We start from the raw sequence: 72,089 nt of genomic DNA, 5'->3' as shown, positions 1-72,089 counted from the left end.
AGAGCCAAGAACCCCACACGAACACACAGACATTCATTCTCCCCAGCTTTCCCTGATTCGTCCCCTTTTTTGAAAATGTTAGTTGAGTTTGTGTAATTCCTTCCCTATTGTTCTTATGCAGTGACAAAGATGAACTCTTTACAGAGAGTAACTTGCTAAATGAAGTTTATGGGAAAGATTAAAGTTTCACTACAACATCCTGCATTTTCTAGTTAGGACATGTTTACATATATTAAATTTTGAAATAATCCTCAGCAACACAAAAAATACTTCAGTGATGCAACCCACGATGAAAGAGTTTGATAAATGCATTATTTTGACCCACCCATAATAAAAACAAAAATACACAGTGACAACTGAATGTATTAGTAAGCCCCAAACATGTCGAGTTGCTTTGTTTAACCTGCTTAGCTCTTAACAAGGGTGTGCTTGAACCCAGTCTGGTCCAAAAAAATAAAGCCATATTCCTTACATTCCTGTTAGATATCCCAAAGGATGGCTCATCTGCTCTACAAGCTATATTTGCTGTTGACAAAAAGGTCAGACACAAGTCTAGTTGAATATGGACATGAATGCACTCACAACAGTGTAATTAGACACTGTAATTCAAAGGCTAAGATATACAAAGGTAAATGTTTTTTTTCCTTGATGTTGTTTGGAAATAGTTGCATAGGGCTTTTGCAAACATCTGTGTTTACTCTGAATCTCATTCAACTTAATTTCACAATCCTGTGACACAGCCAAACCTCATTACCTCCTTGCAAGTTATATTGCTCAGAAAGTTTTCCCAACTATTTGAAGAAAGTGGCTAGAAGTTTAATAAACACCAGCAATCCTCTGACAATGTGTAAATAAGAACAAAATGAAATACCTGTCTATAAATTGTGCTTTAAAATTTCCATGCAGGTGAAGTTTATTTTTCAACTGCATTAAGAGGCACGACCGATTAGAAATGAATAGTAAAGAAATTACTGGGAAAAATTCCCTGTTTCCATATGCACTGTAAGTCTTTACATTTCATGATGCTAGGAAAAAAATAACTGCAGAAACACATTTAGTCACTTGGAAAAAACAGGTTGATAGCAAAACTGATTCATAAATCAGTTATTTTTACTTTTTTTTTTTTGCTATTTTACTTTTTTTTTTTTGCTATTTTTACTGCTTCAATTTTTGGCCTGTCAACACTTCTCTAATTAAAGTTACATTAAAGAGCATGGTTCAAATTTTCAAGAGGATTACCTCCAGTTCTCATGTACCATCTCTGCACCATTTCTGTACCTCTGTGTGCAAACAGGCACACACCACGGAGCAGCAAGGGCTGGCTGCTTCCCAAGGGAAGGTGAGCCAGCAGCAGAAAGTTACCTCACTGAAGAAGTCACTAAGAATTGAAACAGACTCCCCAGGGAAGCAGTAGAGTCACCATCCCTGCAAATGTTCAAAAAACAAGTAGACATGGCACTTCACCACAAGGTTTAGTGGGCATGGAGGTACTGGGTCAAGGTTAGACTTTATGATCTTGGAGGACTTTATGATTCTGTGGGTGCCTCATTATTTCACCCAGTGCTGTGTACTCTCCTCCTCACTCTCTTAGTCAACCTGTCTCTGGTTTCATGAGTAAGCCTTTCCATTCAGCAACATATAATGTAAGAAAATGTTGCAGTAATTTGCACAGAACACCTGAAAATTTAAAGTAAACCAAACACTTAATAATATCAATGAACAAGTAAATTCAGTCAAATAAAACACTAAAGCATGGTGTTAAGGCTTATTTGGTGGACTCCTTTTTTCTCCTCTTTTTAAGAAGGAGAGAAATGCATTTCACAGGAGTGACAAGTTATTCTTGAGAAACATCATGGAGTCATTTACTCTTGAGCATCTCTCCTTTTTCTGCATCTACTGCACATGGTTCCAGCAATAACCCTATTAAAGTTCTTAGTGCTGCAGAATCAGGGGCAGGGACTTGCTGTCTGACAGCAAGAAATAGTTTGGATGGGCATTTGAGGGGATGAGTACAGCACTGGGATCCACAGCCATTCTTTAGAAGAGTCCAGGATTGCTTCTAATTTCAAAGAGTTCCTCTCCCAAAGAATGGATCAAAAGCCTGCAAAGTATTGTCTCATGGCTAAAGGGATGGAAGAGACTTAAAGAGATCATTCAACCCATCTTTCTCAAGATAAATGCATATATATAATACATACGTATATATATATATTTATATCATATATATATATGTATATATATATAATATATATTGACTAAACCTGAGCAGTTTTCCTCAAAATTTGAGGTCCCCTTTTTAAATGGAAATATCTGTTCTTTGGAATACAGTCTCATGAACATTTTGGACCCTCAGAATTCTAATAAAATTCCATCTTCTCTTCACTAAGAAATTGTCCACTGGGCAGAAACTGCTTCACACATCCAATTTATCATCAATCCATTGAGTATCACTCTTTGTTAAAGTGCTGTTCCAGAATATAGACACTGACCAAGTTCCTCTTCTTCATACTTGACTTATTTCTTCCAGGGTAACCATCTGATAATGAACACCCTCAAGTGAAAAAGCAGTAGAGGCAAAGATTAAATTAGAGAAACAAAAGAAATCCTTAAAGCTAAGTCACATGCCAAGACCCAAGGTATTGCACTGATGGCAATGACGATTACAACTTGTCAGTTAGCAGCAGGTTTCCTGTCTTCTCCCTGAAACAACTTAATAGGAAATGACTGCTTGGATACATGTTTCTCAAGTATTATAATTTCTGTTTCATGCATCACACTAACATCAAAAATTCAAAGTACCTACTGTCATCAGGTAGAGACAAAACAGTGCACTTGTTATTACTCACATCCTCCAACATGTTGATTTAACTTACAGCACTTGCTAGTGAGATGGACAGTGATTCAGATCCTTATGATCAGCAGTTTCACTTCCCAGTAGAGCTCCAAAAAATGCAATATTGTGTCCAACTTTGTCCTTTGTTTCCTTTTCACTGTTGTGCTGTTTAACCAATTTATAATAAATGTCTTTTTGCCTGTGTAAATTGTGATATTTTGATATACTTATTTATTGATATTTGTTTCCATCACATATATAAAACCTGCAAAAGGAAGAAATTGCACAGAGACTTTGGCATGTCCTGCTAGTCTAGCAAAAATACACATGCACAAAAAACTTGCATTTACATTAAATTTCTAGCAAAATTCTTTCACTGTAATTCACTAAACACTTTTGTCATCTGTGTGTGAACATAGTCTCACAGCTTATACAAAAGGAAATTATTGCAGATACATAGCTCAGCTGTACTTGCAGATCTGGGACCAGAAGCAGTATCAGGTGTCCTGATGAAAGTAGTAACCAAGAAAGCTAACATTCAACATATAATCACAAAGAAACCAGTAGTTCTTGAGAAATGCCCAGCCTGGAATATGCAAAAGTCATTTGACACCAAATGCTCAGTGAAACAGGCACTGTAAATGCAAAGACTGCCTGTGCACAATGCACCATTGAAAGTAGTAGGAAAATTCATGAACCAGCTTTGAAGAGAGTCCATCCAGCTGCAGATTTCAGTGTGTATTAGAAACGTAGTCTCAATTGGGCAAGTAAACCAGAAGAAGTTAAAAAGACGTTAGAAAATACAATTTTAAAAATATGTGTTGGTGGCTGATGGAAATGACTGGATACACTCATAAAACAAGAGAAGCAGAGGTTAAGGAGAGTAGAATATGACAACTCACCCAGAACAGGTGGGAAAAGTCCTCACAGCCTCTCTTCAGATATTAGTCTTCTTGGCATAAGCCATTGGATAGGGGTGAGACAGCTGGGAAAACAACTACAATGCCTAGAGGAAAGGTAAATTGTGACACTTGAAAAACAAAACAAAGAAACAACAAAAAAGGAAAAGTAACAAAAGTAAGAATAACTGAAAAGGATCTTTTCCAAACTATTTGATAATCTGTCTATAAATGATGCAGTATCATAGCTGTTTTGTATTTGTCCCCCCATAATATCACAGAAATTGCCATTGACATTAAGTCCAAAGAAGGTTTAAAAGTTATTTAACTGCTATTAAGAAAAAGCTGCACTTCAAATAAAGAAGTGGATTTAAATGTTGCCTCAGTGTTTTCATTCAGATACTGAAGAAAACACTTGATAGCTTTGAACAGCCCATCTACAATCATGAGATCCATGTATTCAGTGTAGAATTTCCATTCATCAGAAAGAGGATCTGTCTGAAGCAAATACTGATTGTCCTGGAAAGAGTAATTTAAAGAATCAGTAACAGGGGTTTAGAATTGCTCTTCCCAGTGTGTATTTCTTATTCTAGCTAACTGAGTCCAGGAATAAAGAAACTCTCACTTTGATGAAGAAAAGCATTCCCACTATTTACAACATAATTACCTTTTCATTGTAACTTTTACAAGTACATCTGGAACTAGTTACAGAAAACTATTTCCCTTTGGAGCTAGATTTGCATCAACAAGTGCAAATGTTTGAAAACAGTACTAGCTTTTACTTAGTCCTGGCTTTCCTAAAAGTATTTACATCTATTTAGTGACAACAACTACTCCCAGAACAAAATATGTACTGACTAGATCTACTATCATGTAGAGTATCTGGCAAATCTTTTCCATTGTTTCTTGAATTGTACTTCACAGGGCTGTTTTGGGGGGTTTTTTTTAATCAATGGATAGAAAAAAGGATTTCTATACTTTTTTTTTTCTGGACAAAAAAATGGTTGACTCATTCTATACAACATGCATTTTCACATTATGCTTGAATATTCTGATTCTCTCATTCACATTTTAAGAAAGCTCTCTCTGCCTGTTCATTATGGTTACAAAGATCTGCATTCTGCCAAGTCAGAGTCAGACATCAGTTGTTTGTCAAAACTCTACAAATCATGTATTCCACTTGTTTTGCAGCACAATCTTCCACAGCCTCTGGCACAGATTTTAAACATATTTAAATTTGCAGTATATGAAGAGTAAGAAAAACTCTTTTTCTTTCTAAGATTATCAGAAATACCTGATAGTCACTCTCAGTGACTAAAGAAGTTTTTTCAGATCCAAAATCTCTGTCTCTGAGCAAAATCCCAAGGGCTTCCTGAAGCAAGTTGCATTGGATGACAGAGGAGATTCAGGTGCTGCTCAGAGATGGTTTCCTTCCCACCTTTGTGGAACAGCCTACAAGAACAGGACTTACACTGGCTGCAGGCAAGTCTCGTTACTGCTTAGGAATCTCAGTGGCTTTTCTGACAGTACAAGGGGGTTCCTTTGGCAAAACTTTAACAGTAAACAGGGATGACACTAAAACAGTTATAAGCTGTTTTGTATAGTTATGAAGTTCACAAAGATCTCAGTGTGGTTTGTCCCCATGCAGATCTGGACACTTACATTAAGAGCATTGTGAAATCTAATCTCTGCTGAAGCTGCCAAGATAGCCATATGCTCTTTTTCAATATTTTTCTTAAAGAGAAAATGTTTCTTCACTCTTTGTTGCAGACGTATTTCTTCTCTTCCACATGATCCCTGTAGAAATTAGAGAAATTAGGAGGAAAAAATTCAATGAGGAATATATTTACAAGTATGATTCAATGCTCATTGAATGGATTATAAAAATCAAAAAGCATCCTATAAGAACTTTATGAGTACATTTCCATATTTTTCACACGCATTAAAGCATACCTTTAATTGCTTGTATAAAGATGTGCAGATCTGAGCTTTTAGAGACAGGAAATAGAACCAAAATGTCATGGGCTACATCAGCTTTCTTGTACATCTATGCAATCTCTGCTGTAATTATTTTCTATTGGGATTCCAAAGAACTGGATAAAGCCTGTCAACTTTTTGTCTAAAGTTTAAGTGTTTTGCTTTCACTGAATTTCATCAGAAGGTAATTTGGTTGTGAAGGGAGGGAAAAAAAGAAGAATTCTAAGCATCTGCATGTTCATTTTAAAGTGGAAGTTTAATATAATTTGAATTTCAATGAAATAAGATGAGAAAGTGTTCATATTTCAAGTATTTTTAAATTTCTCATGAACATTTCAGAGCCTCCAGTACTTGTGTTTTGGTTCACAAGAGCATCTGCTTTCAAAAAATCTCCCAGTTTCCTGCTACTATTACTGCACTGTCAAGTTGCTTTTTATAGTATCTCCTTTTCAAAATCCTAATTCAGGGAGAAGTGATCTTCCATACTCAGAAGTGTCTCATTTCCACACAAGCAATAGATATGATTACAAACTTGATCAGTAAAGAGAGAATTAAAAAATTTCCATGACCTATTTCCATTTTGAGCAGAAGGATCAGCAGAATACAACAAATTCTCTGAATGATACTGTAAATCTCAGAATTAACTAAATCATTAAATTCCCATGAAATCTGCTTGTAATCAGGCTAAAAATACTGTGAAAAAACGGCTTGTCTCATGGTCTCATGGTTTCTTCAATAATTCTAATTTTGGTTTTGTTTGAAAGCCAGAAGTGCCTAACCTGAAAATGTATAGAAATGCTCCAAAAGCCATGGCAGCATTTTGAGAAGATCAGCAAAAACCAGGTGCAAGTTTATTTTGATTTCATTTCAGATTTCTCCTAAGTAATTTGACTAATTTCAGTATGTGTGGAAATATATTTCCTTACATTCTGATTACTTTAGAAACAGTTATTACTTAAAAAACAGAGAACATACAAAATTTCTTGTCTTACATCCTAGCAACTGCAGGTTTAAAAATGGACACACAGCTCCAGGCATCTTAATATTTATTTGAAGGAGAAAAGATTTTTAATTTCTATCACCTAGGAAAAAAATTAACAGGAAAAAAATTTTATCACATAAAAGGTACATAAGTAAGTACTCATAGTAAGATTACTAAAAATACTGCACAGCAGAAGAAAAAAAGAGGCCTTTGCAACTAAGCCCTATGAAAATACAGCATGTGTGAAATGGGAGGAGAGAAATCAACAGGTATAATGCAGAAAAGAAGCAAAGAAAATTTCTGTGTTCCTGAGACTGCCTATAAAACTGTAAAGAATATAGAAAACAATTGAAAATTCCTAGCTACTTACTTAAAACTAATTTCAAAACCAGTTGAAATATAACATATCTCTCTAGAGAAAAAATATATTGAACTAATTAAGGTATATTGGATTAATTAATAAATAAAACCATGTGAGCAAATAGATACTTTTTAAAAATATAATAGAATTAAGAAGAGGTTGGAGATGTTTCCTACTTACTGTCATTGATTCTCAAATATGTCTTTGTAGCAGATAATTTCTTCATCAGACATTGACAGTACAGCAGAAAAATAGGGATAAAAGCTAGATCTGGTGGCAGGCCTTTCCAGGAGATTACTAAATACCAGCAAATTTGCAGAAAACTCACTGAACAATCAATAAAGACTGTAATTTTATTCTAAAACATTTTACTCTAAACCCTGATTTTCCCCAGAGTTATTCTGTTAAAATAACAGAATAATCTGCTAATTCGTTTTAGGGGGTTTCAGGGAGCAGGTTTGTTTGTTTGTGGGTTTCTGTTTGGGTTTTTTGTTGTTCTTTGGGGGCTTTTTGGGGGTTTGTTTTGGGGGTTTCTTTGTTTTGTTTTGGGTTTTGTTTGTTTGTTTGTGTGGGCTTTTTTCGTGGTGGCGGTTTGGGGTTGTTGTTTTTTTGCTTGGAAAGTAAATTAGAAATGGCATTTGGAAATATACATAGAATTCTGGTTTGCAGTTACCTTTCTTATCTCTTCAAATGTAAGACTAATATTTTGTGTGAATAGTAGTGGTGTTGAGGAAGAGATTAAGAACTGAATAGTAGGAATGAATTTATAGAGCCATGAAAAATTAAATACAGAAAAATAAAATAATGGAAAAATCTAGATACCTCTAAAATGAATATAAAACGTTATCACAAAAGAAATATAACTTTATAAAAATAGATAAGAAAACAATATCTGTCTTATTTCTAATTATTAGAATAAACTTTATCTTTGCTCAGCTTGTAGGAGTGGTTCTGAGAGGAACCAACAGCTGCTGAAAGACCCATTATCTTGTACTACTGGAAATCAGACCAGACAACATGCCCAAAAATACCTCTTAAGAAGGCATGAAGGACTTGCATTATCCATTTCCAAAACAACAGGACACTGGAATAGCAGTCATGAAATGTGAAATACTCTGAGGCAGCACTGTGAGACAGCACTGCAGCCTTGCAAGTGGCACTGGCCAGGAACTGATGCTTCTTAGACATTACTCTATGTAGCTCTTAAACTACAACAATAGGCCAAGAAGCCAGTGGTACAAAGTTCTAAGGAAACAATTCTGGCAGAATACATGAAAACAGCTGTCCTGAAGCACTCTGTCAGAGTTTCTCCACATACCCAAATAATGAACCAAGATGACAGAAATTATTTTTCTCTCTGATCTAGTTGTACTTTCAGTTAGCATCACTTGGGGAAAAAGCCCCGTGCTATAGGAGGCATTTTTGGAACTATTGAGAACTGCCTGTGGGATCTGAGACACTCTGGTTTGTCCATGTCCAAAATAAGTCTTCTTTGTATCACAGAATCATAGAATGGCCTAGCTTGAAAAGGATCTTACTGATCATCTAGTTCCAACCCTTGACATGGGCAGGGATGCCCTATGTAAATATAGTAATAATTATTACCATGATACTGTGGGAAATGGCAATGAAGCTACCACTTCTGCAGATGTCAAGTCTGCAAAAGGCAAATTGCAGATGCCTAGTGGATAAATTCAAGAAATACAACCAAAAAGTTTATAGCATGATTTTATATAATTTTTCCCAATAACATGTTTACTGCATTTGAATATATTACCAGCAGCAGACTTGGTTTATGGCGGTTTGTGGTTAAATACTCCATGAAAGCTAATTCACTTGTTCTATTTTGAATTCACTGCACTCATGCTGACATCCCAAATTACAGTATTTTATCATATTGCATCTTTACTGTGTATTTTATTTATCTCTGTTGTAGCTTCTAGTATTTGGCATCTATTCTGAACCTTTGCCTGTGTTCTCCTGCTGCTCTCGGGGGTTTTGTAGCTTCTTTTGCTTTGTACTCAGAGCATTATCTTTTACTTTCACACTACAAAGTTCATTAGTTTGGAGAGGTTATGCCTCTCAATGACACCAAATCCCATTTGTTCATCTGATTCAGCTGCTGCACAGCTGCAAAGATTGCCTGTGTATTAAATCACCAATTGTGACCACCTGTAAAACACTGCTTGTAAATATGCTCTTCAAGACATAAAGCCAGCTCAAAGTAGCAGTTAAATTTTTAAATGAAATGTCATAAGAAACGTATATGTTACCTATAAGCAATTCACAGCTCAACTGGTATGCATACTGGTCATTTCCTGTTTGCTAAAATTCATGTTTTGATTTTTACCATTTAATTTATGTTTTGTCATAGGTTCTGCTAACAGAGCATCCATAAAAATTGGAACCTTTAATGGGCCATCTAAATTTAATCCCTGCTGCAACAGCTACATTGGCTTCACTTTTTCTGAATTTCTTTGAAAGAAGATGATTTTCTTAGATCTAAAAAGTTCTAAGAAAGCCTTCGTTTGGCAATACAATCCATTGTGTAGCTCTACAGAGTAAGTACTTTGTCTTTCATTAACTTTGGTTTTCCTCTAGTCTGAAATTATGGCCCAGTCTCACCATAAGCATAAAATATCATTCTCCTATTTAACAGTTGCATGGGTATGAACAGTCAGTGAGCTTTGTTTAGTGACATTTAAGTTCATCATTCTTCCATATCCATTGCAAAACATTGCTCACTCCCTAATGTTTCAAAGATGGCTTTTATCAAAAACATTTTATTTATTTACCTGTCTCTGTGGAATACCATTTCTAAATAGTAGCTTTTGAGGAGAGAGCTTTCCTCCATTTTTATTTGGGTGAGATTTTATAAGGGTCTTAAGCACCTGCATCTTGTAGAACTAAAAGGATTATAGGTAGTAATGGCCCTCTCTTTCTTTTGAAACTTTCTTACAGGTTTGAAATCTGAATGAATTAGAGAATCTACAACATTTATATCAGAGTAAATCCTATTTTTACAGTAATACTTTTTACAGAACTAGTGAGTTATTTTGCTGGATATATATATATGGATATATATAACTGCTGGATAAAAAATCCATGCTGTGACGAGTTAGTTTCTCCCTGCACTAATTATTTTGATCAGCATCAATCTCTTGAACAGAGAAAGTACATGATTCCCATGTTGCTCAGGCAGCCATATCCTATTTGCTTTCCTCCTCAACCACAGTACAATGTCCATTTTCTCTCATATTTCTTTTTCCCCCACAGTTATCCCTTTGGTCTATCTCTTCTTTATTACATGTGTGCTTATATAAACTCCTTCTCCTTACTCTTGATTTTATAATGCATCTATTTTTGTTTGTTGTACTTGTTGGGATGCATTTGTACAGTGCTGAAAGTAAACCTCTTCTATCTCAGCAGGAAGCTGTTCCTCACAGCAATTCTGCCTGATGGCTTTCTTGCCATTTTCCCTCAGTTTCTCAAGAAATTCTATTTCCTGAAACCTTACGAGTTCTCCTTTACAGTCTTACATAACTCAATGTATTCAACCATCTTTTTTCATCCGTCTTCTCTTTTCCATTATGTTTTCCATTTTGTTAGATATTTGGCTCATTTACTCATATATTATCTACTCTGTCACTTTATATTTTTCATCACTACTTTGAATTGTTATTTTCTTAGAAATTTACAGACTTTACATGTGATCATGGCACACATTTCCTAACGATTTTAGTAACTCCCATTGACTTTAATGTGAGTTTTGTAGCTAACTCCCTGGCAATTCAGAAAATACAGGGTCTAGTGGGTATAATCTGAGTTTAGAATCACTTATTTAGAAGAATAAGCTTTTAAAAGCTTTTTCTGGTTTTGTAGGTCTCGCGTTATTACAACTTTTAATAGCTAAGGGACCATAGAAGACATTTTCACATAAATTGGAGTATTTGAGGTCTACATGTCAAGATTCAGAACAAATTAGGAAAGATTAGTCATTTCCCCCTGAGTCACAGTCAAATTTTGTCCTTGCTTTTATCATTGCAGTCTATGGTGGTCTTCTCTTGTCTATTGCAGATGAAAACGTACCTTGAATAATGAATGAGAGTCTATGATCAAAAAATATGCAAATCTTGTTCTTCATTTCAGTATTTGGACATATCAACTTCAATTTCCTAAATCCTCTCTTCTAACTCAAGCTATTAATGATGCTAAGACAATTATCTAACTCCACCAGGCAGACCATTGTTCATTCAGCAGAAACCCCTATTTTTACAAGAATATCAAACTGTTCCTGTAATATTTCATATATTGTTTCCATTTTCTTTTACAGTCTTTCTGTGTCTTAAGTAGTAGCCAGAGTTTCTACAGCTACATGACCAGGAAGCAAAAAAAGCAACACATTCTTATAGACCATCTGATATAACTAAGAAAAACAGGTGAGCTTTTAGATACACAGCCCCTTCATCTATATCTTAATCTTGTGTTCTTTTAACAGGACTAAAATCTGCTGCTACTCTTTGGTCATCTAAAAAATATGCTACACAAATACCCATTTTTCATTCCTGACATCATGCCAATTCTCACACAGCTACTACCTCTAGTACAGTTGATGACAGCAGGTTTTTACTGTTTGTTATACTTGCTTTTAAAGTAAATCCAGCACTTTACAAAACATAAACCTGAACATCAGAAATACCTACTGTAAATCAGAACAGGAAGTCTTTATTCAAGGCTAAACTGTGATTATCCTTTATGTAATTTCAAGGGAAAAAATAATGGAAGCATTTAATAACACATATATATATTGGCAGCCAACTGCTGCTTTGGAACACTTCCAGTGATCAAGGAGCTGGCAGAGTCCTGAGTCACCTCCTCAGATCAGTAAGGAAGCTGGCCATGGAAAAGACATTTTAGATTCCAAAATGGCAAGGGTACCTTAGAGCAAAAAACTTCTTGCATCTTGTGTTTCAGAGAGGTAGTTCTCAGAAGAGAGGCAGCATCACTTACAGGATTATATCCACTGTCCACTGTTGCCTCTTTGTCAAATAAGGTGTGATTGGAATCAGGGTCACTGTATGTCCCTGCATACAAAGTGACTCACAGCCACAATGGCTGGGATGATCTACATCCATCTAGTATTCAAATTATTGCAAGCTGTTTCTTTTCCCACTTTTTATTTTTACTGAGGAGACATTTTTTCATGTGAAAGAAAGTTTTATATAATAGTGGATAGGATTTATCCAGCAATGTTAAGTCTTGGATATTGAGAATATAATATTTGCCAGAATTACTCATTCCCAAAATTTGCTGTTTAATTACATGAAGGCTAAAAACTGCACAGGAACCAAATTTAAATAAATCTCTAAAAATCAAGCTGTGCAAGTATAAAATTTAAAAAAAAAGGGGGGGGGGGGGGGGGGGAGGAAAGAAAGAAAGGGGAAAAAAAGATAGAGCAAGACCCCCAAGCCTATAGCTGTGAAAAATAGGCTAGCTGCAGCATGATTTATTTGCATCCCACCATCCATTCACACTATATCAAATTTTACCTCTGATTCCTGAAAATTGCTCAAGGCAGCTAAGTTTTCATTGGAGGTTTGCCTGGAGCCTTTTTCAGAATCAAGATCTGCCTCATCAGGTGTCCTACCAACCTGAATTACTCTAGTTCAAAGTATAATACTAATACAAATTAATCACAGCACATACTCAAATATTTATCAAAATGTTTTTCAGCGTAGTAATTTCATACTATAGAATTTTGAGATATTAAATAGATTAAATATTTTACCCTAGAAGTAGCTTCCAGTCCTTTTGACTCTTGAGATGCAGGATTTAATATTGTTACTAAGTGGTGACCATTCATCTGCCAAGTGAATCTCACATGATGAGAGTTTTCTGCATTACAAATGTACAGAAAGTTCTATCTCAGAATTCAATTACAAATATCAATACTTGCTATTCAGAGCAACAGCTCCAAAATAAAGCCCTTTAATTTCAGATTATAATTGAAAATGTAACCAAATTACTGTATGTTCTATTGCTTTTGACACCCTAACAAATACAGGAACTAATCCTGTACCTGCTACTCACATTATCACTAATGAAAGTAATCCCATTCAAATTAAGAAAGTGTAAACAAAAATTATTCATGTAAGTAAAAATTACAAGATAGGGTGGATAAATCCCCTGAAATTGAATGATACAATCCATTTATTTAGTTTCTTTCTCTAAGGTATGTGGTTTCACATGTCTGGTCGAAGCTAAAAGTACAACTGAGACTACAAAAGCTTAAATAACAGAACAAGAACTAAGAAGTTGCTGTCCATGAATGATTATAATTTATCTGCTAGCCCATAGCTGTGAACAGTCAGACTGCACAAGGTGCAGTCAGCAGAGCTGATACAGCTGATGATGTTATGAAAAAAGCAGCTCCCAGGATATCCCTGCATTCCTCAGATCATGTTCTCCACGTGTCCATAGACTAGGAGGCTCCTGACCTAAGCAGAGGGCTCAACCTTATGAGCTACTACATAAGTGGGCACAGCCTACTGCCATGACAGAAGCAAACACTGACAAGATTATACTTAGAATTGTTTTCTGTATTTTCCTGCCTCAGTTTTAGATCCTCAGCCCACTGCTACACAGTCACAGCACAGATGACTTACCAAGAAATGTCATTATTACTAAAATAATAACATCAAAGAAGCATTTGAATAAGAAAAAGTTTTAGAAGTCAACACCATTCTCATTAAAATGGCTGAATGAAAATGCTGTAGATAAAAAACAGATTTAGACTACAGTTGTTCAAGCTACCTGATACCTTCAAATATTAAAATCTTCTCATACACAAGTCCACAACCAGTACCAGACTATTCAAACCACACTTCTGCCACATAGCTGAGCAGATGGAGACAGGAATACACTTCTCAGTGAATCTTCCACTGTTTCCAACACCCTGAGCCATCAGTCATGCTTCAATCTGCCTCTGTTGCAGCTGGACTTCTTGCCAGCTGTTATTAACAGTCCAGTACACGAAATTGTCAGTCTTTCAAATGGCAAGGTAAAGGCAATTAGTTTGTAAGGTTAAAAGCAAAGTTTTGTGGAGGCACAGCCTATTTTTATACAATTACTTTCAAAAATAAGCAAGCCATATCTAGATCGCGCGTGTGTTTTTTGTACAAGAGTAATAACCACATTTCACCAAAAATTGAATAAGTCTATTGTGTAAATGAAGGACTCCCTAAGCACACATTAACAAGAGAGACCACAGCAATCTATCATCTCAACGATCCCTGAACAACAGGATCTGTAAGTAATTTTAATAGAACAGACTGTGACATCTTCACAGGAATTACTGCAAGTTCCATAGGCAAAAATCTACAGAATAAAAGGAATAGAAATAGGATGTAGTTTGTTCTGTCAATTCACATATGATCAAGCATTGAAAGTAGCCTTACTAAAACAAGTATTTTTATCATTAGAATAAGAAGACAATAGTACAGTAGTGCCTGAAGTGTCACATGAGAGCTAATCATAATGAGAAAATCAAATAAATATTGTGTTGCTAAAAGAAAATAGACATAAATAAATAATATTCCTTTCATGTTCAATTAAAGCAAAACTTAGCACTGCATTTCTCATCATATATAAAAACATTATACATCCATCTATCTATCTATCTGTCCATCCATCTATCTCTCTCTTAGCTTAACTGGCCTACCAGTCCCACGAATAAACTGTAAGAACAGAAAAACCTGGATCTGTTTCTTACAAAAAGTTAAGGACAAATTATTAATGTATGACAGAGTCTGGTACAAGTAGAAGTAAGTGTGCTGGCATTATTTCAGTTATAAATCTTTTACCTCATCTCCTTCATTTGTCCTTGCATATCATCTTATATAGAGATAGTCACAAGAAATTTGACAAGCAGGGCAATGCTTGAAAATAATTTCCTTTGAGGAACAATTCCGGTTTTCTCCATCTTATGGAACTCTCAAACAAGACACAAGGAAATGCTTCAAAGACAGTGACAGCATATGGCAAAATACAACCCTCTCATCTCAACTTCTCTGCAAAAGAACTAAGAAACTGATGTCCATGAATGATTAGAATTTATCTGCTACCCCATAGCTGTGAATAGCCAGAAAAGAAATATTTTAGAATAGTTCTGAAATGCTTGTCCACATTAGATTAGTCTTTCATGCCAACATTTTTACTACTGACATAACTGCTTCTTGTCAATAGGGAAGTGTTTACAATTTGACAATTTTACATGAATAGAAAGAAACAACAGAAATTAAAAAGATAAGCTGAAAGGAACAAAAGGTAGTCTGTCAATGCCCTAGCAAAAGGCCAGATTTTTACTTACAATATACCACCTAAAATTTAGCACCTTGATGTTAAATAAATACTTCATTTATAGCTCTGTCTCCTCTGTCCAGGGATTGCTCCATGTGTAATTAACAAAAGCAATTCAGATCATTTCATCAGTACCTCACTGCACTTCACAAAAGTCACTAATGACCCTTCCTCTCCCTTCTGTAAAGCTCAGTGGGAGTTTTGCCACAACGTTTATGGGAGTTAGAGGTATCTCAATTCTCAGCACTGCTGTGAGAGGGATGAAAATGGTTCACAACTGCAACACATTACTGGAAACTTAGGCCACAAGATGGTGTTCTGAATGCACATTAGAAGCCAAACCAGCAGATCTCAAAACACCTTAATAATGACTGATTCATCTAAATTACAACACCTCTTTTCCACATTTTTCTGAAACTTTGATGTCTCTCAATGTTATTATTCACTAACTTCAAACAACTTTTGTAAGTAAAACACACTAAAAATGAAAAAAGGCATATAACTTAGAAAAATGTGATCATAACAAAATAATACAATACATTGCATGTAACAGTTGTCTCTACAGAAAGAGCTTTGTGGGAATGTTACAGCATTTGTATTTACTAACCTGTTGTAATCCAGTGGGCTGTGTTTACTTTTCTGTGTTTGCCTTCCAACACCAATGAAACTCTTTCCTCGTGAATAAACTTCTTCACTGAACACTTTTGCTCTCTGACTCCCAAGTGCTGTTTTCTCCAGTTGAGATGAGTAGTTGGTGTGAAAAGCTTTAGGGAACAGCAAGAGTGAGACATCAAAGCTGCTACTATCCTCTTTCACCAATAAAATGTTAAATTTTGGCTACCTCAGCAGAAGTGCTTTCGGTAACAATCAATGGTTTCATTCATTCATGTGTCACTAACAGTGAAAGATGTTTCTGGATTTTTTTACCCAAGAAAGAGGTGTGCTAAAAAACACAGATTGAGACAAGCAAGAAGTAACTGCCCACTTTGAAAACAGTTTAGGCTTGCTAAAACTTTTTTGACTTCTGTAAATCCTGTTTCTAAAAGAGAACTAGTGTTGGCAGCTTCTTGTGTCTTCTACCATATCAAACCTAGAGCACTCAGTCAGGAATTTGAGGGTGTTTGAAATGACACATTTGTCCTCTATCTGCTCCCTTCAGAGTGCCATCTCTGAGAATTTTTCCCTCCACCCCATCCCTGGGATACAGGAGGGAAATTTAAATAAATCGGTTGTTCTTCACTTCCTTTTCTTCCATTAACCCATCAAAACTCATTGTCCTGATTCAGGCAACCCCCTACAGATTTAAAACATCTAAATCTAATTGCAATAAATACAAAAAGCAAAAAAGGTGAATGCCATAGAATGCAAACCTGAGAGGGCAGTGACTTTATCCTGAAGAGAGGATTACTTGGCACCAGGTCACAAACTGAGCGCACAAAAGTGTGGCTACAACAGCTAGGGTCAGACTCAAGAATTTAAGTCTTCACCACAACACCCTCACTGAAAATCCAACTACATTTAATTTCAAGATACAAGTTGTTCTGCTCTCTGTTCTGGGGCAGCCAAATGCAATTCAGCTTTGATCCGAAAACCTTATATTGTCACAGCATATATAAGCTGAGGAGAAAAAGGACTGAAACAGCTGTAGAGCTTTTGGTCTGAAGCATTTTGTGCAGAGCTCACAACCCGTGGCTGTTAAAATCAGTCTGCACAGGGAGAGACATCTTGATTCACGTGCTTATAGTTTAATGTTCTTTCCAGGTAACTTTGAAACCAGTTCCACAGTACTAAAGCCACATTTTTCAAACAGCCACAATAGGATAATGGATAATTTTCATTAATCAAATTTCAACTACTGCAAACAAACTATTTTGAAATGCAGAGTCCTTCTCCCCAATAACTGCTAATCACAGCCAGAACATTCTAGCTTTCCTTGTCTCAAGTGAACATGCACATTGTTTTTCTGACAATTAATGCATCACTGACTACACTATGTTCCTAAGTCTATTACTTTTTAAAAATACAAGACATAAAATTGAATTTAATTGTGTATACAGCTTAAATATATTATTCCAGTACATAGCAACATTTCAGAAATTTTATTAAACAGAAAATACTAGCGCAGAAGAAAAGTTCCACTGGGTAACAGCTGCTGCCTTTTCTAGGGCTCCAAGTAATTGTTGTCTTTTAAATATAAAAACTGTTCTTAAAACTTCTGAATGCATACACTTTGCTGGACATTTTCTCTTCCTTCTAGGTCTATTTTGAAAATCCCTGCATAAGCTCATTTCAATTTCTAAAAATACATATAATTATATTCACAAGTTTAAAATCTTGGTACTTCTCTATTTCTAAACATAAGATTCCAGTTAATGATATAACTGTACAATATCAGCCTCTGATAGTGAATGTGCTCCTGTAAAAAAAAAAAGTAAATTTTTCAGTGCTTGATTCATGATAAGTAATACACATTTTGTTCTAGAAATGCATGAAATACAGAAAAACCTTTAAGTTTTGACAGACAAATTGAGCAGAGATGCATGTGCATTAGTATAACAGGGCACATAGATAGTGGTACCAAGATGATCTGTGGTAGAGTAAGCTGAATGAAGGAAACAAATTTCTAGAGCAGAAAGGGAGGCAGAAGTAGCAGCTTTGGGGGGTTAAAGAGAATCTCTTGTATGAATAAAATCCCATGGATTGGCATCAATCAGCAAGTATTTTCTATAATTCAGAAAAATTTTATCCTTCTTCTTTTTCCAAATAAACGAAAAATGCCAAAAAATACCAAAGAAATAGCCCAAACCCCAACCCAACCAAACAAAAACCAAAGAAAGAAAAAAAAAAAGAAACCTTCTTAAGAAAAAAAAAATGTTAAAAATAAAACAAAAAACCAAAAATGAAAAACCAGAAGAAATACTCGGTATCAGATGTTCTGAGGTTTTTTCTTCTAATTTTCTTTTATTCCTGCCCAGACAAAATCCTTTGCCAATGTTGAGCAAAAGTTAGGAAAGGTTTGAAATTTTTAAGGGTTCTTTTTATGATGAATACACTATGAACAGTAAAAAACATCATCCTACCCATAGAGCTATCTTTTCCTCAACATTGTGCAAGATGTAGTAAATATTTACATCCCCATGCTTCACTCTACTCCCCTGTATAATGATATGCTGCCATACCTACACTGTCTTTATCTAACGTCTGATTCATTAATGATTGTAAGGAACACTGAGAAGCTCACTTAAAAGCATAATATCAGAAACAGCTTTTGCAAGGAGCATCATAAATGAAGTGTCATTATAATAAAATTCAACTTTTCTATAAGAAAGGGTACAATTACATTCATATGTATTTCATACACAGCAGAAAGAATGATATTGAAAGTTTCTAATCAACAAAAATGCACTGATATCCATGTTTAAATATAAAAGGGATCATTCAGTAATGATTCTATTTTTAACATCTCATATTTGTGAACTGGAAGCCAAGTAGAAGAACAGGCTAAAGCTGATCCTTACCAGACACCAGGCCACTAAGGGTTACAGTCTGCATCTCTGCTTTGTTCCTGCTCTCCTGTGCCAAGGTGCAACAGAGAGGCCTAGCTCCAGGTGATGCCATGTGCCATATGTGCTGCATTTCCTGCACTCACTAGGAGCTGGGAACAGTATTTCCAGGTTTACAGCTACTCTGTTTTTCTTGCTCTTTGCCATCTGAAGCCTGCCAGCTCCTGTTATTTGTACATTTTATTTAATATGTGCTTTTTTGGTTTTTTTCCCCAAATACCAAGGACAACTAAAAACATATAACAGACAGGCACAGCAGGGAAAATGGAAGTATGTGCTCAAAGACATGCAGCCAAATTCAGCTCTTTGGAGAATCTGCTCACAGAAGCATGAAATTTTCACAGATGTCTGAGTAGTGCAAGGATGACTGACATGTTCTGCTGTCTTTGCTATCCAGAATATTTCTGTGGATGGCTCTAGATGTGGGAGGGGCTTCCCTTTCACAGCATTTGAAAATACAATTCCACATAGCCTTTTCCAAAAGAGGAAGACATACTACAATTGCTGGCCCACATGCTGAGCTTTAGCTTCTCTGAGTGGTCCTACTGGCTTTGAAGGGGCCATTCACATGGAAAGTTACATTATTTAGTATGGGCTCAGTGTATGGACAGATTTTAGGATGTATGCCAGCTTTGCTGAAGCACCTCAAACTGATTAACAGCTCTGCTGAGGAGGGGCAAGAACGAACACAGGAGGCAGAGACACTGTGGGTCACACTGCAGCTGTGCTCTAGAGTGCTCCAACAGCAGGGATGCTGCTGTGGCAAGAACGAACAGGGAGGCAAGACCATTCAGACAGCAGTTTGGGGGCTATTATTAGAGCTGCCATGCAGCACATCTCTACCAGAACACCCTACCCTAAGGGTAGTTCCTCATACACAGACTCTTCATGGAGCAAGCAATACTCACCCAGGTTTGCAGAGTCAGCAAGATGGCAATCATGGCAGTAATTGTCCTCCTTCCAATTGGCATTTGGAGTGATGGTGGTTTAAACACTGCCAGGAACAATAGAACAATAAGATAAATCCAATGCTACAGACTAATCAATTCTCAAAGTAATGTGGTAATTAAAAATCTACAAAAGCAACAAGCATTAGAAACATTTTTCATTTGTTACAAGTGCTATGATCCAGATTTTGTCCTCAGTCTCTTAAAAAAATAACACCAAAGCATTTTAAAATAAATTCCATGCATAAGTCTATTTTTAGCAACTGAGTCTACAAAAACAAGGCTCAGGGTCAACAGTGTTAATCCAAAAAACACTACTTGCAACAAAACAACACAATTAACGTCACAACCCTATTTCTATATTCTGGTCAGAAAGACTGTTTTCTGACAATATTCATCTAATTAAATAACAGTGAATATTCCATTAAATAAAAGGGATGATTCTCATCTCACAAGAATTGATGGCTGGAGTTTGAAAACAATCATACTGTATTTATAATCTAACATACATAACATTTTAAGTTCGGAGAGTGGAGAGGGTCAATGTGTTTGTTGTTTGTGTTCTTTGTTACCCCACAGGAAAAAGATCTGGCAGCTTTCATCTGTTTCACAGTAAAAATGAGGTATTAATATTACCCAGCAATTCAGCTGCTTCTCAGCCTTTGGGCAAATTTTGGTGAAGAGAGCAGACTCCCTGTTTTGGAGGGAGTTAACTAACAAGTTAACTACTTGTTTATCTGCCAGTTTCCTCTTCAGGAATTTACACAACAATATGTTTGTTCTCATGCAAGTCAGAGTCTGGTGGGTTTTTTTCAAATAGCTTACCACAGTAATAACTATCATCTGGCTGTAAAGCTACACCCTGCACTATGAGCTAGGTGTTGAGAGTCTGCTTAGTAAAGAAAATATGGTAAACCAATATCATAATTGCACAAAATGGAACCCAGATACAATTCCAGATGATTACATTGAATGCTGATCACTGGGGGAGAAATCTTTCTAATAGTGAAATAAAAACTCACGGCAACACCAGGAAAATTTTAAATTTATAAATAAACTAAAAAAAATTACTTTCTGTGCTGAACTTGGTTGCCCCCAAAAGACGAGAAAAAGCTTTCTTGTTATAGAAACCTACACTAGGGTAGAAAATACACTTTCTGAAATGCCAGATGAAACCCAGAAAATTAATGTTTTCTATTCCTCCTGGGAGACTGTTTGAATTATCAAGGTACAAGAAACTCAGTAGGAAGCTTTTTAAGATGCCAGTTTTATCAATTTTATCTGCCTTTGAAGTAAAATTGCTGTCCTTGGCCTCCTTGATTTCAGCCACTCCTGACTCTCCTTTTGCCAGGCACCAGCCATTCTTTCAGTGTATCAGCACAGGTCAAAAGATGAAGACATGCTTACATTCACTACACCCTCACTTGCAGTTCAGAACAGGCTAAGGGAATGCAACATTTGTGCTGCCAGGACACTGGGAAAGGGCCTTTATATAAATGAAGTCTTCAAGTTACAGCCTAGGGGAGACTTAAATAGTGCTGACACCTTTCAGCCACCCCCCATGTGTGCTGTCAAACATGGGCTGAACTCCCAGCATCCTGTCCCAGCACACACAGGGCTCAGTGCTAACCCTGGAGCTCACTGCCTGAGAAGACATTTGTTTCAAGATCCCAGTCAAGAGCTCGAAGTGACTCTGACACAGCGACAGATCCTGAAAGCCAAAGGTTCACTCTTTCAGTGGAATGGATGAAAATCCCTTCTTGAAACCAGGACTTCAGGTAACCTAAAACATTTCTCTCTTTAAAAGAAAAAGTGAAGCTTGTGAAACATATTCTGGGACACTCAGAGTTAATTGTCCAGCAAAAAATTCTAGCACTGTTCAGAGATGATCTACATGGTTCAGAATATAATGTAATATGCTCCTCCTAAAAGAAGTTGTCAGTATCATTTTATCTCGTGATAAAATGCACTATTTAATTACTAGCATGAAAGTGATTCTAGCATACAGGAAGAAGGTGAAATGAGACCTCTCTGCTTTTTCAACAGTTAATGCACTTGTGCATGTAAAAACACAACCGTTTCTCAAATGCATTTTTAATGATGCACTGCACTTCCTTAGATGAGTGGGATGCAATTTCTCTGTTGATGTCCTTGGATATGATACAACACCTTGAGCAATATATGACAACAATACATAATTTTTTAAGATCTAGACTTCTTAGGCTATTGGTCAAGAATGTGATTTTGTGCCCAAATTGACAGTCCATTAAATGGCACATGCCTAATTGCTCAACTTTTAAAATATACTATCTTTCCTAAGACACTTCATGTTGAACTTCTAACATAAGACAACTATTTCCAAAGTGCTGAATTAACATTTCTACAATGCTGTGTATAATCTGGAACTTTATGTTTTTTTTAACCAGAAACCAAACTTCAAAACATCCATTCTTCAGATACTATAATAACTGCCAAAATAAGCAAACTTTCACAGAACATGATGACAGAAAAACAAATATTTTTAACAGTGTCAGGTTTTCAATAACATAGAGGACAAGTCAGAGTTCATGATAAACAGGTATTTTTAGCATGCATCTTAGAATCTACAAAGTGTATATGGCCATTCAATATTTATATGCACTATCAAAGAAAAAACTGAACATAATGTGAATTTTTCTTACCCTGACTGAAAACTGTTGTACCAGGACAACCATTTCCACTGGGAAAGCAGCATTATTTGGAAAAAGGCCAGATCAGACAGATGGCAGAGAAAAGGGAATCAGTGAAATGCTCAGTGTTGAAAAGTTTCAGTAGAAATGCAACATGCTAAACAACAAAGAAATTGGTCAGTCTCTCCATCTTCTAATAAAACCAAACAAAGGTATAGAATAAGCAAAACATATTTATATAATTATAATTATAAATATACAAACAGTAAATATAGGCATCTGTGGTTTTGAGAAAATTATCTAAAATATTCAGTGAAATAAGGTATCAAACAGTAAATTTTTCTGTATACATGTAATCCAAAATATATTCCTGTGTTTTCCAAATAACATGCAGTGTATAAAATACCCATGCCACTTAACTACCTTAATTTTTAACATTAGGTTTTGAAACAAGGTAATTTGGTTCTTATAATTTTTAGGAACTGTATGACCACCAGTAAGTACAGATTTAGTTCAGGTGCAGAGCCTATGCTCTTCAAGCCACTACTCTTTATTTGATGTCCTGCTCACAAAAACCCAAGACAGACATGATCTGCTTTCATGTTTCATGCACTGAGCTTAGGGATGCCCAGTGCAACCTTCAAAGTAAAGATTTAACCAAATCTAATAAACAAATATTCGAGCAGATCTGCTCCTGTTTCAAACAACACACAAAATGTTGATGTAGCACCATCATCCAGCCACTTTCACTCCCCACCTGAATAACTCTGGAAGGTTAATCACTTGGGAATGAAGCTCTGGCTGCTGCAGCTGCATCCATAGAGGTCATAGAGACAGGAGGCAGTGAAGAATGCAACCAGCACCTGCTGAGGTGCTGGGGCCAGTCCTGGTGAACTGCAGTGAAACCAGGTATCATTTACAGACCCTCTGAGCAGTTCAAGGAAAATATTTCAGATAGCCACACTATTTGGGGTCCTGCAAACATTTTTGTGTTAAACACAAGTCATGTATCTCTACATATTCTCTGTGTCTTCTCTCATCCTGCTCAAAGATATGGACAATGTGGATCCCACTATGTCAATCATCATGCTATACAGCTATTTTCATTTATGCTGCCACAAATAAAGAACTAAATATAAAAGTGGTACCTCTGGTATGAAATGTAGATTTTGTTGTCAAGATTATTTCCTTGCCCAGTGACATAAAAATGATCAGTATGCCATTATGTGGATAAAACAATTAAAAAGTTTCTCAGAACTAACTCTGTCATCTTGGACAGCAAAATTATGCTGCAAAGAGCAACCAACACATTTGTTTTCATTATAATCAAATGCACCATCCTCATCAACATGATAATTTGACAGGATTTTTTTGTTCAACTCATGACAATTTATCCATGTCAGTATTTATTATCTTACTGTCATGAAAGCTCTTATGCACACTGCCACTTTATTATCCATAAAGGAGTTTAAAGAAGCAGTTTGCCTGATCAGAAGTTCCAAGCAGTTTATTGTTTTGTATTTGCCAAAATTATTTTGTAATAGGTCACTGGGTTTTTCTCTAAGAAAGCAAAATCTGTACTGAATATTTTCTTAAACTATTAGATAGCCAATGGCTTTACTGGATTAGTACAGTTCATTGAAGTACAGCGTTATTGTTTCAATTAAACATATCTTGGAATACAAATTTTGGCTAGTCTTAATTGAAACAGCTATTAATAATCAACCAATTTTTCTATTTAATACCTCTATAAATTCTCAGAAGTAATCGCTTTTGTCTACTTTTAAGAATATAAATTGGAAAAAAGTGGATAAACAAAAACAAAACTAACAAAACACCAAGATTAATACGTGCTGAGCCTCAGCAAAAATCTGAACACTTTACCTACTACTCTGGAAAAGTAACAAAGGCACAAGAAAATTTACCAACAAGGGTATAGCCATATAATAATATACAGAGGACTACTTTAGTGATGAGTATTTCATTTATGAGGGAACTGGATTTCTGGTTGCCGTTTGTTCCTTCAAGTGTTAAGATATTCTGCCTGTAAAAAGTCTTCTCATATTCTCTGTAGAACATTTTCCTAACCACCACCAAGCCTCAATATGCTCACCTTTGTATGATGCTGGTATGTACTTCCTAAACTTGTTTCCATCTCTTCTGTTTGAATTTTTACTGAGGTACACCATCTGAGTTGACCTCAACAGTCAGCAACACTCTTCTTGATGCACTGGTCTTTCTTGACTGGGATTTAACATTTTCTTTTATTTCTAGTATCTGCCTGCCTTTGCAGGGACCCTGTGGATAAATTCCTGTGATTACATCCTCCAGTTTGCCAGCTTTCTGTCTGGTGTTTTGTTTCCTTGTGCACCTCTCTCTGCATCTGAAGTCTCTAATCTTACACCTACACTGTAACTTTGTCTTTGCTTAGTGTTTCCTTCAGCCCCAGATATTACCTCTTTGACTTCAAAAATAAATTCCTCTGGTGTACACATGCGAACACAAAGTATGTCAGTTCCCTAACACCTGCATCTTTCAGAACATACATTCCCATCCCTCCTCTGACAGCTCTCTCTGGATCACTAGCTGAATGTCATTGTGGCTGAAACAGAGCTGTTACAGTCCTCACCCTTCTCTCTCTCCAAGTTAACCTTGCACAAGGTCTCCTGTCATTATACGGCCATCCTGTCAATTCCTCAAACACATCATTCAGATATCTTCAACTTAGACCTCTGTATAGGTTCTCTCCTAATAACTCTATAAAATAATTACAGAGCCATGCTGTTTAGTGCATGAGGTGAAGTTTTTCCCAACCATCCATATAGATAAAAGTCTTCTCTAAGGTCTTACCATCTTGGTTTCTTCAAATTCTGCCAAATGCCATCCTGTGGGATGGTCAAATAGTAACACATATATCTTAGCTACACTGCTCTTCATGTTTGGGAGGAGATTTTCAGAAATAATTGTGCAGAATTATGTTATCTTCAAATCCTTCCTTCAAATTTTCTTTTTCTGTGTTTGTTTGGTTTGGTTTAGTTTGGGTTTTTTTGTTCTGGTTTGGTTTTTTTTACCACTGTGTCAGTTAAATGCTGAGAAAACTGCTGTGCTATGCTCCCAGACCTGCACTTCCATTGGGTCTTCTGGTTCCTGGTTACACCTACACTGCAAGGTTTTGGAGCAGGGCCAGCTTCTTGTGCTTGTACAGTGCCACCCACAGCAAAGCCCAGTTTATGACTAGGACTTCTGGAGGACATGGACCAGTACTGCAAACCACAGCAAAGCATCACTGTGGTAAGAGCAGCTGTCTCTGTCAGCAGAACTTTCCTTGCTGCAGAAGGGAGAGAAACCCCAGCAGACCCTTCTTCCCACACTTGTCTGCTGCAGCTTCTCTCAACAAACCAGATCTTGACTTGCAGGCAGTTTCTGCAAGGGACACATCTGTCTCACCCTCTGAAGCCTGTCTAGCAAGCAACCAGCTCTTTCTTCCTCATCTGATAAAGTACAAGGTTCTTTAAGAGACAGAACAAACAAAAATTGTCAAAACAAGCAGGGTTAGATCCAGAGACTATTATATTTAAAGGAAATGCTAAATTTACTGTAATGGGCTCTGACAAAAGTTCCTTGTTACAAAGGAAAACAGGCTGAAGTTGGCCGAGCCATCTCAGTTAGAGGTAGAGCTCTCTTCCAGTCCCACCACTGATTTATCCAGCCATTCCCAGCCACCTGCTGGCAGTTCACACTCCCTCTCCAGGCTGACTTCCTGTAAAACTAACATATTCCAGCTGTTCTGCAGTCCCAGGCCTTAACCCTTGCTTCCCCTTACTAAATACTCACTGCCTTACTCTGCAGCTTTGTTTTTCAAAAGGAATTTTGTGTCTTGGACTTTATGTAACTCTGTGATGAAGTCTAAGAGAAAAGGTGAACTGTTTAGATTGCAGAGTAAAATAGACAAATAAATAAACCCCAAATTAGGATCTTCTTCCTTTGAATTCAAGCATGGGAACTCTGGAGGGGTGAATAAGATAAAAATAACTAACTCTTCTGGATCTGAATATTTTGTAATCACTTGGTATTTTAATTCTAATGAGAACATAAAAATAAATGACAAACAGGCCTTAAGAATTTCCCTTTCAAATTTATATCTCAGGAACAAAATTATTCCTTGCCACCCAAGTTTTATATATATACTCTATCCATACTTTTCATATATATATATATATATACACATATATATATATGGATATTAACATCCTTATTCTAGTTCTGTAGGAAAACTGCTGCTTTGGTAAATGTACAAAAAGCAGACACAGTCTTAGTATTGTTGCCATGTGTTACTGGTCATCATGAGAACAAAGTCATCAAAAAACCCTACAGTTTCTTTATAAAAATAAGGCCTTGTTTTGATTTCACTAAACTAAACAAAAAAGGGTTATGAGAATTTCATAGGTGTCTTCTCATCATACTCATAACCAGACACAGTGTTAAAAATGAGTACTTGTTCTCCAACTCCATCTGTGGTTCCCTCCTGTTAGGGGAAGGGTAAGTTTTGCTACCATTAATTCTTCAAGAAGTTTGCTTTACTTTGTTGCTTTTCAAAACCTATTTTCACATCCTCAGGCACTGTGTGTGACCAGCCATTGTAACATTCCCCTGTTCAAGGGGAATCTGTCAGTAAGTCAAAGCAGGGACACAATTTAGGTTCTAAAATGTGAATCTGGAAGATGGTGGGAGTAAAAGTCTGAAAGAAACCTCTCAGCAGCAGGAGGTCTACAGTGACTGTACAAACATGAGGATAACACTGCAGCATGCATTTAAACCCACCTTGCACTCCACCTGCTCACCCAGGAAAAGTCAACTCACAGTCTGAATGTTGTGTCTGTTTTGTGACAGGACATGTTACAAAGCCATTAGCTGATATACTTCATTGCAGGACCAAGGAACTCTCAAATGCTTACACATGGAAAGAAGCACTTGGGTGAAAATATCCATGAGGGACAGCATTGACTTGCCCCTTGCTGGAGGTATTTGCATAAGGCAAGCCAGCTGTTAAAAGGAGAAAGCTGATTTGGTGCTCTCTGTAATGACTTAGGACATTTTAAGAAACAGCCTCATTTATTAGAAACAACAAAGTTTTGGTCATCATCAGACATCCTAACAGGAGTCTAAAGCCCACCAGGGCCTACATCTGAGCTTTCATGTAGTTGAGAGGCCTTAACAATCAGTAAAGTAAAAATTATTGGAATAAAGTTTTTACTACAGAGAAATAAAGTAACAAAGTTCATTCCAATTCTAACTTTTTTTTTTTTACTTGTATACAGTGATAGATATCTACATTCTCAATCTTTAAAAATATTTTAAATTATATATTACTTGTAAAAGAATCAGAAACTGTACAACATGAAAAGCAATTAGAGCATTGTATATCCATAGGAATTATTTCAATAGATAGATATAGAGAAAGAAGAATACAATGGATTACCCTGAAGCATGTGGAAATTGGTTCAGAAATGTTTCAAAAATTTATAATTGAACTCTGAAGGCAAATATGGGAAATCCTTTGCAAAGAAGAAAAAACATCCTGTGGATGAGGACTGATCTTCTCTACTGAGCCTATATCCAGAGGTTTTTCTCTGCCTTTAAGAAGGCTAAACAATGAGATATGAACTATAATTTGGATGTTTATTTCTAGATCAAATATAAATTACTCCTTGGTTCCTTTTACCTTTGGTAATTTGTGGGTTTAGATCTTGCCTCTTAAGTTTTCTAAATTCAGAGTCCATCTGAAACTTTTCACTATGATACAAACACCCTGTGGAAGAAGAGATCTGGTAGTGTCTATCAACCTAGAATACATCTGACTTTCAAGACAGCTAGGATGGCAGTCAGAAGAAGTTTGGTATATGCTCCATTTGAAGATGCTAAAATTATATGTCTGAAGAGTGGAAATTTGAGAAGTATTCATTTTAACTCAGAGTTACAAATCTCTCCAATTCATTTTTGTATTTGACTCTTTAGGGAGACTTATAGGGAAAATGAAAACATTAATTTCCTACTTAGACTTCTTTTTATGTAAAATGGTATGCCAGTAAAATAGCCTTTAAATGACTGCTGGAGGTCTAAGATATGGGGACACAGGGCAAGAGACATAACTTTGCCTATTTTTGTGAATAAATGGTGGCCTTACTCTAACCTGTGCCTTTGTTGGTGATTATATCCTTCTAAAATAATGTACAAAAATGACATTTAACAGAGATGCTTTAGCCAGCTCTTGCTATCAGTGTATCAACTATCACAAGCAAAAGACCACCTGTCTCTACAAGTTGCTAAGTAAGGTGTTTAGAAGTATTTAAAAGACACAATCTCTAGGCTAGCTGGCAATTTTCTGGAGATATTTTCTAATTTTTTTTCTTATTTAGCTTCAAATGGTGATTTGGGCAGCTGGAACCTGGGGGCATATTTGCTTCATTACATACAATATTTTGTCAGCTGGAGCTGATTTTTTGTTAAGATACAGATGGACTCAGAAAACCTTCAAAGACCTTACAAATAGATTTTGTTTTAAATGTAAATACCACTCTGGTATCATTAATAGCCAAGCTAGCTTGTTTCTCTTAGCATTCTACACCTTATATAACAATAATCTCAGGGCTTTATTTTGCCTGATATAAATTTTCATTAAGCATGCAGAGGGCTCTTTCTGTCTTTCCTGACTGTTTCAGGTTTAATTGGCCTCTAAGGATAGTAAGCAGTTTGAGGGTTCTTTCAGAATCTGTGCTCCTCTGCTTCTTTGCCAAATGTTTTTTAATTCATCTCGTGATTTGTTTCTATCAGACTCTTTTCCCATTTTTTTGCTGCCAAAGCTGCTACATTTTTTCTCTCATAATGTAAGCATTCCCTTCCATCAGTCTTGGAAGAAGCACCGTTTTTAGGTAGCTCCACCTTTTCTTTCAAAGTCCATTATATTATGTCATTAAAAATTGTTCAATCAGAAGACTTTTTTCATTTGCCTCTACTCCAGTCTAAGTGAATCTCTGTAATAGATGTGGGGGCTGACCATACCACTTAAGTTCTTTCCAGTAAGGCCAAACTGAGTATGAGGAAGTCAGAACATAATTGAATCTCAGATACAGACAGAATGAAAAAAAATAGAAAACTAAAAAACCCTATTATATAAAAAATTCAAAACTATAAACAAAAGTACTTTCTTTCTCTTTCTTAATAACCACATACCATTCTTGAAACTTTTTTTTTTTTTTTCCTATCAGGGAAGCCTAGGATTCTTGTACTATTTCCTTCAAACTGAACTAAGAGTTTTTGTATCTTTCTGTATTTTCCTGATTATTCAATCTCTTCTGTGTGGATATAGAAGTCTCCATTTCAGCAATATTCTATTTCCATAAAGAGTACTGAATCTATTATTTGCTTGCTGTACCTCTAATTCAGCTTTTATAGTTTTGGAAAGAGACTCATTCTGCAACAGTAATTAGCAGATCTCTAAGCTGGTAGCTTGCAGGTTTTGGGCTGCCTTTGTAGCCAGTATTCCCCTGCTTCCCTATAAAGCTTTATTTATTTAACAGATTTCCAGCCATAAAGTTTGTAGCAGTCAAAGCCATCTCTTTTTTCATGGGTGGGCACAACTTTCAAATTAATGGCCATTTTATACAGCTGAATACTCAGAGAGCCAAGCTTGGCCTGAGGTGGATTCTGATTTTTCACAGACTACACCTGGTTTTTCAGTAGAGCAAACCCCAAATTTTGAACCATGACATCCTCAAATATGGTCACATGTTCATGTCATATTCTGATGTTCAAAAGTCTTTTAAAATGGAAGACAACTGCTCTGGAATTTGGTGAAGTTTTGGATAGTAACAGCAGAAATTTTATCAAAAGGAATCTAGCAAAAGTTAATAATGCACTGTGCAAGTTTTTTTATATGTAAGAATTAAAAATTGTCAGAAAGACTAAAACAATATCCTCTTTATACTTTCTACAACAGGGAGAGAGAAAAGACAGGATTCTAGAGAAATAAAAATTAGGGAAAATAACAGGGAAAAGATGGAGAAATTAAATGTTGAGACAGAGAGATGACTGTCAGAAACAGTGTGATCCAAATGTGGCAGATGTTTCCATTAAAGAAGCTGTCTCAAATTAATAAACACCTCAAATGAAATTCTGCATCTCCTAAACATCCAGAGGAACAAGATTCCACCACAGTCCTTGAGATCAAATGAAGTAACTGTATAGATTTTCAAGACTGCCATTAGCATGCCTCCTGTAGTCCTTGAAATGAAAAGAATGAGAGAGAATAGAACTAAAAAGTTTAAAAATTTCATGCAAGTCTTTATGCTTACCTGGCTGAAGAGAATCAGGAAGGTTTGTACTCCAAGCTCAGGTACTTCTTTGTAGCTTGTCTTGGACCTTTCCATTTTTCTTCCTTAGCACATACAAAACTTGCATGCTTCAAGAAATAGGAATCTAAGTTAACAAGCAATGATGAGTAACAAAGCCCCACATTACCTCACAGTCCTCAAACACAGTACCTGTTTCTCAAACTGGTTTTGAATCTTGGGATTGGAAATTCATATTTCACACGCCTGCTATGCACCAGCCATCTGCACACACTAAATGGACATATCAAAAATTGTGCTGTCAAACAGAAACTAAATGAGAAAAGAGTAGAAAAATTTTGACCTCTGTGGCATTTTCCAGTTATGCTGCTTCTAGTGTTCCTCAGATTAAGCACAGATTAAAATATGTTCAAAGAGAAATGTCAGTTTAAATTGCAGGGATCATTAATGTGTGCTGAACACTGCACTTGAAAAACAAATCACATTTTGCATGCACACACCAGTCTTTAAGCATTCAGATTGCAAACTGTTTATATTTGACATGCCAAGTGTGGAGGGGAGGGTTGGTGTTAATTTTTAATAACTTAGATAACTATTAATTTTTTTAAAATTTATTGTAATCCTTCACAGCTGTTTACATGCTCTGGTTCTGAAATCTATAATCTTCATACAGTATTTGGTGCTCAATTTTAAAACTAGTCTGTTTCTAAAGTATTAGAAAAGTCATGAACATTGAGAGAAAATTTAGAGCCCTTATTCAAAATAATAAAAGTGTTTCACCTGATTTACTTTTTGTGGCAAAATGCTGAACTGAGCTTTAATGTGGTAATCCTTTTATGACTTTTGTCATAAAACTTACCAAAAAAAGATATAACTTTTGTGTATGCAATAAATTATTTATGAATTTGTAAACTTAATTATATATTTTCATAGAAGTGAGACTTTACTTGTATAGGCTTTATTGCATGAAATTATAGATGGGATAATGCCATCTAGATGGGATAATGAATAAATTTTGAAATCTATGCAATGACTGGACAAGAGAGATTCACAAATAGCTTTTTTTTTTTTTACCTTAACAGTCCCAGATCTAAAGATCCCTTAAAGAGACATCAGGCCAGTTAATTCTGCCCCATTTCTATGTTCATTCAAGAACAGGGTCCTCAGTTTGATTTTCACAAACTGTCTCACTCATAAGCAGGACAGAACAAAGTTTTGACCATTTCTACCCCAAAGATCTCTGCCTTCCAGAAACAGACAGGAAACATCTGCTGCTCTTGCTTGAAGAGGCAGAAGGAACAAAGAGGCTTCTAAGAAATTTGGAGAGCTGCAGAAGAGAAGTATTAAGGGAGGCTGAAAATGAAGGCAGTGAAGGGATCAACACTGGAAAGTGACAGTTCACCTCCCTATTTCTGCTCCTGAAGTTTGAGCTATCCAGGATTATTCCCACTCACTCTGTTCAGTATTGTACGTGCATTGAATGGGAAAATGGTAAAATTTGCCACGTCCTTCAATCCTCCTGCATTTGGAATATTTTTAATAGCTACTTCTTCCTCTGAGGATTGTTTAGACTTTCAGGGAAGCCAGAAAACATCCCCCACTCCAAAGCTCAGATGAGCAAATGAAAAATTGGTCACATAAAAAGCTAATTAGCTCAACTGAAAATGGAACTATTTTAATTCTTCAGGTAAATACTGACTGGGGAAGTATTTTTTTTTTTTTTTAAGGAAATGAAAGAAAATGACATTAAGAATTAATACAGTTTTAAAAGGTGTGTTATTTACAGAAAAGACTTGAATAGCTCCTTTGGAAGCATTTCAAGCTGTTAAATAATTAGATATTTAGGACACATTACATGTAGTAAAAACAGCTACAAATGTACACAGAAAAATTATGATTAAATCCCATTATCTCAGACAGCAGCTTTGGAGCAGATAAGCCCAGACAGAACTCAGGATGTAGGTCAGGAACACAAGGCTGTGGCACCTATGGCTGCCTGTGACACTGACTCACATCTCATGGCAAACATCACTTAAAAACAACGGGTGCCAATGCCACACAGCTCACCCTGCCCACCCTGCCACCTGCCCGCCCCCTCCTTCTCACCAGGACCCAGGACACCCTTGGGGATGGTCCCCAAAAGCAGAAACATTCCTCAAACTGTGCTCTGTGTGCGTGTCCCTGTGCACAGGGGGCTGTGGGGCTGTGCAGGGGGGTCTGTGGGGCTGTGCTGATTTGGGGTCTGTGGGGCTGTGCTGATTTGGGGTCTGTGGGCTGTGCAGGGGGGTCTGTGGGGCTGTGCTGATTTGGGGTCTGTGGGGCTGTGCTGATTTAGGGTCTGTGGGGCTGTGCTGATTTGGGGTCTGTGGGGCTGTGCTGATTTGGGGTCTGTGGGGCTGTGCTGATTTGGGGTCTGTGGGGCTGTGCTGATTTGGGGTCTGTGGGGCTGTGCTGATTTGGGGTGTGTGGGCTGTGCACAGGGGGCTGTGGGGCTGTGCTGATTTGGGGTCTGTGGGGCTGTGCAGGGGGGTCTGTGGGGCTGTGCTGATTTGGGGTCTGTGGGCTGTGCACAGGAGTCTGTAGGGCTGTGCTGATTTGGGGTCTGTGGGGCTGTGCTGATTTGGGGTCTGTGGGGCTGTGCTGATTTGGGGTCTGTGGGGCTGTGCTGATTTGGGTCTGTGGGGCTGTGCTGATTTGGGGTCTGTGGGCTGTGCACAGGAGTCTGTGGGGCTGTGCTGATTTGGGTCTGTGGGGCTGTGCTGATTTGGGTCTGTGGGGGGGGGGCTGTGCAGGGGGGTCTGTGGGGCTGTGCTGATTTGGGTCTGTGGGGGGGGGGCTGTGCAGGGGGGTCTGTGGGGCTGTGCTGATTTGGGGTCTGTGGGGCTATGCTGAGGGGTCTGTGGGGCTGTGCTGATTTGGGATCTGTGGGGCTGTGCTGATTTGGGGTCTGTGGGGCTGTGCTGATTTGGGGTCTGTGGGGCTGTGCAGATTTGGGTCTGTGGGGCTGTGCTGATTTGGGGTCTGTGGGGCTGTGCTGATTTGGGGTCTGTGGGGCTGTGCTGAGGGGTCTGTGGGCCCCAGTCCCAGCACCAGCGTGCTGTGTGTGGGGCCTGCACTCTCAGTTCAGCTGCTGAGCTGACCAGCCCTCACCACAGCAATGGAACAAGGCCTGTGGGGCTGGGCAACCGAGGGGCAACCTTTTCCTCAGACAATAAATAAAAACAGTGTGCAGAAGAGCCACAGAAGTGAAGACACAAGCAATCCTGACACTGCCACGGGACTAATCCATTCTCCTGTACTTAATTCCTAAGATAGACACAATATCCTTGTATTTCAAATGAAAGGATTCAGCCAAAACACGGCTCAAGCTGCACAGTTCAAGCTTCAACGCATATCTGTTTTTCTCCACCATAAATCGCCTATAGTAGTGCACATTTCCAGATACAAGTTTCATTAGTCCTCAAGCAATAGTGCATATTATGGCAAATCTCAGTCTAGCATGTGGGCTTCTGCTGGCATTATGGCAAATACGACCTAGCAGGAAAATTACAAGATAGAGAGGTGCACAGGTCACTAAAGAACCAAAAGGCAGTAAGGACTGCTATGAAAGCATCATGAAAAAGCTTTATGCAGCTCTCAATTTATTTTTTAGTCCCCTTTCCTTGCTTTATTGAATCTTGTGTGACTCATCAACACCCCCCCGCCCCAAATGGCTGCAGTCACACGTGTCTGGAGCCCATTCTCCAGAAGGTTCCAATGGAACACCAGGGATCATAAACTCTATTAACTCTTACTATTGCATGTCTCCACAGTGTTCTGCAACCCTATTCTAAGTCACTTATCCAACCCATCTGCTCCTACCTCTTTCCCACCATCCTCACTTTGTCCTCATGTTCACAAATCTTCCTACCAGCCCACAAGAACGCTCCTTTCTTACCTGCTTGTTCAGTACAAGCTGCTTTTTACCAGGTCACGTATCAGGTCTTCTTATCCACTCCCCCACGCTGCTCTTGAGAAGTATGGCAAAGTGCTGCCATACAGCCCTGTGACAGTCTGTTTCAACCACATTTGAACATTACATGCAAGGCTGTAGCTGAGATCCCAACAGGGAGACAATGTTTACATACTAAGGGATACAGCTGTGCTAGATTAGCTTGTGCACCTCTGAAACAGGCAAAAAGTAGATTAGAAATAGCAGGAGCTCAGAAAAGTAGAAAGGCTCAGTGCAGGTTGCAGCCAAGCTAACAATATAAGACATGGTTACTTCCCTTTCAGGAACCATCATTTTCACCACTAAACCTTCCAGCAGCACCATCTGTAATACTAGAATCAGAGTTCAATATCTTCTTCTAGAGTGAAGAATGGCTAACAGAGTTTTTTAAGTCTCCAAAACCACAATAGCAGAAGCAGTAAGATCTTTTTGCATTCTAATACTTTCCCAATGTACTGATACTGATTCATGCAGTGGCCTAGACAGAAGACAGATAACAAAAATTAATTTCAGCAGTAAATGTAGAATAGTCCCATCTAATATCATCATGATGTCTCCATCACAGGGTAATCCCATGCACAGAATCCCACTGATTTTTCCCTGCAAACCTGATGTCTTTTCTTCAGCTAGCAACATAATGGAGTAGACTGTTACATTCTCCAGCATTTGTCAAATCAAAACATGTCCTGATGGAAGAAAAATATCCAGTTAGGAAGTAACTGTGATAAAGCAGCCATTTGTGCTATTTGTGCATAAATGATAAATAAAATTCTGTGAATACCTTACTTAGAGGAGTAGCTTCCATAGAAACAAGGAGGGAGAGCTTAAGAATCTGGGTAGGTGGGTTACCCAGTTTATGGAAAGTCAGGGCCTCCTTTAGATCATGTAAAACTTTGGTGATGTTTTGTCCATGCCTGGCACCCAACTCAACCACCTCTCTGATGGTTTTTTTCTTGTCAGAGGCTATCAAGATTCTTACCTGAAAGACCTTGACAGAGAAAGGATTATGTGATACCACTTGACAACTAATTCTTGCTGTTTGAAAATTATTTGCTATGGTGATCTGCCAGCCTATCATCCTTGTAAAAGTATTGCTCTTCAATGAGTTTTGTGGAAAATGCAGCTATGTTACAAGATATATACACAAGTAAATTTTTTCATCTGCAGGCACCCCAGAAGCATGGTCAAGATTTGAACTTTTGAAGGCCATAAGAAAAGTGGTACTCAAGCAACAAATAGTTCTAAATCTTGCTTTGGAACCTTTTCCTGGTGGTGTCCATCTCACATTCAGCTCAAAATGTGTGTAACTGAGTCTTCTGACAGAAGAGAATACATAGCTGGGGAAGGAAGGTTATTTCCTTGAAGGTTATTTTCATAGCATTCTTCTGCCAACTCAGCAATAATAAGGTTTGAGAAGCATACCAATTTGTCCAAACAGAGGCTTTTACAGTGTCAAGATGCCAAAGTGACCTCTGGAATTACAGAGGCTCTCTTTTGAGTCAGAAATGGCTTTTTATTTTTTTTTTTCCCTTAGTTCCAAGATTAAAGAAGGAATGGCATGTAAAATGGCTTGTTAAAAATGCTACCTTTTGATACAATCTTCTAGAAACTAGGGCACAGAACAACCTGATGCCAACCACTAGTACCCCCACTGCTGGAAAATGGCTATTATTCCTCTGTAGTTAAATCAGCCATGCCATCTTCTGCCCTTTTTCACAGTACATGCTCTACACATGTGCTGCTAATGGTAGTGGCAAAAATCTGGAGGAAGGACAGCCAGCTGCTCATTAGTTCTTCACTTAAAGAAGCCAAGAACCACTCTTGACAGGTGTCTATGAGCTGCATTCCTTCATTCCCCAACAACCAGAAAAACTTGTGAAAGAACGTATCAGAGCTTCCCTGAAGCCATTGGCAAGGCTTATCTTACTGACTGCAGCTGCTCAAAATGCCTAAAACTAAGGCCTGATATTTCTTTTTCAAAAAACCCCAAAAAGTGCTTTGCAGAGTCCCTTTCCAGAGGAAAATCTGCATCATCAGACCAGAAATCTTGCTCCTCTCAAGTCTTTCAGCAATGATGATATTGTCATTAGTCATATTGCTCCTTGACCTGGAAAGCAACAATGATGAAAAGCTCTGTTCTCTGCAAGAATCAGTGTTAGTTTGCAACTTGCAAGGATCAAACCATTAGTTAATTCAGGAATGAACAGTTAATTTTTGAGATTATAGCAAGTGCATGTACAGGCCTTGTACTTACTGAAAGTTGAACCACTGAAATTGGTAACAGGATGCTTTCAAACTCATGCTCTCCTGCAGACCCAGTTTTAAGGTCTTCTTAATTAGTCATTACACAAGACTGTAAAGAATAAAGACCACCCAATGATCTAAAAGCTATCATACCAAGAAACCATACAAGCCAGATCCTGACATGAAAAAAAGCATGTAAAATGTACACACTGTACCAGTAAGAAGCAAGCAGCACATCAAGCAACCATTGTCAGGAACCCTTGAAGAACTGGAAAGCATCCTACAAAATGCACACTTTTGTCTTGGTATCACATGAATGCCTGGAGGACCAGAAAAGAGGCCATGAGGTAGCAACAATCCTAGATACACCAAAGATCTTGGGCTCGTGAATCTTCACCCTGGAGGTGAGCAGGGAGCTTTCAGAAATTACCATCCCACAACATAAACACTATGGCTGTGAGCCATTAGGCAGACAGGCTTTCCATGAGACTTTCAGAGTTACTTTCTTCCAAAAAATCTACCTTCTGAAGCTTAACAACAACAAATCCTTTTATCAAATGTGCTACCTAAACACTAATTAAAGTAACCACTTGATGTAGTGAGCATAAAAGCTCTGAGAAATAAAGCAATCTCATCTTCAGCAACAACACCCTTGACACCAAAACACTTTCATCCACAGATGAACATCAGTGAAAGTGTCCTTCCATAAAAGTTGTGAAAAGCAGTTTGAATAAAGAAATAGCCCTCTTCCCTCCCATTTAAAATAATGCACTAACACAGCTATTGATGGCTAAGAGATGAGAAACAGAACCCAAGTATTAGAAATACACTAATACGCTCTGCATTCTAAAACAGCTTTTGAAAACCAAGCCCATCCACCTGCCTAAAGGAAGCAGATTCAGAGTATGTTAATATATTGACAACATTCATGGAACACTCTAAGAGGAACTGTCTTCCCTCAAGCTGCTGCTCTCACCCCAACCAATTTCATCCTTTCATTTTATTAAGCAGATGATTAAACTGATGGTGAATTAACTCCCTTTTCTCCGTACCTGTCAATTCCTGTTGTTCTGAATCTCTCAATGATTTGCATAAATTTTTTTCCACCTAACTGCAAATTCAGAAAATCTTTCCTACGTGATTTCCGCATCTCATTTTTCAAGTCTGAACTTTGCCTGGTTTATCCTAAATTATCCTGGTCTGTCCTCTGTCATTTGATACTCCAAAACTTTAGACTCCACAAATAAAAGCTTTTCACTTCCATTAGAGCATTACATACAACAACTACTCTCTTTAATCTCACAGTTCTCAGTCACAGCTCCTTGTTAATACTCCACATATTGTGCATGTGTCAGAGGACTTAAACACAACCTATAGAATGGGGCCTATATATTCTTCATGCCCTGCTCAGCACGAGAGCAAAACATCCCCCCTACACCAACACAGCACATTTGTGTCCATGCACATACAGATGGGGGTTTGTGAGCGAGGAGGTGGAGAATTACCATCTCTGTGTCCATAGGAAAGAAAACACTGTTTCTGCTTCCCACCACCTACTGCAAAATCACAAACATCTCAGGCTATCAAGACATATTATGAAATTACACCTTGTTAGTTAACAAGAAGCACAGTAAACTCAAGTCAAAAGAAAAAAAAATAGTGTTTTATTAACTACCACACTGTTATAATACACTTTAAACGTACAATAAGGTAGCCTTTAAATTTGAGGTGGTTTTAAGAATAACAAATGAACAGATTTCCAAATGTTTGTAAATAGGTGAACTGCAGTAATTATTGTTGTACATTTTTTGAAAATGGTATAGCACTTACAGACTGGCTATATAACTTCATTTTGTACATTTTCTATAATTGAAAATATAAACAGTAATTAAAAAATAAAAAGAAAATTCAGCATAATAAAAAACATATATGTTTATCAGTTAAATGTACTGGATACATACAATTTTTAAGGGAAGAAGCAAAAAAGGAAAGATGGCTGATATTTAAATGCAGATTGACTAACCAAAAAACTAAACAACAAACAAATAAAAACCTCATAACCCCCCTAGTTCACTATGACTATATCCATATGTTTGGGAGTACTGTCAATATGGAAGTGATTTTTCTTTTGTATTTGCATATGTTATATTTTACTGGTAATTTACATGATGGCTTTTAAGGCCCTGGCATACAGATGTTTTTTTGGAAAAAGATTTGATAAAAATCACTGCTGAGACACAATACACCTTATTTTTGGTCCTCCAATGTTCAAAAGAAGGGATATACTTCACTATAACATCTGCCTTACCACCCAAATGCTTCAACCTATACATATTTATTTTTCTTAACATTTTAAGCTTTTTAAACATTGGTTATATTGCCCACCTTGGTTATTGAAAGAATATTAACAAGACATCATTTTGGCAAATTAAATCTTAAACATGGCTTTTCAATAGGATTTAAAAGGTGACTATCCCTAGAGTTCCATGTTAAAATGTAGTTTGCAAAATCTTACAAGAGTAATGCTTAAAATATTGTACATAGTTAACCTAATTAAAATAATTAGCTTCAAAATGACAAGTTGATGAGCTAAGTAAAGCCTACACTATGTAACATTTGCTTGGAAACTTGATTTGTCAGTTATGCATAATAAAAATTCCAGTCATCAAGAAAATTACAAAATTTCTTTTATCATAATGTGATTTCTTTTCACCCATCAACTTCTTTTATCTTACAATAGATAAATACCAACATGTTCTCATTTTTTGTACACTAAACCACACAGGATTGATGCATTTGGTTAGACTACCATTTCCATCGTTAAATTCTTTTTTTTTTTTTTTTTTAATATAACTTGGTAAAATTTCTTCTCTTCTAGATTCCAAAAGTACCTACAAAACCCATGCAATTTTACCATTTTAATATACTATGGAATATCATACAAAGTAAGGCATTTCAGTGTCATGTATAACCAAGTTACTGTCAATCCAAAAATTTTTGCACATCAATAAAAAGATATCTAAGAACTTAGGAACAATATTCTTCTCACTACTGTATAAAAATAACCACAATTAATAGGTATCTTGTGTAATATTTACTCCATTGTCTCGTTTCCCGAAACTGTGACAAGCTGTAAAGGTATTTCAGTGTTGGTAAGAATATCCTGATTGCTGGTGCCAGATGTATTAACAGTTCCTATTCCTGAAACAGAACCTTGTTGAATATTTGCAAGGATAAGTGTTGTTCCTCCTGCAGTAATCAAAGTATCATCAGATGTTGCTTCTACTGATGCCAGCACTGTACTGCTAGAGTGAATACCTTTTTTATTCTGATGTGTTTTAATGTGTTTGGCAAGATGGTCACTTCTCATAAAGCGTTTTGAACATTCTGGACAGACAAATTTCTTCTCACCTGTCAAAGAAGAAAAAAAAAACATTCAAGAACACTAAAAATTAAAATTCAACTTACTTTTTAGAGTCAGAATTCTAACAAGAAGTGTACTGAGGAAGAAAGCAATCCTACACAATAAACTTGTAGGTTACATTTCTTGACACCCATACAAATCCTTTATGAAAGGAACCGATTTAATTTCCTGTGTGTCATCAGGTTTGGGGAGATCTTTCAGGCATGCTAGAGAATATAGCCATCTCATATCCTTAGGCTGCTAAGCTGCACTGCAATTATTACCAATAAATAACTTCTAGGAGGAGAACAAAACCTACCAAATGATGGACAGGGAAGAAGACTATGACCTAGAGCAGAATCACACTTGAGACTGACACACAAGATCATAGGGTAATTCAGGTTTGAAAGGACCTCTGAATGTCTGTGTTCTGATCTCTTTCTAAGCAGTCACCTATGAGATCAGACCTGGTTGCTGAGGAATTTTCCAGTTTTCTTGAAAACCTTTAAGAACAGAGACTTAATGACAGAGGAACTCTCTGGGCATCCTCTTCCGATGGCTGTTCAAAAGTTTTTATTAACAGCTGTTCTGAACCCTTCTTATTTCAACATACATCTGCTGTCTATTATCCTTCAACCAATACACCATCTGGGACAGTATCTGCCTTGTTTAGGATGGCCTTTGCAGGTAACTAGAGAATTACTACTAAGCTCTCCTCTTCCATTACTGTTCTCTCTGCATCTACAGCCTTTCCTCATATGGCAAATGTTCCAGCTTCCTGATCATCTTGGTCACTCAGTGAATTCAATCCTGTCCTCAATGTCTCTCTTAAATTGGGCGCTGAAAACTAGATGCCAAATTCTAGATGCAGTCTAACCAGAACAGATGAATAATCTCTGTGACCAGGGTTTTTGCTTTTATGGTACACCTGGGCACCTTTGCTGCTGGCCCTTGATTATGTTCCTCTTGTCCATCAAGATTCTTTCCAGTAGAGCTGATTCCAACTTCTCCATGCTTACTCTGTGTTACCCTAAGTGCTCACTCCATCCCAGCTGCAGTATTTGTGACTATTCTTGCTGAATTTCCTAAGATTCCTGTTAACCTGTTCCTTCAGCCTCCATCCCTCTGAATAGCAGCCTTGCAATCAAGTGCACTGACTGGTCTCTCCAGTTTAGGATTATCCACAAACCTTAAAAGGTTAACAGAAAAATTCTGTTGACTCCTCCAGGTCAATGATAAAGATTTTAAGAGGTCAAAGGATAGATCCCTACATTGCTCTACTTTTTCCTGGTAGGCAGGTACACTAGAAGCTATTAACCACACCCCTCTGAACTGATCATTCAACTCGCCTTTTTTTAAAAACCATCAGCCTGTCCATCCAGACAAACTGTAACATCCCAGCCTAGATTTAGCATCCAAAATGTCTACACAAAAGCACACCATTAAGAACAATGGGATATTTTTCAGACATCCAAAGACATTTTTCTAAGCAATGTAAATGCTGATTAAGCACAAAAATTATTTATCTATACGCTTTTCAAATACTATGATTTTGAAAGGTAAACATCCTGTGGAATGCATATATGGATTTAGTTCACAAGAAAACAGATAAGACAGACAATAGATTTTAAACTAACTGCTCCTTGAAAAGGTGGAATATCTACAATAAATTATTTTCTTTTTATTAGACAGAAGGAGAAACGCAAACCTGAAGTTCCTAATTGATGGTGTAATCAAACTAAAAGATGCAGAACAATGCACCATCACATGCTCTTCTTTGATTTTAGGAATATCTAATCCCCAGGCCACCCAGTCCTTTTCTTACTGAAGTTTCAAGATAGAAAAATAGTTACGATCTGGTTCAAACAAATGAAATGCATTACTGAGCCTGAATCAAAGTATTCTGATTAAGCTACATTAAACATTAGCCTTAATGTCACTTCTGAATCTGGCTGTTTTATCTCCTCAGACCTACCAAAGACTCCAAAGTGTACAAGTATCAACAAGATTTAGCTGATTTTAGAAAAACCACACCGCATTACAATCAATCCAAAGATCTGTTCTCCTCTTAAAAGTTATTTATGCAAGCTCAGTCCCTAGCACTCCTCTAGCTGAAGGCACAGAATCAAAGACTGGAAACCTGTGTGCGTCCTTCGGTGCCGCTGGAGCTCATCGCTGCGAGTGAACCTTTTGCCGCAGAACATCCAGTTACAAACAAACGGGCGCTCGCCGGAATGCCAGCGGAGATGAGCTCGCAAGTGAGAAGTCTTCCCATACACTTTGCCACATCCTGGTATGTGACAAATGTGTTGCTTCTTTTTTCCCAAGTTGGAGCCTCTGTTTAAAAAAAAAAAAAAACAAAGAGAGAGAAGTTATTAATTCTAATACATTCCTCCTAAATACTGGTCATATACATATGTGAGGCTACACATATCACAGTGGATCTGCACACCAACCACAGCAGCCTCATTTTTTTACTTCAAATACAACTGGATTCCAGTACACTCCATAAGAAGCTGGAAATAAATTCTATAATGCTTTCCCAGCTCCACAGAAAATGATAAATTCAGCTGTGTGTGAAATGTATGTGATAGAAGTATAATCTTTAAGAAGCATACATGTATATGAAGTTGGAAATACAGTTATTATAGCAGTTTGTACCACTTTGATGCTGAAGTGCCCATATTTTACATTTCTCCAAGTTTCAGGTTTTTACCATGTCAAAGATAGTTTTGGCAAAGAAAAACACAAATTACTGCAACTGCCAAAAAGGACAGTGGAGATTTTGGAAACTGGGTAGAGAACAGATGGAACTTTTGGCATCTTGGAGAAATCTGAGAATCAGTTTGGGGTTTGAAGACATGCATACTAACCTGAATGCTTTCACTAAAAGAAGTACAAGCTGATCTTGCTGACATTTACATTAATTCCTTGTTTTTTCAGTTAAAAAAACAAAAATCCATCACAATGAACACAGAACTCATGGATTGTACAATCCAGACTAAGCTTGATGCTTTTTTTAAGATGCTGTCTCACTGAAATGGCAGGTGATCAAGGGAAGCACCTGATAAAACAGCCTAATTTTAATTTTTTTTAAAAATCAAATCATGAGAGAGATAAGAGTCAGAGAAAGACCTTGGTTTGGCCAGTGCAGAGCATCATGATTGATTTTAGCCAATTTAAGTGTTTGCTACTGCTGAAAGGAGAACTTGAGGGAATAGGTCTGGCTGACAACACAGCTATATGAATGGCAAATACTGGTACCAGGGAGGAGATTGGAAAATGCAATCAGGCATCAGGCCACCTTATTCAGCAACATTAACTCAGAGCACCTGTGGTGGATTCTGGCATCACAGTCTTGGGTGCTCCATCCTCCATGACTGATTATAAAATTTTCAGCTGCCTCCCCAGGAAATTTTTTTTCTTTAAACTGGGTGCTTTAGCTTCTGGTTTACATCTCACTTCAGGCTGAAGTGCATACATGCTTCAAGGAGCTAGCAATTGCTAGCAAAATGAACTCACTCTAAAACTAAAGGGGATTCCAGCCTAATCACATATGTACCTAAAACATTATAGACAGTCCAGAAAAGTAAGGTGATAACATCCCATTAACTCCTAGAAAATTATGCTATAAATTCTCAAAATAGAGCAATCTTCATAGTGCTTCATTTGTCATTTTGTCTCAGAAGATAAAAAAAATCACTTGTACCAAGTACTTGCCAACATCACTTTTGTCATGACAAATAAAAGTTTTGATTTCAGAACAAATTCAATGGCAGCAGAAGCAGAGTCCAGGAGGCTTTTGATCCTACTGCAGCAGGATAATCCTATCAGGACTTCATCCTAACACCTTCTCCAAATACTCTAGTTCCCTTCCACAGTAATTAGTACAAATGGCATGATATAGTACAAAAATTGGATGAAATCACATCAAACTTCCCTCAGAATAATGTTAATATTCCTAAGTCAATAATTTGAAATTACTTCATTGTACCTTTAGTGTAGACTGAAGGAAACCAAGGTTCAACTCATGGTCATTATTGTGCATAGGTGGTATAGAACATGTGATTCTAAGCACCTCACCTAACTGGTGACAATTCCTTAGCAGAGTTTGAAGTTTCAACTGAGGGAGAAGTTAAGGATCCATAGAACGAAACCCACAAGACTACTGTGAATTAGAAATTAAGTGTATTTATTCTATACAACTTCACATGAGCATCTGCATGTTTGCTTCATGTGTGCTCTAAACTGACAGGATACAAGCCAGATTCTATCTGGACACTTTGCAGCTGTGACAGTCTGGCACTATGCCCTAACACATCATGCTAAGAGGCCTTTCTTGTTGCATTGGCCAACAGCCATCATCACTGAGTAGATGTATATGGCTACAGCCTACTCCTTGAGTGGAGTCCTAAAAACAATTAATATTTAAGTATTTCCATAGTACATTTTAGCTTTACAAAGACTGAAAATTATGTATCTCAATAACCAGGCAGACTGCCAGTTGCAGCAGGAAACACCTTCATCCACTGAGAAACTGGACTTTATATTCAGCAGTATTTCCAGCAATAACATTAAGCATTTCAAGGGTAAAACACACACTTATTAATTAATTTAAGAATGTGTTTTTTAGAGTTACATACCTGCAGTGGTAGTCAGAAGCACAGCTCCTCTATATATCAGACAGTAGTAGTTACATCTCAGTGTAATTCAGATGTAACTGTTAGGAGGATATCTAACTGAGAGGAGACTAAACTTCCCACTTAACTTCAGACACCTTAACTAGAAGCCTAATACATTCTGTTTGGAAACAGAGTCATCCTTTGAGGCATGTGTCTCTCTGTCTGCTTGCTTATTCCCCATTTATTACATAAGCTTGGGGCTAAAAGGTGTTAATTTACAAATCTAATACATCATCTTCCTTTCCTACTTTCCCTCCCACCAAGCCAAAGATAATAGTGGCTGCCCACTTCACAAAACTGGTACAAATCTGAAGAGTGCAATGTAGTTCAATTCCAAAAGCCAACAACAAAAACCAGAAAGAACTTCTCAACTCGCCTCTGAACCCAGAAAATGCAAGAAATACTAAAACAAATGCCATACAATAGATGAAATTATGATCAAGTCTGCATATGTGAAGCCATTGTCCTTTCCCTTCTCCATTCACAGCGTTGGAGTAATAGTATTAACTGAGTGAAACACTATTCAGCTTTTTCATACTGATTTGAAGTATTTTTCTTGTTTTACTAGTTACATATTATTTCTGCACTACATTAAATTATTATACAGAATTTATTCATTTCTCCAGGGTTTTTTAGCTCATCATGGGTACTGACAACACTCACAGTCCCTAAGCAATTCAGAAATATTAATGGCTTTATCATCCTAACATTTTGGTACGGTGAACCTGAACTAGTACAATCACTTTGTACATCCTGCTATGAGGTAGAAAGAGATTAGGCCAAAACTGTCAAACACCCACCAGCTTGAGGTGTCATGGTTAATGTAGTAGAAGCAAATTTTCTCAGAGTACTGTACATGTTCACAGTCTGCTCAATCAACTTCTTCACAGGAATGAACTCAGTACTTCTGCAGTGGAAAAGGTGGGGTATATAGAACTACACCTCCAAAATTCAGAGCCCTGTTGCTGCAGTCCTGTGTCTCATTCCCTAAACACCTCTCAATTTCTGCAATAAGTGAAGCAGGTGACAGTCATTACACAGCCCTGATTCATCATTCCCTGTCTATCAGCTATCCCATCCACCAAATGGCACTAATGCCATAGGAAAAAAACAGTATGCAGTAAAAATAATCAGAAACCAAGTGATGAATGTATATACACAAGGAATTAAGTTAAAGTTGCCCTAAGTTAAGATACCCTAAAGTTAAGATACCCTAAGGATATCTTAACTAAGCATTTGCCCAATTGTAACTTTTGTAACTTCAATGTCATTTTAAGAATTATGAATGCTATCTGAAAGAATTTACAAAAGTAAATGTCTTACTATCTGAAACTCTGCAAATCATCACCAGAGTTGAAAAACAAATCAAAGCTCAGAATTCCAGCACTAGGGATAAACAGGTAACTCTAGCAGATATGGAACATTATCACGCTCAGATATTCTTTAAAGTGGGCTTATTCCTTTCTCCTAAACTCCAAAGGAGTCCTACATTCTGGTGGGAAAGTTGCTGTAGCAACTGTAAGCACTTTCACTCTTTTCTGTTTCCCCACCATTGTCTCCTTCATTATCCTGTTTCTCTTCCAGTTCCAATTCTTCTCACATCCTGACTTCTTGTCCTACTTTTCCTAGTTACTTTGTATGTTTGATGTGTCCAGGCCTTCCTTTACAGTGGATTTCACTCATCTATCTAAACTCTGTCATAGCTCTTATCTCAACTCTTTCCCAAAAATCACCTATCTGATTTTTCAGTCAGACTACACCCTTCTCCAGACTTCCCAAACCATCTCTCAAAAAAATTCTCTCTTGGGCTGAAACTTTAAAATTTCATTTTATAGCAACTCCACTCAGAAGAAGAGGATTTTGCAGTACAGATTTCTAAATTAAAGCCACCATAGTTTGGAATAGAGCACAAGGAAGATCGAACACCTGGAATCTCTGTTTCCTAAGAGTACAGACAGTGCAAATCACATTTTCAGAGTTTTCTCCTGAAATGAAACAAATCTCAACCCAGGGTGTACTTTGGGCAGATTTTCATAGCAGAGCCAAAGTTCAGCAAGAACTTAGAAATGCCTGTGCCATGTTGCAGTGAACTACACACAGAAATTTAACAAGAGGAATCTGAAGGATGAAGATGCTGCATAACCTGCAGCCATTATCACTAGCTTTGCTGGTGATGTATCAGTCTTTTCCTCTTAAAAAACACTTACTACTACTCGGCACGGCTGCCCTAGGTATCACCTCTCTGTGCTTGCAAGGCAGGTATCTAGAATATGCAGCAAGAACTGACAAGAGATGCAACTCAGCCAGTGCTATTAGAACTCTTCCTGCCACTGGACACTGATAGATTCCTTAAAGATATCTTACTGATTTGCACTACAGCTCCTGAATAAATAAAGATTTCAATTTTAGCGAAGAAACTATTAACAAATGGACAAATTTGAGTGTATTGGAAAGAAGCCCCTGCACAATTCTCTCAAGCACAAACATAAACACTTGTAAAAGGCAGCTTATTACCTTTGCCCTTTCATATCCATAATCAAGACATTTAAAATTAAGTGTTTAAAAGTAGAATAAAATCTTCAGAATAAAAAATTTATAATAATTTAATGAGATGCACAATAAGCATAGGTTCCAATGCAGTACTGAAGTTTAATGAATTTAGTACCTCTTTGTTAGTGAAATCTCACTATGACTGAAAACAGTTCAAAATTTGTTACTTAGAATTATTATACAAACCTCATTAGATTATACAAACCTTGTTTCTCCTAGGAAACCAATGAAAAAGAAAACAAGGAAAACTGTATTTCTGTAACACTCTAAGCATTTTTCCCACAGTTTAATTGCTTTAATCACTGAGGAAATGCAGGAACACACGATTTAATCAAGTTCTTGACATATGATAGGAAGCCAATCACAGATGTGCATATTCCAAAATATTTCATTTTCATATTTTTAGGGCAATGTTCTATCCCCCTCACTTGTACTAAGTGACATCTAACTCCACATTTTTTCCACTTCTCAAAGGAGTAACTCAGACAGAATGAAATAATCTGCTTTTTAATCTGCAAACCCCAAAATGAAAGTGGTAGTCGTTTATTGCATAAACTCCTTTGCAAAAGCCAGTTTCCTCTCACTGCAGACAACTTGCTGTTAACAAAAGGTCATTTTTTTCTTGCCCATTATTAATTTTTCACCATTATATGTGGGATATGACACAGAACTTTACATACCTTCCACCACCTTCTTTGCAGTTGGGACATGTACATGCTACTCGTCGCAGTCTCTTTCCCTCCTGATGTGGTTGGTCCCCTTCCTCATCCACAACCTGTACTCTCAAATGTGTTAGATCATTAGCATTCAGTGTAGAATCACCACTGAGCTGCCACTCCTCTGGATCAGGATCCTCTTCTTTAATTCTAATATCTGAGAAAAAGAACAAACACAGATCATACATAAGTAGCCCATTAAATAGCCAGAAAGGAAGCCATAATGATCAAATCTTTTTACTCTTGAGTGCACTATGTCAGTCAAAAGTCAACATCCTTAAGTGGATTCTGACATTGCTTCTGTGCCCTTGTTACCTTTATTTAAAAAGTTTATCTTACTATACATTTCAAAGCTGAAGATAAGCTGTAACTGTTCTGGGTGTGGAATGCTGTCACCAGGAGAAATTTGAGAAAAATTGAGGAACAAGAGGTTGGACAGAGCTTGAAGAAAATGTAAACACATGTTTCAAATGAATCTGAGCAGCCATTTTTGTTTCCACAGCATTTCTGAATTAGTGTCACATGTGGTAACGTCAACCTTCCTCAATGGTCTTCAGAAGATTTTAGTATGCAGAGGGATATATAAAGTAATATAAGAAATAAATCTAATAAAAAGTTTTCACCTGAGAAAGATCGAGATATCTCAAGAAAACAAATTAATGTTTTTGTTCCATTTCCCTTTTCCACTTGAAATTCATGTCTTCTGCACAATACACAGAAAACATTTAGGGAACAATGTTATTCAGCATTAGGCAGAGATAAGCAACACATGAACCACTTCAATATTTTGATATACCAGTAGTCAAAATGGGTCTTAGCAGATTCTTGGATGCAAAAAGACCTCCTAATTATTCCTTATAGAATGGACATTTGCAAGTATGTGTACCCTCTCCCCAGAGAGCATTCATTCAGTCTAATCCAAGAATTAATTAGTGTCATAACAACAACTGTCTTAATAAATTTACATTTTAATAGGAACATCTTCCCCTCAAACACTATTCCGTATTCCCAGTGGACTTAAAGACTGGATTAAAAAAAAAAAATTGTATGTATCTTTTTAGAAAGCTGAACCCCAGCCCCTTCTTTGGTTCATCAGAGTAGTTTGCTTTGCATTTTTTCTGTGAAAATGATTAGCCACTAGCACAAACTAATAAGAAAACAAACATAATTTAGGTAGGTTTATTTACTTATTCATTTATTTTTTGAAGCTTCAAACTAATATCTATCTTTCTAGACACATTCAAGAGACTGCTTTTTCAGCAAAACAAACTCAATTATCATGTAGACTTTTATCCTTAAACATTGAAACCTTAACAGAGCACTGTGGTCACTCTAAGTTCTTTCTGGGAGTCGGTTCATCAGACATCATATCTTTGTAATGAAGACAAAGCTGCACAGATTGCCTGATAAAACATAAGAAAAACTGTATTGGGTCATATGATAAAGAGCATCCTGTCCCAGTAGAGATCAGGAAAGAAACCAATGATAAAACATGTAAAGAGTAAGTTACCTGGTCTACCTTCAAAATCATCTCCAGCATTCATCTGTTTAGAGACAAAGGATACTGCTACACAAAAATTTCCCTGATGCTAATAAATTCTCAGCCCAGTCATCCACACCACCACAGTCTGCTTTTCTTTTGCAGACATATGACCATATGTAGGACTGTCCTGTATCCTACATCACTGATATAACTACAGTTGAATTCTCTAGGAAATCCCTGCACTGGGAAGAGAATTCCAGGTCAAAACCGGGGAAATCTAGACTGTTTATCTGGTTTGACTGCAAAAGTCAGTGTTAGAAATTAAGTTTGCATGAACATGACAAGCTCTGAGCTCTGGGAACCCAAGAGCAAGCATGCTCACATCTGCTGGTTTTTTTTACACACATGGTACTACTGTGATAAGCTTGCCCAAAGTCACCTGCATATTGAGCTTTACTGTTACCATCACAAGTTCACAAATTCACACAGCACCATAATAAATATCTTTCATAGCTAGAAAACTTGTGGTGACTTCTGGTTTTCTGCATGAGCCACCAAACTTTTTCCTATCAAATTAAGCTATTTTCTGAGACTCAGATAAAAAAGAACTTTATTATCTGTATGTTACATATAAAATTAATTTTATATAAGTAAACATTAAACCACTATACAATAAAGTTTATAGAATTATCTTTCAAATAACTACTAACTATACATACTACTAATACATTCACTTAGAGCAACTTTAGAAAAAAGCAAAAGCCTGATTCACTCTTGCACAAAAGGGCACATAGTAGGAATTGAAATATAGCAAGGCAACAAGGCTGCCAGCACAGGCCAATGCAAGTCTCCAACTAGTTCTTTAGGACTAAGTGCTACACACTATACTCAAAATTCTTTTACCAATCAAATGTAGCACAAAATGTATACTGTATAAATTCTGGTTTTATTTAAAATAAGAATTAAAGTACTGTTAATAAAATAACACACTTTCAGTGTGATCTCACTAACATTAGACAGTGGCACATAGTGTGCCTGCAAAGTCAGTAGCTGAATCCAGTTAAGACTGCATACATACACTTCAAAAGAGATATGCAAAGATGAATGGAACAAATTAGGGAATGGATCTGTGATCCCAAGACCCAACTCCACTACTGAAGTCAAACATGATTCCTCCTATTACACTGACCTCCCAAAGTCACACTCTAATAATAGAGATACACGTAAGAGCAGAAGCATGTCCAAAAAGTCTGTTACTGCATGCCAGTATCCATGATAGCTTCTAGGCAATGTCTGTTCCACTTAACGAATTTCTATCATGAGTACCTCCCACTTTTTCAATAGTATCTCTCTATTCCCAGTTTCTCCCAATCACCACCATTACTGCAGCAGCACAGAGACGTATAATAGTTTTGTAATGATAGATCCATAACTGGGAAATTTATTTGGGAAAAAAAAAAAAAACAGGACAGACAAGAAATTCCTAACAGTTGAGAATACTAGAGAAGACAATAATGTGCATTCAATTATTATATAGAATTATTCTAAAAAAGGCAAAACTGAAAAGAAGACAAAGTAGTACCATGTTTTTAATTTAGTGCTGTGCTTTCTGGTTATCTTGGTAAGGCAGAAAGTGTAGCTAGTCATTCTGATGAGTAACTAAAGCAATATCTTCTACATCTGGCATACAGAAAGGTACAACAGACTGGCAGTTTACAGGACTTTTTAATACTTATTTATGTAGACTACACTTTAAACAAAACACAATTAAAATATCCATAGTTAAAGTGTTTATGTAGCCTCTCCAGGATGTAGCATAGTAGAGAGCAGATTGCATCAAAACCCATAGTGAATGTGATTGCCTTAACTGAGGTCCTCAGAACCAATGAGTCTGTTGCCCTCCAAGTAGGTTTTTACATTATTTCAAGAGATAAGGTTAAAATTCCACCAGTGTTTTTGGAAGGAGAAGGGGTGTCACTCATGAAGACACTGAAAGAGAAAACCATGGGCAAGAGCTACAGATTAAGTGTTCTCTAATGCAATGGAATTTGAGATCATGAAAATTCATACAGATATCAGAGACTACATTTCTCCCTAGTGTTCTTCTAGACATGCTCCATTCTAATTCAGCCTCAACTGAGAGAATTTACGTAAACTCTGAAAAAAAAAAAAAAATAGAGGCCTAAAAGAATTTATATAATCCCTGAAGTCCTGACAAGCTGATGCAACACTAGAAAATTTGAGGCAACGTTTTTCTTCTACCAATTAAACACAGGCTGAATTAAAAAAAAAATTTCTTCACTACTCTTTTATTTCCATGTTTTCAAATTTCTATATGCCTTTGCTTTTAAAGTTCAAGACTTAGTTCTAGGTAAGTATGAAGGGGAATTTTAAACAAAGATATTGTTTCAAACTGCCCACAGATTCTGAATAACATATATTGTGTTCAAGTTCTGCTTCCTGTCTAGTGGGCTAGATTTGATTTAGATTCAGCTTTTCCAAGATAGAAATTGGGATCTTGGTGAATAGTTTTGTTCCAAAGGCAGCATTTTATAGTCACAAAAAGCCCAGAACTGACTACAATATGGAACAAGATTGAGTGGTTTTGGCAAATAAAAGCAGTAAGTAAGAGATTTGTTTAAAGTGTTTCAGAGAAGAGTAACTAAATTGACAGGATGAAACAATGCAGATGGAAATGCAGTTTAAACTATTCTTGACTATGTCAGCTACAATCTAGTGTGGAGACAAATACTGTTGTCCATGGATATACCCAAATCATTTACCTACTTCTCCATGTATCTGATGAATGCATCAGTTATGCTTCACCTGGTTTCAACCAGGACTTAGGAACATGTTATTTTCTTCATCTACAGACAAAGTTATTAGTTTGCCCAAGAGCCCCAGAAACAGGGGTAAACTGAGAAGGGAAGAGGATGCAGAATTTTTTTAATATATGCAGAATGTCACAAAGGCACACTCAGTACTACATCATAAGTCTCCAAAACACGAGCTTCTAGTTTGGCTGCTTTGTCAAGATGCTGAAAGCCACCTTGCCCTTTTACTCAGCCAAGCTTTACAAGTTCCTGATCTGAGAAGCAGAAATTTGGTCTTTGAACTGAAAACAGATTTGCAGGAGCACTACACATACCTTCCCACCTATTTCCTCACAGAATCACACTTCAATTATTTCTAATTATTTATTTTCCAAATAGAGGCTTCCCTTCCTACCTTTCCCAAGAAAAGAGATGTTAATTTCTACTTCCTTTCCATCTTCTGTTGTCCTCTGTTTAATCTACAGTTCAACCCACAATCCCTTAGAATCTTGACTCATCTTGCCTTAATCTCTAGATATGAGGAAGTTTTTAATAAAGACATTAAATTTCTTAAGACACTGTTCTTGTTCTTTCCCATTCAAACTGAACTATCTAAATTAAACTTCCTCTAATAAGTTGACCAGCTGTTCAAGTCTTTCAGACAGGAAACTCAACAGAATTAATGATTTTTACTCTGATTTGCCCCCAAATCTTAAGTGTGAATTTAGATATTTTTATTACACAATAAATTATAAGGTTACATAAGGTACACTGCAAAGCATCATCTTGAAATACTGGTAAACCTCAACTCAGAAGAAAGACTGTCATCTAGATTCAACAGCTCTAAATCAGATTTTAAGTTTCTGATTTGTTTCCTAGCAAGAAATGCAAATGTTTATTTATTTATTATTCTAAAGCAAATACTTAAGTATTTAAATCATGAAAGTATTTTAGCCAGTGCTACCATAAAGAACACACTAGGCACCAAGGAACTTGCTCCACAATAACTGTACTCCCCTGAGATGTGCTGTCTGCAGATTCAAGATTCTGGATTCTTGAAGACAGTAATGCCTGCTCCAGCATGCACTTATTTTTGCTGTTCTTCTCACAGTTGAAAATCTAAGAAGGTCTAACTAAACTGGGGAAAGGAGAGTTGATGATGCTTAACACTGAAGAAGCCACAAACTCCCAAGGTATGTAAGGAAAGCAAGAGGACACAGAGCCTCTGACCAGCAGGGCTAAGCACTTGTACATGGAAGGATATCAGACAGCTACTAGGCTCAAATAACAGAATTGCCAGCAGTAATTCAGGAAGACAGAACTGTTCTGTAAGTGTTTCTGTTCCTGTATTTAGGTAAAAGCCATATAATTGTCCTATTACTAGACGACAATGAAAAGCTTCCCACTGATAGCAAGTCAGGAAAATGTAAAAACAGCTACTGAAGTAAACACTTAATAAATCAACATATTAGGATAATTTTCATTTGATACTTTTAAAGAGAAGACTGAAGAGCTCTCTGCAGTTCTAATGCTGTGAGTCTTTGGCCATGTGAATGCTCCAGCAGGTTAGAGAAAAGCTAATACTGTGATAATACTGAAAAAGAGTAAACAAAGACTCAAAGAAGTAGGGACAGAATTAGTGCACTCAAAATGTGATTATGTGAACAATTAGATTAAAAACTAATTTTTTTATTTAAATCAGTGATGACATCGTTGATATAATATACTTGAGAGTTCTGCACAGCAAGTGTCTTACTAGGATACAGGAAAACACTTTGATTAAATGAAGTACAAAACATACTTGGAATACATGAATTAAATACTGGCTTGAATTTTAGATGCAGGTTCAGAACTATCATTTCTCTGATAAATTATGACGATGTCATTGACAATGTGTATTTTTATCTCCTTTTTCTCTTGAAATTACTGCCTTTTGAAAAAATATGAGTCTTCTCAAGCAGTAAAACACAGCCCACCTACAACCCAGCCTGATCTTCAAGGGGGCAATCACAACTACATCCTGGTGAGTATTCCTGGCATTATAAAAAGACTCTCAATGGCCTTAGTAGAAACTTCAGGTACTTTCTATGAGCCAGATGCACTGACAAGTTTGCTTCTGATCTCAGAGACCAGAACCAAAGTATGTGATCCTGCCAGGAGATACAAAAGACAAGAAAACTGCACAGAACCTGAAACAATGGCCCTAAAGTGCTGAGACTGCAAAAAGACAGAAGACAAGTTTCCAGCTGCTTCCTTAAGTTGTAGCAGTACTGGAAATAAATCCCTTCCCTGTTTCACTCCATGGATACTTGTCACACATCCCCACAGGTGCATAAGAGTTTTCATTTTGTGTCAGGAGTATCTTGTAAAAAGAGCATATGAAAAATGCAAAAGGAATGCGTACCTGAAACTGGGTAATATATTCTTTTGTGAACATCCTGAGGATATCTGAGACTAAGGTAACTCAAGCTAACCTCCTTAACTCTGAGAATCTATACTGCATCCCCAGACACCCAGCATACACAACATATATTTACTTAGGAGTAACACACACACAACAAACTTCACCACACCACCACCAGCTGTAACAAAATTCATTAATGAGCTGTTTTGGAACAAAGAGCAGAAAAGCCCATGAAGTACTAATGCAGAGGAAGGATGTGACAATTCAGTATTTTCAAGAATTTGAAGAAAAAGATGCCATTCTATTCCACAACAATAGATAATGCACTAAAAAATAAACCAGACTAACTGAAGTTCTGCAAACTTTATGTGAGATAATTTACTATTGTGCTGTTATAAGTAGGACTGTGAAACACATACAAACATGATCATCTAATTCTTCCACAATTTATTAATTTCCTTTGAACATGATGCTAAAATGAGGAATGTAATTTAAGCATGCTGACAGCAAACTATTTACACAAGATTGGTACATAAATAGCTCTAATTCCTGCCCTAACTTAAATTTGTCAGTTTCCAATTTAATTTTCATATTAAAAAACAGTGGGGAGAATTGTTTTTAACAGTTTTGATTTTATAACATGCAAACTAAATGCCTCAAGTGAAAATTGGATAGCTGTAGGCAGATATTGTCAGATGAAAATACTTAACATCATCGCTTCAGTTTACTCCATGCATTTAATAACACTTTTTTATTTTTTAAATCAGATTCTGTTTCATAATGATACTATGGCCTTGTCTCAAAGTCTTGTTATAAAGAATGCCTTAGAAGGAAAAACTGCATAATTGAAATTAAAAATTATTAAGGTTAAAAACCAAAACTTAAAGAGAAGAAAACTAAGTTCTGCAGCACTGAAAACCAGCCAAAACTTTTTAAAGGTTTTAGATGCCAGAAGGAAGCTATGCTTCAAGTCACATTCTGCACTACTTCATCAGAAGCACTAAAACATTGAAACAACTGTCCCAGCAAGTAAAATTAATTTTGTTTGTTTCAGCATTTAAACTGTTTTAGGAAACAGGTATTAGACCAAAGCCTCACAAGATACCAGTAGATGAAAGATAAATTGTCACTTGGGCAACTATTTACCTTGAAAATTGTCAATTTTTATGTCAAATTTAGAGTAGCTAAATTATTCCAGTAGGAACGGAATGAAGTTGCCACCACAAACAGCCAACCATTCCCACTCACTATCAAGTGGTATAAATTAGCAACTGGCCTGACTCTAAGGGCAATGGCAGCAGGCAGATGAGTCCTTAAGTAGCTGTGCACACTCCTGCAGAAGAGGAGCTGGGAAGAAAGATCTAGAAATGAAGACCTCACTTTTGGAGTGACACTTCAGTCAACTCTTGAAAGGAATCCCTTTGACTTGATTCCAGCTGTAGACCAACCTGGAAAACTGTTTGTAGGGCAGGGGTTTTTTCTATTTAAATAAATGAATCTTCCAGCTGAGTGTGTCTGAGCTGATAAGCAGCAAAGTCCATTCTCAAGCCACTACTTTATTTCAGCACATTTGCTAGTGTCTCTAGGTGCTACTGCAATGGTCAAAGGAAGTATATTTTTTAAAAAAATCTAGTATCCTATAAAAAGTTAAGCTACCTATATATAAGACCTGGTAAAATTGCAGGTGTTTTTTCCAGGAAATAATCAATCCCAAACTGATTCAGTACACTAATGAATTAGCTGAGACTCTATTACAATTACAATTTGATTAACACCATTAAGCTTCCTTCAGAGTGACAATGGCTTGGGGGCAGGAGGAAAATCCAGTAACTTAAAAATTCTTCCAAGCTGACAAAACTTACAGGATCAGAAACATGAAGGTCAAGTTGGTACATTTCAGTTTCTGATAGTTCTCCAAAATAAACACTATGTTGTTTAAATGTTTGAAGAAGAAATCTATATAAACATACTAATTAAAAAATTAAAAAAAAAAAAAACCCTTTCTCAACCATGCAAGTCACTAAAGAGTAATGTGAACTGTGCATGTAATAGCTCATTTTGTTATACACAATGCAGTATTTTATAACAAACTGCCAACAAAAGAAGTACACTACTAGAGAGCTTTCTCAGGTTTAATTTCCACTCAAGACCAGAAGACTGAAGCCAAAACACAGGTGAGAAAGGTATCTCTCTGCCAGTGCTTAATATAGAGATACTATTTGATACAGCTTTTTGCTAGAAATTCCTTATAGAAGAATGGAACTCCCTTGCATTTTATTAAAAACCACCATTCAAACACTCTTGAGAATGATCAATAGATAAAATGATACACAGCACAGATCACTCAACTTTTTTCTCATGTGCCTAGCTGGTTTGGGGCTTTTTGCTTTCTTTCTGCTTTTCCTTTCTATCCTTCTTCTCAAGTTTTTGCTACACCACTCCACAAGCAACACCATTACATGATCCTAAACCAAATATAAATCTCAGAAATAATGCTCCTTGTATTAGCCAGAGAGCTAATAACAAGTAGTAAAGGGCTCTTTTTCAGAGACTTAGACTCTGACATCTGAGTTTAGCTGCATTAACACGCAGAATATGCACTTTTTGTTCCTGATGTCTGTACCCTCATAGGTAACAATGTGTGATGGGGACAAACCAAGACTTTCTGGTCACAGAAAACAGAAAATGTGAAAATCCAGATCAGACAGAAGAGCAAATGCTGTGAGCAGAGCATCCCTTTGCTATTGCCTACAAGCCAATGAAGAGTAGGCTTATCTAGATCTAAATAACTATACTTGATGGTAAGTTCATAATACAGAAGTCAATCCCAAAACAAAATTAACTAAAAAACATCCCAGCATATTATTTTTCAATAAAATTTTAGATTTCAAATGGGAAAGCAAGGTTCTTGACATAGAATACAGCAGTATCAGTAACTATATAGGTATTATAATCAGCAACCTTCTGAAACAAAACCCAGCAGGTCTTCCAGGCATGTTTCACTTACCTTTGCATTCTTCTCACAAGCTTAAATAGACATACAATACAAACCATGCATGTTTTACTTAAATAATTATGGTCCAGTATCTTGATGAGCCAGAGGGCTGGATCACATGATTATAGTAAAACAGTGGTTCCCAAGCTACTTTGTGCAACAGTTCTCTCCCAAATGACCTCTACTGCTCACTCTGCCCCTCATAACTAGCCTGAGGCACAACCCAATAATGTGTTTAGATGGCTTCTGGTATAGCAAAATCTCCTGAATCACAATCATCTCTTATTCTTTTTATTTAGGTAGTTATGCCCTGAAATTTGGAATGCACTGTATCAAATTTACCAAAAAGAAACAGGCATGTTTATTTTTTCTCACATTAGGAAACACCTGTTTTAAGAAAATAGTATTTCTTCTCCACCGAGATAAAACATGGTGATACTTATAATTAATAATTGTACTTTAAAACATAATGTAAGCAAGCAGTACTGAAAATTCAGACATAATCTAAAGCACAGCCTCCATTTTGATATTTGCATGCTTGTTTCACTGCTACTTATGTGTTTTTCCTAGATCATACTAATACTGAAAGTAAATCAGTAGGAAATTAACAAAAGAGCAGACAAATAACCACCTCAGGGAGTCTGAAATTTTTAAGGGAAAAAAATTACATAAACATAAATATTTGGATTTTCTATAGAAAATTCATCTATTCAGGACTAGGCAGAATGGGTATGTTAATGATACTGATGCCTTAGAAGAGTGGCAGCTGATAGTCAGATTTCTCCTTTTTCAATTAAGTATACAGATCTTCACCAGAGTAAGACGTTTAAGCACAAACACTGAAGTGCTGTTAACTAATATGACTACTTGAGAGTTACATGAGCTCATATTAAAAGGAGTGAGGTAGGACTATGTTCTACAATTACAGTTTCTAATGGAACAGCAGTTTCAAATCAAATCTATCATCACCATGTTTAATCCACTGTGTTTTTTAGGTTTCAGCAGCAAGATGATGTTCTGATTATCACCATTTAAACCAACAACACGCAGTAATAAAAAACAACCTTTTGTAAAAAGAATAAAATAAATACCTGCAGGACTTCCAGCATTTTCTCCTTGATGCAGCTGAATACCAGCAGAATCTATGGAGTTTACTGTGACCGTCTGTAGATTTGGCAATTGAGCAGTGCTTAGACTAACTGGAGTTGATGTCAACGCACCACCGGCTGCAACTTGACCAAGGGTGAGAGTCTGCACAGGGGTCAGAGTTATTTGTTGACCAGGTGCATTCTGAATTTGCAAGTTCTGCAAGTTTTGAACTCCTTGCACTTGAAATGTCTGCCAGGTTATCTGCCCAGAAGGGGTCACTGTTTGTGCCTGAATTAAGAAAGTTCCAGGATTCAGCTGCAGTTGAAGATTTTGAAGAGCCTGTTGAGATATACTTTGACTTGCTTGAACACCATGGATTGTCTGTTGCGCAATACCTTGTACAATCTGGGCTTGACTGGTTGGCTGCTGCGACTCCTGTAGCTGTATGTGTTGTACAATTGGCTGTGCTGTGGAGACCTGAATATTCTGAGCCTGTGTGTCATCAGAGACTGAGGTCTGGATGTAATTTCCCTGAAGATCAGAACCATGAACTTGACCACTAGTGGTGGTCAAATCATTTGCATTTTGTTCCAATATACTTGAACTGTCTATGGTAACGGGCAATTGTGATGAAGATGACGTTGGCACAAATAAGTCATTATCAGTGGCAGTTTCTGTAATTTCAGGAGAAACTTGCTCACCAGTCCTTTCAGAAGTATCTGAACTATCCATGGCCTGCCCAGTATTTATCAAGTGCCCATCTGCATTAATGCCTGCTGTCATGGTTTGAGAACCACTGCCAAGTCCCAGAGAATCTAGATCAACACTATTAATGGGTACAAAAGTAATATTTCCTGGCAGTCCAAGAGGGACGTTAGCAACCACTTGTGCTTGGCCAGGGTAAGACGAACCACCAATGGCAACTCCCTGAACCTGGACTTGACCAGACTGACCAGATAAGATATTCTGAATATTAGCTGAAGATGTTCCAGAGGCAATGATGGTTTGATTCGAGCCAGGAATGATCTGAATTTGACCAGTTTCTTGATTGATACTGCTATTATCAGAAGAGGCTGCAAAGCCAAGTTGAACCTGCTGACCATCCGCAGTCTGGATCTGGGGTATTACCTGGTACTGTACGTTAGACACTGTACCATTCGACGAATCTGATCCTGGTGCAACAGAAAAGATTTGTTGATTTTGCAAACTCTGAATAGGAAGGACATACTGCCCACTTGAAGTTACTGTGGCAGCACCTGGAATCTGTACTATATTACCAGCTTCATCCTTTATAGTGGTAGGAGCTGCAGACAAGACCTCCCATCTGTTTGGAGCTCCGGCTAATTGCACAGAAGCCAAATCCCCTGTCTGGATAAAAAGAAAAAACAAAACAAAAAATTAAAACAAATGTCGTACAGACTATGTGTTAGACCAGTCATGCAATTCTACACTAGATAGTGATACACTACTGGAAAACGTGCAGTACAGCTCATATGACCATCAGCAATTGGATCAGAACAACGAAACACAGATTTTATAAGCGATCTAACAGCTAAGTCAGGGTAGCCAGTCCGTGGCTCATGAGCTGCACGCTGCTCCCAAACATGTCAAGTGCAGCTCCTATGTCATGGCTATGTCAGGTGACCAACAGCAGGGTTATTCTGGTGGCCAGCCTGCTGGGTAATCCAAACCCCTGGTTGTGGGGAGGAGGGAGCTGGCAGGAGCTGCTGGAGTTTCATCACCAACCTACCCTGGGACTCAAACACTCCTGCCCAGCTAGGCACCTATTGCACAGAAGTGGAGGAATCCCTGAAGCCAGTGTTGCTTGTATCTCCTGGAGCTCCACTGCCTTTCAACTCTGTTTTATTTGGGCATATTGTGATACCCAGCACTAACAGAGAAGATTAACAAGTGATGTCACCACAGTTGGAAAGGTAGGACAACCTCAGTTTGTTACACAACACAAATCTCTAGTATTTATAAGCTTGTAGAGTTAGCTTTGCTAAGGAAGACTTCTAGACTAAGAACTTCCACACAGAAATCATGTTTGGATTAGTCACATGCACCAGTTAGGAGGGGAAACAACAACAACAAAAAAAATCTATCTTCATTTAAGTTGGAACAATAGAAAAGATCAGTGTCTCAGAAAAGATCCCAGATGCTTAAAGAACCTATTATGCATTTGTTTTTTATTCAGTAAAGAAAAGGTAAATTGCACTTACCTTTCTTTACCAAAGCAAGCCTTTCAAGAACAGAGTATTTTAAGAATTAGATTTAACATCCTGCAGTGCTTAGCACAGATCTGCATAGTCAACCAGCTTGGTATTGTAAGTAACCAACTGTCTAAAAAATATGAAGTAAAGTTTCTCCTTATCTGTTTCATGCTACTACAGTAAACCAATGGAATAACTTCATATTAGCAACACTTAACTAACTTGTCTTACCACCAGTTCAGGTCTGTGAAACAAACCTACTCTCTCTGGCAGAGTCCAGAGGACACAGAAAGAAAAGCTCTGGTTTGTCTTTCTGCATTCATCCTGTGATCACTCCTGGTACAGAAGTTACTAGAACCTATCACAACTTTTTTCTGATGCTGCATTCTAACTTCCTTTAGAACAAAACCAGGCCATGCAAAATACAGCACACATCTAATTCTTTCCTAACATAGCACTGAGACCTAGCCAGTCTGAAAGAATCCTGCAGTATGCATCTGAATGAATTTAGTCCATAGCATTAGATGGGACTGCTAGTTTTACACTCTAATCCTATTCTAGTCCATAACAAAACAATGTTTACACGTAAAGAAAACTACTGTATTTAAGTCTGAACACTTATTAGAAGTTTTACTGTGCTTACCAAGCTTCATTTTCAATAAGGAAACACACATCATGGTCCTAAATTCTTCTCAAGAACTGTAAAAATAATTATTGTGCAAAACCCAAAAGAATGCTAGCCTTCTTCAGCCCTCACAGACCAGTGACTCTTATTAAGAGTTGGATTCAGTGATCCTTGGAGATCCTTTCCAGCTCAAAATATTCTGTGGTTCATAAGCATCATTCATAATTTTTCAGGTAGTATATTAGTAAATAGATTCAGTGTCACCAGACCAAAACTAATTTTATGGCCTTAATACTTCAAGGAAAAGAAACAGAAAAAGGAGAATAATAATTCTCTTCTATTATTTTCTTTTCCTCTTATACTGATCAACCTTTCATTCAAAAAACGTATTTAAATTTTTTAGTCTTCAAGGTCATAACTTATACTAGAAGAAAGAACACATAATATGCCATATCACATATCTTACCTAGAAGAAGGCAGTAAATTCTATTTTCTTCTGCTACCACATTAGCTCCATACACTTGTGTTTAATATTGTTTACACATAGATACCAGTTGCTGAAACACTGCTAAGAAAGTGCATGACTCAATTCACCAGCATATAAATACCTATTAACTGAAGGTTTCATAAAATATCAAAAGACCCATAGATGTTATACATAAACATCAACCAGAAAATACCAAAACCAAAAATATGACTGTTATATGTTTAAAGTGTGTCATTATAAAATAAATGTATCAGGAGCTGCTAGCTTTTAGAACAAAAGAGAAAGGAAAAGTAATATAAACCATTACAAGTCTGATATAACTTCTCACTGATTGAAAACTGTATACAAGCAAATGTTGAAAGCTCAGGTTAAACTGGACTGATCCAATACACAGTAACATGTCTGTGTCTACTCACATGTAATATCCTCCACAGAAATACTTCAAAGGCAACCTGTCTCCTTTGTGATATGGAAATGACCTACTTTATTCTTCTCCCAAAACATGTGTTCATTTCCATATTGGTATTTTCATGCTGGGCACATATCCCACATTGTCATGATCTAGTGAAATGTTCCTCAAATCCTGCTCTGTAATGATTTTAGCACAACAGAGCCACTCTACATGCACTTGTCAGTCAATGGAGAAGTTCAGGGCAGCCATGCATGAGGATATGAAGCTATGCTACACATACAACATAATTCATATTGCCCTTACAGCTGGCTATATCAGACACCACCAGCTGAATCATGTGGAGGGAGGAGCAAAAAGAGGGTGAGGCTTTCAAGAAGCTATCTGGCAGCTAAAATTACTAGCACTAAAGCATGAAAAAAAAGTATGGTAAAGAGTATTTGAGGATGAGCTCTAATCTCAAATGGTCATCATTAGCCTGTCATAACAAGACTGACTGTTATGCTCTTTCACAAAGTCTCTTGAGACAAGATATTTCTTGGACTTCTTTTCCTACTAACTAAAGAGTAATAATCTTTCTTTATGTCCTCAGGCAATTAAGCACTTTTGTAGTAACTCAAAAGTTCTACCACTGGTTTATGAGCAGCAGCATCTGCAGCCCAGTCACTTACTGAGCTTTACATTCAAAATACACTGGTTTGCTTGCTGTCTCAGCTATCCATGAAAATTGCTTAGAGGCTAGAGATAAAGTAACAGTTCCCTTATCAACTGATAGGCAGGCAGCAGTTACTTGGCAGCTGTTCCTTGAAGAGAAGGCTGGATTGTTTCAATCCAAAGACTGTTTCAAGAGGAAGAGACAAAGATCTGAGGAAAGTTCAGCACTACTCAGCCAAGGAGGAGAGAACAGGAAGTGGAATTCTCTGGAAGCAGCATCAGGAAATAAGAAAAAGAAACAGGAACAGAGCAAAGAGAGTAGCTGACACAAGGGATAGGATGAATTAAAATCAAATGACATGTCCACCTGAAGAAAGGTCAAGTACCAACAAAGAGTGAAAGCATCAACTACTGTTCAGCCTGTCTTTTGATTCTTTAACAGGCCTTGTATAGTTTCCAGTGGGTAAAATAAAGAGATGTCTCTGAGAGAAAAGTCTCATCCCTGAAGAATCATGAGCCATGATAAATAAAAATCCAGTAATTGTCTTGTTCAATATATTTAGATAAAATTACAGCAACAATAAGTCAAATGTGGAAGGAGATAAGAGAAAGACAGAAGATCAAATACTTTTCAGAAGTGATCTAAACTATACTGAATGCTAGAACTTTATAAAAAAACAAAATATGCTTCACCAAAGTAAAATGGAGAGGACAAAAGCAGAGAAACACCCCTGTAAGAACTGGTATCTGTTGTAGACACCTGCATCTCAACATGTCAAGTGGGCACATGTCATTAGCCATCAGTATGTTAGCACTAAAGACTACCAAACATTTATCTGTGCATTTTACTGCACTTTTCAGAAAGTCACTTTTGACCCATTTAATCCTGCAGCAAAAGCACCAGCCAAACAACCAGAGGTGGACAGATAATGAGTCATGAGCTCCTAAACATTCAAAAAATCACACACCTAATGAAGAAGATTGGACACTGCCTCATCCAAATTGTTGTTTCATGAAAGAGTTAGGGTACTAATGCATGGGTTTAATAATACCATGTGTTTAGCAAGCTACAGTAAACTATCTGTGCATTCTTAGGTCATTACAAATACAAGATAAAATGCACTTGCTTCAACTCTTTCATTAAAGTATGAGCTAACACATTCTATCTTGTATTTGCCATAGGTTAAAAACACGTTCAAACATCAGTCACTGTGGTTCAGCGGACACAAAGCTGTTTGTTAAGGCAAATTAATTCTGATGCATGTTTGAGCCCTCTGCCAATGAAGTCACTCAATTTAGAGAAACACTTTTGCACAAATAAAATGTTTGGAAAAACAAAGAGCATTTCAGGGAAAAAAAAATTATCTGTTTCAAATTTTAATTTTAAAGAGACTCCAATCTGGTGAAATATATCTAACTATGTCTCAATTAAAGAGTATCTACATCGTTTTGCTTGACAACTGGAGCCAAAGGTTCAACAGTTTGTTATCCATCAGCAGAAGTTCAGAACTTGTCCAAACTGAGACAATGCAATATCCCTGATCTTAGTAGAAACAAGGAAGCTGAAGCACTAAGAAATGAGACATGGCAACAAGGCGACATTTTTAACTAGATTACAGGTAACTTCTTCTGTTAATTAATTATTAAATCTAAGTATGTATGAATCTCAATATAACTACATGCCAAACTGCATGTAGCTTCACAGCATTCTGTGAAATTGTTTGTTTTCTTCCTTCTTTCAACTCAGCTGCTGTAGGGTCTACCAAGTAATCAAGAGAACAAGAAAGAGAACCTGGGATCAGTCAGCCTCAACTTGATCTTTGGGAAGGCAATGGAGCAAATAACCTTAAAAAGAACCTTGAAAAAATTAACCTTCAAATAACCTTGAAGGGGAAAAAATGTAGTGATCAGAAGTAGCCAGCCTACACTTAGGAAGGGGAAATAATGCTGAAATAACTAACCTCACAATGCCCTATAATGAGAAGACTAGCTTGGTAAATGGAGATAGGCAAGCATATTGTTTATCATTGCATTAGTCAGGCTTTTGACTCTGTCCCCCATAACAGAAGAAAAATCCCCTTCTTTTTATATCATAAGGGTTATCAAACACTGGAACACACTGCCCAGAGAGATGGTAGGGTTTCTATCCTTGAAGATATTCAAACCCACTGGACACAGCACTGAACAACTGCCTCACTGACTCTAACTACTTTGAGCAAGGAGGGGCAGACCAGACATTCTCCAGACATCCTTACCAGCCTCAACTTTCTATAAAATCTTAGACTCCTTACTAATGTTTAATATTAGAGAACTTTTTTGTCTATGCTGTTTTTAAATGTGGAAATGTCTTAAATCATACATTTTCTTACTTTCTCCAAAACTATTAAGAGAAATAAAACAATTTTTTTAAGAACATCCCTAAAGCACCTACTTCTAAAAGAACTTCAACATTTGGTTCTGATCCAGCATTAGAAAGAAGTAATTGGAATATAAAAACCAAAGAACATTTTAAAAAATGAGCTTCAGGACAGCAGCAGGACAAATATACTGTTAGCCATTACATTCTAGTTAACTTTTTTGTTTTGCAAAAGTAGAGAACAGAGAGAAGCAAGACAATTCCAGGCAGACATTTCTATAGTGGCTGAACATATTCTGGTTCATCTGTTCACATCCAGAAACTTAGCATCAAGAAGCTATCTTATCACCCACAAAAGCAAAAATGGGCACCAGAATAATTCTGAACTTCCTCAAAATGATCATACAGGCCAGAAAACCAAGTAGTATGGTTAATTCTGCCACATGGCACTCATGCATATTTTTGCTTAGTGGAAAACAGGAAATTTAAAATGCCTTCCTCTTTCTCCATCTTGTCAGCACTATTCCTATTTCCCCCTAAACAGGGTTTAAACTAGGTGCATCTCAAAATGGTTAATCTTCTGAGGCATAAACCAACCAGAATTCCAGACTTTCATTATGTTCTGAGAAGCACTGATACTCAATTCTAAAACTCAAAATATGCCAAAGTCTTAAAGCACTCCAACCTTTACTTGTAAAAGATACACGAAATGCTTTGCCTACAATAGAGAAATGATACTCATCTTCCCCACATATGCTAATTATTAACCTGTCCAATGTTTTATACATCTTGTTGGCAAGCAGCAACACAAATAAAGCATATAAATCATTCTTCACAATCATTTTTCTGAAGAGTAGCAGGACAGTGCAGCCCACTTCCACACACCTCAACTGGGGCAGTGACCTCTAACAGCTCCCATTCTTTGGTGGCTGTCAGAGCCACCCTATTTCTCAGCCAGCCTGCCACTCTTCCCAATTCACTCTCCTTCCAGACCTCCCAGGCAACCACCCTTCAGCCTTGCAGTATCCTCACCCATCCAGTCCCACCCAGCACAACCAGAAAATGGCCCTTATCAGAGTTCCAAGACAACCTTTAGCTTTGCATTACAATGAAGAGAACATGAACAACTGGTTATCATCTCATCTTTGTAGCTTCTTAAACAATTATCTGATCATGCTACAACCATACAGCTGACCATCTAGGCTCTGTTTGACCTAAATCTGTCTGCTCTTCTGTTTCCTCCCTTATGCACAACTTTACCATCACTCTAGGTCAGGCAGTAGCACACACCATTCCAACAAGGCTCTCACACAAACCAGCAGGCAGCAATATTCAAGGCAAAGTTCCCATGGGAAGTGTTTGAACCAACCATGGATGTAGCAGTATGGCAACCAAAGAAAAGATTCTCAGGTAAGCAAGCCACAAACCTAAGACCATTTATGTTAATATCAAACACCATGAGACAACATATACTGGTACTGGTTGATAATCAGGCAGAGTAAATCACAGTGTCAAAGCTGAAAGACTGCAATCTTCATCAATGCACAAAGACAAGATCAGCAGCAATGCCTGCTAGTGCCTCTCAGCCAAAAGGAAATACAGCTCCCACACAATCATCGGCCAAGCTGAAAACCTTGCTGTCTAAAGACAGCCTGCCAGGTCACTGAAACCATGGAAAGGAGAAGAGGGTTGAGTTTAGTTCTGCCAATTGCCTTCTTCATTTGCTTTTTCTTACAAGCAGCTGCCATTTTCATCAGTCCTTTTACTTCCTCACTAATCTTTTCAGTGGTGTAACAGCAATGTCCATTCTAATAGTAAGCCTGGATACCAATACAGAATCACAGATAATTTCAGCTGGAAAGGAGCTCTGAAGGTCACTTGGTCCAACCCCTGGGCTCAAAGCAGGGCCAACTGGATCGTTACAAACACAATCACATTTGCTCCAGCTCTCCCCCAGATCCCAGCCATGCAATATTCCCTGCGTTCCTATGGGAGTTCTGCTGTGCTTTTAAATCATCCTGCTGGTCTCTTGGGGAGCAGCTGCAGTGTACCATTTCAGCCAGGAAAGCAGAATGCTGGCCCAGCATGCTGGCTCCAGCCCTGCCAGTTTCTACCAAGCAAATGTCAGTAAAACAGAAACAGAACAACCCTGAAACAACAGCATTGCTACCCCTTTACACCTGAGCTCTTCAAGCACTTCTAAGAGGAAACACCTAGTTTGACTTCTACTACCCATTTGTGTGGATTAAGAGTTCTACCAGATGTTCAGCAGTCAGAACTGCAGTCCAGGTGCAGACTGTAACAGGAAAGAGCTGCCCTCCCACTGTTCCATTAGGGACCATCACCCATGCACAGGTCTGTGATTGAGCTTTACTCCTGGGAAACGGATGAACATCACAAACTGCAGGAAGACAATTATGTCTGTCTGTGCATATAGATACCATTTTTCATGAAATGACATATGAGATATCTACAATTTAAGCCTTTTTAGCTTCTTCCTCCTTCTTTCACCCTCCAATATAATAAACGCAAGGGATCAGAAAAAAAGAAGAATCTTTATTGCACAAAATCTCTTTTGCTCTTCTGTATTTCACAAGGAATGTGTTTTAGGGCCCTTAGTCTCTTCCCTCTCTTTATTAAGGTCATCTTAATTAATTCCAGTGTCTAGTTCAGCTACTGTAAGGTATCTCCTTCAATTTTTATTTAGTTTCCACCCAAAATATTCTGAATCATTCAAGAGTTATGTTGTGGGAGTGTAAAAATTATCAGAATTCTATAACCTAACTCACAGAAGATATGTAGGAAGGGCCTATCTGCATGTATGGAAAGTAGTAAGTGAGCTTATATTCACTTAGCTTTTAACTAAGATTTTGGCTTCTCTTGAATTGCATTTGCTTTCCCCTGAAAAGCTGCTTACACATTAACACAACAACCTATTAATTAATTAGAAGTAAAGAAGTACACACCAAAACTGCTTTGCCCATTTTGAACTGCTAGGAACCTGCATTCTAGTATCCTGTCAGACCCACAGCTCATCCTAATCAATCAATCCACCCCCAAGATGCACAATTCCAGCTGTACAACAAGAATGACCTTAGAGGTGGAAAGCAAGTAATCATTTAAGCATCATTTATGTTTACACTCTTCAGCACTATATGCATCCAGTATAACAAAACAGATCTTAGAGGTATTAGGCACTTTACAACATATAAAAAGATTTTTAAGAACACACTGCTCAAGCAAATAAATAGGCTTGGTAGAAAGGATGCTTTAAAGGGGTCAGAATCTTAATATATTTTCAAGCTCTGTCATTAGTCGACAACCTGCTATATGACCTCAGACAGCTAATTTTTTCCAGCTTCCCTTTATGCAAAGCAAGCTGTAATGTACAGATGAAAACTATTTTAAACTTTAGCAAGTATTTAGAAACTTTATCACTAACATTTGCTATTTGTTAAAAGCTTGCCAAAGCCACTTCATCCACTAGAACAATGCTTTGCAGTTTTCCTCCCTATTCGCAAAATCCTAACAAGATTTTGTTAGTAACAAAGGCTGTTGTACAGCAAATTTAAAAAACAAGACTTGCTTTAAAAGAAGAAAAACACATTTTTTTCTTAGCTAACACTGAAGATATTTTTGTAACAAAAAAATAAAAAATTAGAGATAGCATGTGCAATTTTCCAAGGGCTAAGGCCAAAAAATTACATGTCATTTTAGAAGATATTTTAGAACTCTCTTTTAAGATACCAACATTTTTAGCTATCAATTATTTAGAAATGCATAATCTCTTTGAATTTTATGAGCATATATCAACACGAGATTCAGCTAGACCAATTAAGGAACATGAGTTTTCATTAGGCTTTTGTTATGGGGATTGTTAAACTAGCTTCAGCAAGAATACGTTTCTAGCCTGCAAGATCCATCTCATCACACAAGGTCCCGAGGTCATCAGGGCTCCTTTCAGAGGCGACGGCGCATAAGAGATAAGGACAGAAAACGCTGCGAGGAACCGCATGATAACTCTCCCCAGAAAAACAGCGCGATACAGGAAGCAGCTTTCCACCACCGCGTTCGCTTCTAAACAGCCATTTTACTTCAGTACATCCTTCCCCACAGCCAGCCTTCATTTTGTGCTGCAGCCTGGCCGCGCGGCTCCGGGCCCACAGCCGGCCGAGGCTACCGGGGCCGCGCTCAGGTGGAGGTGAGATGCCTCCCAGCCTCTCCGGGTTCCGAGCGAGCCGTTCCGGTGCCAGGGCCGGGGGAGCGAGGCTTCCCGCCTCCCCCCGTTTTTGAAAGTAAATGAAGGCGCCGCTCCCAATGGCGGGGGAGGGGGGAGCTTGGCTCCCTCCTCCTCCCGGGAGCCCGGCTCCTCCTGGAGAGGCAGGGGAGCCCGGGGACCCCTCTCCTGGCAGGTCGGCCCTGCTATCGTCCCTCCCCCCGGGCGGGCAGTGCCGTGTGTCCCGTCCCTCCCCCCGGGCGGGCGGGCTGGCTGTGCTGTCTCTCCCCCCGGCAGGCCGTGCGAGAGCGGCGGGGCGGGCACTCACCGCTCCGGCAGAGTGAGAGGCAGCGGCGGCGGCGGCGGCCTCATCCTCCTCCGGCGACGGCGGGCCGATCTTGCTGCAGGTGGCCGCCAGCAGAGCGAGCGGTGACGGCTGCGCGTCCTACCCACAATGGGCGGGTTCAGGGAGAGAAGGGGGGTGGCGGTTAGTGCGGGACAGCGGCCGGGCTCCTCGCAGACGCGCACACAGGAAGCGGCGGCGGCACCGGCTCCGCACCCGCTCACAACGTGTCACTCGGGGGAGGGGGGGAAGGGGCCCAGCCGGGCCTGCGCTCACCTGGGGGGCGGCCGCCCCGGCGGAGGCCGAGGCGGCGCCGTTGCCGTGCTGGAGATATTCGCTGTGGCTGCTGCTGTCCACGTCTAAGGCAGCCATTTCCTCTTGTTTCACGGGCTTCTCGGGAGCTGCGGGCACAGCGGGGAGGGGGAGGGGAGAGTCACTGACGGGAGCGATCACCCCCCTCCCTCTCCCTCCCTCCCTTCCTCCCTCCCTCTCCCCCCCCCTAACCCCAGCGCTCCCCCCGCCCTCCCGCACGGAGCCCTCCTCCTCCTCCTCCTCCTCCTCCCCGTGCTGCTGCCCCTGCCCCTCTTCTCCCTCCTCCCCCTGCTCCTCCTGCTGCTGCTCTCAGTGCCGCTCTCGCCTCGCTCGCACACGGACGCTCGGGGGCCGGAGCGGGGACGCGCAGGGCCGGAGCAGGAGCGGGGAGCCCCCGGGGCGGCTCGGTCGGTGCGTACGTACCGGTCATGGTGTGAGTGCGAGCGGCCGGCTGGCTGGGCGGGAGGCAGGCAGGCAGGCTGGCTGGCTCGCACACAGGCCCTGCTGGCTGGGGCTAGGCGGCTGCCGCCGGGGACATGCTTATTGTGCTCACGGCGGGCTGAAGCGGCGGCGGCGGCCCGAGCCTACTCCGGGTTTTTTTTCCTATTTTGATTGACGGTGCGGGAAAGCCGAAAGGTGGGGCTTACCGCGGGAGAGGGGGCCCGGCCGACACCGCCGCCCGCCCGCCCGCCTGCCAGCCCGGAACTCCCGCCCACGCCCGCGCGCGCGCGCTTTCATTGGCTGCGCCGCGCCGCCGCCGCCGCGCGCACGGGCCGCCCGGGCTGCCAGTCACCCGCCGGGGGCGGGGGGGGCGCCCCATGCCGGGGCGGCTTCCTGTTTGCCTGGGCTAGTGCGGGGAACAATGAGCGGCACCCGCCGGGAGCCCGCGGCCCGCGCCGGCCCGGCATCCGCCGGCCCGGGAGGCGGCCCAGCCGCCGCGCTCCCCGGGCACCGCGGGCCGCGCCGCCCGCAGGGGTCAGCGCACAGACACAGCTGCGCGGCGGTGGCGCTGTCCCTCCGCCGCCCCCCCCCCCGCGCCCCCGCCGCTGTTGTGCCCGGGGGGCGCCGGGCCAGGGCTGCGATCTTTCGAAGTCTGCCCGCCGGGGCTGTCACTCACGGCTGGCGGCGGCCGAGCAGCACTCGGCCCGGCCGAGGGACAGCGCCGCG

General features: G+C 38.2%; 1 protein-coding gene across 2 annotated transcripts; it reads right to left on the bottom strand.

The window, feature by feature from the left end:
• Positions 1-38,813: 38,813 nt before the first annotated feature.
• On the bottom strand, positions 38,814-71,627 carry SP3 (Sp3 transcription factor). 2 transcript variants are annotated; one of them, XM_079310326.1, is made up of 8 exons: positions 71,346-71,627; positions 70,887-71,011; positions 70,596-70,712; positions 60,585-60,675; positions 59,310-60,479; positions 48,488-48,680; positions 42,716-42,912; positions 38,814-40,583 (listed from the first exon to the last, which is right to left on the bottom strand). In XM_079310326.1, exons 1-8 carry the CDS (start codon positions 71,350-71,352, stop codon positions 40,267-40,269), a joined length of 2,217 nt encoding a protein of 738 aa, XP_079166452.1. In that variant the 5' UTR covers positions 71,353-71,627; the 3' UTR covers positions 38,814-40,266. The 2 variants fall into 2 exon arrangements, with proteins under 2 accessions (XP_079166452.1, XP_079166451.1); XM_079310325.1 differs by having other exon boundaries at positions 59,310-60,675; positions 71,346-71,625.
• Positions 71,628-72,089: the final 462 nt, after the last annotated feature.

The sequence above is a fragment of the Erithacus rubecula genome (assembly GCF_903797595.1).
Source record: "Erithacus rubecula genome assembly, chromosome: 8".
NCBI lineage: Eukaryota > Metazoa > Chordata > Aves > Passeriformes > Muscicapidae > Erithacus > Erithacus rubecula.
This window is presented reverse-complemented; position numbering and strand designations above follow the sequence as displayed.

Excerpts from the sequence above, each read along its gene's own strand:
- SP3 (XM_079310325.1), bottom strand. Across the intron at positions 48,681-59,309 it reads AAATGCTGGAAGTCCTGCAG|ATATTAGAATTAAAGAAGAG; the intron begins GTATTTATTTTA and ends TCTTTTTCTCAG. Across the intron at positions 40,584-42,715 it reads GCACCGAAGGACGCACACAG|GTGAGAAGAAATTTGTCTGT; the intron begins GTTTCCAGTCTT and ends CTTCTTTGACAG.